Source organism: Phaseolus vulgaris, chromosome 9 (assembly GCF_051622355.1).
Source record: "Phaseolus vulgaris cultivar YP4 chromosome 9, ASM5162235v1, whole genome shotgun sequence".
Taxonomy (NCBI): domain Eukaryota; kingdom Viridiplantae; phylum Streptophyta; class Magnoliopsida; order Fabales; family Fabaceae; genus Phaseolus; species Phaseolus vulgaris.
The window spans coordinates 24205106-24277194 of NC_143506.1; the positions used below are offsets into that span (position 1 = coordinate 24205106).

At 32.6% G+C, this 72089-nt stretch overlaps 5 protein-coding genes across 7 annotated transcripts; 3 read left to right on the forward strand and 2 right to left on the reverse strand.

Annotated features, from left to right (window-relative positions):
• The first annotated feature begins 13872 nt into the window (after nucleotides 1-13872).
• On the forward strand, nucleotides 13873-16863 carry CARA (carbamoyl phosphate synthetase A). The gene is made up of 10 exons (XM_068623894.1): nucleotides 13873-14188; nucleotides 14388-14520; nucleotides 14617-14705; nucleotides 14796-14856; nucleotides 14951-15018; nucleotides 15125-15253; nucleotides 15327-15436; nucleotides 15520-15867; nucleotides 16121-16286; nucleotides 16515-16863. The coding sequence occupies exons 1-10, from the start codon at nucleotides 14068-14070 to the stop codon at nucleotides 16601-16603; spliced, it is 1314 nt and encodes a 437-aa protein (XP_068479995.1). The 5' UTR covers nucleotides 13873-14067; the 3' UTR covers nucleotides 16604-16863.
• A 19301-nt stretch (nucleotides 16864-36164) lies between these two features.
• Nucleotides 36165-37203, reverse strand: LOC137822596 (RING-H2 finger protein ATL78). Its single transcript, XM_068627505.2, has one exon. The coding sequence runs from the start codon at nucleotides 37021-37023 to the stop codon at nucleotides 36343-36345; it is 681 nt and encodes a 226-aa protein (XP_068483606.1). The 5' UTR covers nucleotides 37024-37203; the 3' UTR covers nucleotides 36165-36342.
• A 14587-nt stretch (nucleotides 37204-51790) lies between these two features.
• On the reverse strand, nucleotides 51791-55737 carry LOC137820781 (TLD-domain containing nucleolar protein). Its single transcript, XM_068625022.1, has 7 exons — nucleotides 55325-55737; nucleotides 54630-55232; nucleotides 53355-53539; nucleotides 52882-53120; nucleotides 52572-52771; nucleotides 52127-52252; nucleotides 51791-52033 (listed from the first exon to the last, which is right to left on the reverse strand). The coding sequence occupies exons 1-7, from the start codon at nucleotides 55478-55480 to the stop codon at nucleotides 51935-51937; spliced, it is 1608 nt and encodes a 535-aa protein (XP_068481123.1). The 5' UTR covers nucleotides 55481-55737; the 3' UTR covers nucleotides 51791-51934.
• Nucleotides 55738-56237: 500 nt separating this feature from the next.
• Nucleotides 56238-57341, forward strand: LOC137820725 (uncharacterized). Its single transcript, XM_068624942.1, has 3 exons — nucleotides 56238-56500; nucleotides 56580-56668; nucleotides 56993-57341. Exons 1-3 carry the CDS (start codon nucleotides 56341-56343, stop codon nucleotides 57119-57121), a joined length of 378 nt encoding a protein of 125 aa, XP_068481043.1. The 5' UTR covers nucleotides 56238-56340; the 3' UTR covers nucleotides 57122-57341.
• A 905-nt stretch (nucleotides 57342-58246) lies between these two features.
• LOC137820724 (putative serine/threonine-protein kinase WNK7) lies at nucleotides 58247-61681 on the forward strand. Of its 3 annotated transcripts, XM_068624938.1 has the most exons (8): nucleotides 58247-58502; nucleotides 58668-58774; nucleotides 58870-58907; nucleotides 59214-59441; nucleotides 59538-59758; nucleotides 59951-60108; nucleotides 60188-60632; nucleotides 60717-61681. In XM_068624938.1, the coding sequence occupies exons 2-8, from the start codon at nucleotides 58673-58675 to the stop codon at nucleotides 61505-61507; spliced, it is 1983 nt and encodes a 660-aa protein (XP_068481039.1). In that variant the 5' UTR covers nucleotides 58247-58502; nucleotides 58668-58672; the 3' UTR covers nucleotides 61508-61681. The 3 variants fall into 3 exon arrangements, with proteins under 3 accessions (XP_068481039.1, XP_090151305.1, XP_068481042.1); XM_090295179.1 differs by lacking the exons at nucleotides 58247-58502; nucleotides 59951-60108 and having other exon boundaries at nucleotides 58686-58774; XM_068624941.1 differs by lacking the exons at nucleotides 58247-58502; nucleotides 58668-58774 and having other exon boundaries at nucleotides 59517-59758.
• The last annotated feature ends 10408 nt before the right edge of the window (nucleotides 61682-72089 follow it).

Below are 72089 nucleotides of genomic sequence, written 5' to 3' on the forward strand. Positions count from 1 at the left end.
GGAAAATACAAATTCATGTTAAGAATAAAGAATACTAAAGATAGAAACACTTAGGAAATGTCCTAAGTCTCTAAATGTGAGTACAAAATTTTGTAAACTGAATTTGAAATTGAAATGTGTTGGGTTTAATAGTGTCAAAGTTCAAGAGGGGGGTGAATTGACCTTTTAAAACCTTCTCGCAGAAACAGTGTTTAACATAGTTTACAGAAAATAAATCGGTTTATGTGAAAATGAACAGATTTATTTTGGCACTGTCTGTGTTTGAAAAGCGTTTATACAACAAGGTTAATCACAAGATTATGCAGATAGATTTTCCAGATGCACACGCACTGATATTAGAACGAAAAACAGTGAATCACCAAAACAACAACCTTCAATTTCAAGCAAGTGATTAAGGTTCAATTAATGGCTTGACAGTTTATTGAGTGATCTATTATAATCAACCTGTTCTAATGGCTTTTAACAGATTATAAGTGTTCTTATTGAAATCAACCAGTTTTCCAGAAATTAAGAACAATATGAAACGAGCTCAGAAAAAACAGATTTATTAATGAATGAACAGATTTATTTCTTTGCTGTTTTATCAATTATGCAGAAACTTAATTGCAGAGATTGAAAGAGAATGAACACAGGGCAGTTATACTGGTTCACTCAACTGAGCTACATCCAGTCTTCACCTAAAACCAAGGTGAAATTCACTAAATCACAATACAAACAAACACAATTCCCACTGTTCTTGAAACCTACAAGAACTTAGGTACTCTTGCTGAAAAAACCTATTTCAGCTCACACACACTCTTCAAGAAAACCTATCAAGAAGAGTGTTCAACCAAACTATTACAAGAAATGAAAAGTGAAACGACTACACCTGATTGAGGATACAAAGATCTGCCTTAAACCAATAGGCAAGATTGCTAGAACAGTAGCAGCACCTCACACCAAGCTTTTGGAACCAAACCAAGAACAAGCACTTTGTGATTTTCGAAATCTTTGAAGAACAAATGCTAATCCTTTGTAAACTCTTAATTCTCTGCTATAAAAATTCTTTTTACAAATGTATGAACGATATTTAAACTCAGAAACAAGTTTTCATTTTATAGAAACCAACTTATAACAGAATTTTGAAAAACAGTTAAAGCTGTTATAAAATGAACAGATTGAAAATAAAATGAACAAATTTATTTCAAAAGCAGTTAGAGAATTTGTTAAGTGAGGAGACTTAGTCAACCATTCTAGTGTAGAGATAAAACTGAAAAACGTTTAAGCTAGATATGGCACCAGAGACAAAAAGAATCTATTCATTTACAAATGAACAGATTTATTTTTCAAAACGAAAACAGAAAAGCTTAACTATTTGAAACACATTCATTTTGAAAGATAGAAGACTTAGTCAAAAAAACATGATGCACAAAATCTAATTTTCACAAGACTTAGCCAAGGCATCAGTGTAAAAATTAATCTGTTTATTTAGAAAAGAACAGATTTATTTTTATGCAGTAAACGTGTTTTTTGTAAAACATGTGAAAAATAGTTTAAGAAAACTTATGCTTGTTCTTATCACATGGCCAGTGGTTATGAGGTGAGTTACTTAGCAAAAAGCCCACTCTTAGACAACCTCTAAGCACTACCTAAGACACACTTAAAGCAAAGCAAAATACACATGAAATGTACATAGAAGTCTTCATCAAACACAATCTTGAAGGGGCAGCAACCATCTTCAACAAAATGAATGTAAATTGAAATTGAATTGGATTGAATTAACCACTTGCAACACAGAAATAAAATTTCAAAGAGATGAATGAATGAAAATGGTATTGAGAAAATGAATTTCACTCTAGAAATATTCAAACATCATAGAAGATCTGTGATCAAGTTTCCTTCGATCTTGTTTACAAGAAACTCAAATACTCATTTTGAATTCCTTGATTAACTATGAAAACACAACTCAATCGAATTTTTAGAAGGTTTTGATGAGGTGTTAGTCTGTTCTTGAACCTATTCCTGAGCTTGTTTTTTCGGTCTTTGTTGATTGTACTTTTGTTCTAGTTTTTGTCCTATTTGGAAGTTAATGACAAGTGTCTAGGGGAGGTGTTGTTCATTTTTGTGCGGTTTTGTACAAGGATTGGATCACTCCTTAAATGATTATAATTTATTTATTTTATGTTGTTGATAAAAAAAAACAACTCAATCGAATTATATACACGTAAACAACAATTCTTAATGAAAAACTGAAATTTTAAAGAATCAAATATAGAACTCAAAGTAGGATAAACGAATTAGTTAACACACTTTATTACTTGGTATTTTTCACTTCAAGAATTTAATCATATTTATGAGAATTCTACTCGATTGTTTTTGGTATCAAGAATTGAAAAAAAAAGCGTAGAAAAATAAGGAAAGGAGAAACAAACAATTTGAGAGAAAAGTGCAGAGAATTCCAAAAGCCAAAAATAGACAACTGAAAAGTGTATAAAACTGTAAATTGACAAATTTTCTAACTGTAATTATGACTACCTGTATACTTGTGTACTTGTCTCTTGAACTTAACTATATTTATAATATTCTTAACAAAAAATAATGGGCCTAAATTACAAAGCAATCTTAACTACAAAACTAGTTTTTTGTTCAAACGTTTTTTGATTTATTGAAACTAGTTATGAACTCCAAATGTTATGTTAGAAGTGTCTAAATTGAAGTTTCGAAAGCAAGGAATCCAATACAACAAAAATGAGCTGAAACAACCATGTATAGAAAAAATTATAAATAAAAGAATAAGTACATGTCAGTGTATGAAAATATATAATTTCAGCGGAACAAATATAATATTTATACCAAATGTTACAACTCCTATATACTATGGAAAATAAAAATTCATGTTAAGAATCAAGAATAAGAAAGATAAAAACACTTAGGAAATGTCCTAGGCCTCTAAATATGAGTACAAAATTTGAGTTATCACTCACTAGAGAGAGGTTGTGTTTTCGATATTTATAAGATTAAATTCTTTCTACTAATTTGTTAAATCAAGAATATTCTTACAAAGTTATCAAGGCATAGAAAATATTTTTGGAGCACTTCACTTGCAAAATGTGGTTTTAGATTCTTTTTCTTCTCTTTAAAGGATAAATTTATATAAGCGTTAAAGTAAAAAGTTGTTGCAAATCATTTTCTGTCTATTGAATAACTTCAAACTCACTTGAAATTCGTTCTTGCATCTAAGCAGCTTAGATGTAGAAGATGCATTAAATGTGCTAGATGGGTGTGTTAAATGTTCTTCTCTTCTTTAAGTAACATCTTGATATCTATATGTACTTATCTCTCCTTGGACAAAGTGTATTTACTTGAATATGTGTAAAAACACATAGTCATATGAAGTATATATACTTTTTTCAGGGTCGACAAGGCAAACACTTGGAAGTTGTTGAAGTAAAACAAATTTAACTCATTTACAAATACATTTTTTATATGACATGTTTTTTCGGATGCTTTTGACAGATGAAGGAAACAAACATTCTCTGCAACATAAAGAAAACATACAAATATTCATGAAGTACTATGTTAGTTTAAGACTATGTGAGTATCATCCGACCAAACACATTGCTTAGCAAACGTAAAACAATACTACACAATATTGTATCGTTTGATAGATAAAACACTTATGTATTATATCATTCATTGTTTGAACAAACACTTGGGCCTTAAAGACAAAACATGATCATATTTTATACTTTGTTGTTATCAACACTTAATCAAAATCATAGGTGTTATACTTTTTTCTAACAAGCTCGTAAATTAAAATTTTCCTCTTCTTCATTACCATCGGTCCCTATCATGAAAAGTTATATTTCAATCTCTTAAAGCAAACCCCAAATATATCATATTGAATTGCATTAAGTTTAAGAATTTAAAGATGATTAATGAGCTATTCTTCATCCCCATAAAAATGTTTATGATTGTGTTATCTTAGGCTAATAACTCGTAAGAATTTTTCAACTTCTTAGAACTTCAACCAGTTTATAGTTGATCAAACCACAATAAACATTAAGGTTAAGCATCATTGGGAAAGAGAAATATGTAGCAAATTTAATCAGAATATACAAGAGAGTTTAGTGATTATGTTTAGCCCCAACAAAAGAGAATTTAATCACTTATGGTGTTAAATAAAATGAAATTCAAACAAAAAGATGAAGAAGAAATGGAGGTGATAGTCATGGAGGGAGTCTTCAAAGGATGGGTGTCTTAACCTTTTCTCTTTTTGCTTCATTTTGTAAAATAAAGTATATATGACTCATATCACAACCAAGAGGGGAACTAATTGGATTAAAAACATGACCTTTTTGTGATTTAAAAACTCTTCCTAAAAACTTTGATACAAAGGGCAATAATTTCAATGAATTAATGAAAATTGTAGTGAAGATGAAAATATAGACACATAGATATTTGTATACTAGTTCGATTCCACAAAAATCTACGTCTAGTATAATCCAAGCAACCTTAACTAGATTGTTCCACTAAATTCTTGAATTATTTAGTTACAAGAACTCTTATGCAACTAAAACAATAAAAAATTTAACCATTTACCTTCCAAGAAGAAATACAAGGTATGGAAAACATATAAATGCCTCTAACCACCCAACATACTAGTTTATTAGAATTTAGTGAAGTAGAATGAAAGGAAATATATCACGCGAACTGATAGATATTTCTGAAAGGATTACAACACAAAACTTATAGCGTGTTAAAAAGACCTTCAATTAATCTTGAGCAAATCTTTTTCAGTTCTTTTTAGTGTAAAATACTCCAAGAACACTCTCTAGAAGGTTGCAAAGTTCTTTTTCAAGAAAAATAGGAAAAAGTATGGAGTATTACTATCACGTAGTGGTGAATGAAGAGTGAATGTTTTCTATCTTTGCCAATTTTGCAAGCAGGGATGTTTGTAGCACATGGATATTTTAAATTATATTGTCTAAGACCAACGGGATGAAACTGTTTTTCAATACCTATGTTACCGGGAAGGTGGGGAAGGTGTTTTCTTTTGGTGAAGGAAAAAGGGAGGACAACAGCTAATATCATCAGATATTAGAGGATTATGGGGAGTGGAAGAGAGAAGATTGTTGATGGAAGGTGGGGCATAGGGAGAATTCTAGAGCTATGTCTCGTTCAAGCTGTTATCAACTCTGAATTGATGTATCTTGCGTGTGGTGTCCTGCTAAAGGAGCTAGATAATTAGGATGACATTAGATGTTAGATGTTAGATTTTTGGAAACCAAATCTGGTTTGTGCAGCAGGCAAATAGCCATTTTATGATGCATTGTAATGTCAGGATGTAATAGTGGCTTTTGGGGTGTGCTTTTTATGTTGCTGTATGGTTTTAAGGTTGTGGGGTTGCATAGATTATGTTAGTTTTGCTGTCAAGTTTTTTATAAGTTGCTGTAAGAGGGTAAGCTTTCTTTTGTTTGTTTTTTTTCTTTCTTTTCATAGCTCATTTTTAGTGAGTTTGTATAAGGGTTGGGACACCCCTAAAGTGTCCCTTTAATTTTTTAATTCTTTGCTAAAAAAAAATGTCTTCCTTTCCTCATATGTGAGATTTTTCGACCAATGGAAAAACATTGCACAAGTGCATTGAGCCAGAATTTGGTCTTGTTGGACAACATTTGTAAGCAATGTTTTCATTATCTTTATATCGTGGGAGGATAAGTGAGTGGATAATGTTCCTTTAATGCAAAAATTTCCTAGACTATTTTCGATCTCCTTAGATATTGGTCGTACTTTGTTACAAGTTGGAATTTGGAATAATAATAGATGGTTGTGGAAGTTGAGTTGGAGAATGATTTTTTTTTTTTGTGTGGGAATCTAGTCAGACTGAACTTCTATCGCAGGTGTTGATAACAAAAGGTTATTAAGAAAGAATGAAAGTACGACTGATAAATGGCTTTGGAGGGATGTAGAATCTACAAACTTCTTTGTGAAAGCACCCTATAATATTCTTTTGGGGGAGGAGTCTGCAGGGTATGGAGACTTATTCACGGAGTTCTAGAATATAAAGATCTTACCCTCGACACAAATTACGGCTTGGAGGGTGTTATTTAAAGCAATTGCCACTAAGGACAATCTTTTGAGGCGTGACATTTCTCCAGTGTGTGACCGTTGTCCCTTATGTCGTGTGGAAGAAGAGACGGTAAGTTATATTTTTTTCTTGTGTAGGGTCTCTTGGAGAATTTGGGGATTGTGTCTTGATTGTCTGGAGATTTCTTCGGTATTACATTGTGATACACAAATGCACTTTAAGATGTTTAAACCTATAGGTTTGAAACATGCTATTGTTAGGCACTAGGGGGATTTGGGTAGGTATTATAGGTGAAATTTGGAATCATAGGAATAGGGTGGTTTTTAAGAATGGATGTGTTGATCTAGTTGAGGTTTTTACTGTGGTACAAAGGAAGACTTGGTCTTGGATTACGGTAAATGAAAGATTGGCTAGTTTCTCTTACTCGGATTGGTGTTTGGATCCCCTTTGTTGTATGAAATATTTGAGAGATTGATGTTTGGTGATTTATGTTTAACGTTTTTTCCAGATTTGGCAGTTGTGGTGTGTTTTGTGCAGGTTTTTTTGGCTTTTGTTTCTTCCTTCCATGGTCGACTTGAAGATTTTGGTCTTGGGTTATTATAGTAAAGGAAAGATTGGTTGATTTATCCGACCCATATTAGAGTTTGAAACTTTTATGTTATATGAGAAATTTGAGAGACTGATGTTTGGTGATTCTTATTTAACGATTTGTCCATATTTGGAAGACATGGTGTATTTTGTGCAAGTTTTTTTGACTTCTATATCCTCATCGCAGGGTCGATTTGATGGATTTGTCGCTTGAGTGTTTGGTTTACTTTTATTTGCTGACAAAGACCGAGTTTAGTTGTTTGACTTTTGTGTCTTGTCTTGACCATATGTTCCTTTGGAGGGTTGATGTAGTTGTATATTGATGAAGTTAATGTAACTGATGTGTTGTAATATCTCAAGCTGGTTGGGGAATAAGAAGCTTGTGTTGTGATTATTTGTATAAGGGTTGATATATACGTGTCTCATTTTATTTTATTTATTATTTGTTGATAAAAAAAATTATCTTTTTTATATCATTGGAGCTTAGTGAACAAGATCTAACGATTAAAATATATTATTTTTTGTTTCATATTTTTGTTGAACAAGGCTGATCATTTTGATTAAATAAGGAATCATGTTGGTTTAACTAATTTTAATTCTTCCATGTTTATTCTTTTAACCTCTCTTCCCCCAAATTTTACTACAAGAGTTTTAGAATAGTATATGTATCAATAAAAAAGTATACTTAAACTTTATTTTTCTATAATTATAAAAACTAGAGTGAAAACTATGAAACTTAAAAAAATGAATATTATATTTAAGAACACTTATAATACTTTTATATTTCTTTAAAATAAAATAAAATAAATAAAAATGTTAACGTAGTAGTAGGTACTTTGTGGTATACTATCATGTTGAAATATGCAAGTAAGTTATAATATATTATGATTTTTATATGTACATAATATTTTAACGTTTAGATAATTATCTTTATTTTTTATTTTAAAAATATAATAAAAATACGAAATATGTACAAGAAGAATCTTTATATATTATTGTAGATAATAATAATAATAATAAGATTTTTGTTGAAAAATAAAAGCAACGTGGGTTGCATCACATCTACACACGTGTTAAATTATTTTTAATAATTATATATAAATGATGCTTAATAATAATTTATGAATGATATGGAATATTAAACCCTAATGGAATAAAAAGTAATATTTAGGTTTATGAGCTTTACTCTGTTTATCTTTACATATTAAGAGAATAATATATTCATTATTAAATACTTTGGAAATCTCATGAATAAATATTATTCGTTAATGAAATAAAACATTGACGATTATAAACCTAAAAGAATGATCATTTTTAATTTATTAAAACATAAACAATCAATTAAATCTTAAGATAATATCGATTGTTAATTTGTACTTATCCATTAACAGTTATAGTAAATTATTTTGAAATCATGATAATAAACATAAAATCATTATACGTACAAATGTTTCATAAAATTTATAATAAAATGATAAAATCTATATTTACTTAAGATTGAATTGATTAACACTTATCGCATACACCTTATACCATAGTTAATATAAGTAAATACAATTATGTGTTTTTACGAATAAAAGTGTTTGCATTTAAGTGTAAAAGAAATTGATACAGTAATGTTAAGCCATAATAAATCTTATTTGATACAGTATAATAGAATTTACACATATATTTATAATTACACCTTAAGTCAACTTTATTTGAAGCAAGGGTTGCAAATTTAAAGTTAAAAAATAAATGTTATTTGATCAACTATTCACTTAATGTTGCTTATTAATATTAACACCTTTTTTTTTTTAATCTCATTCCTTGTGTAAAGATATTAAGTATTTAAAGTTAAGATACTCTTTCCATATGAAAATATGACTCTAATTTAAAACAATTGCGAATTCACACAAGTCAATATAATACTACTTATAGTTAACTAATATTTTATTTTATTAAAATCAATTTCAGATAATGACATTTCTTTTGTGAGTTTAGAAATTGGAAAATAATATGATCTTCTTACGAAATCATTAAAACGTGAAGTTCTAATGAAAAATCGTCTCAAACTATCTTTTATTGTTGGATATGATTAGAAATTAAGTTTAAAATGATATTTATGTCAAACTGGATATTGGTGAAGTTTGGTTAATTCATTGTAAAAGAGATTATGCTGAATTATTAAAAATAATTAAAGTGATGGAATCTTTGGTTTTAATAAAATTTTGTGGTTTGAAATTTGCTGGAATTTTAGTCTAGTAGGATCGTGTGTATATTATATTAGTTTCAAATCCAGTGTATATATGTATGTTCGAAATGACTTGTTTAATGTACACTTTTATACTAAAACAATTTAGGATATTGATAATATATTAGGTTATAATAAAATAATTGACATCAAACTTATTCACATATATATATATATATATACTTACGTCATTGTTAATTATCTTAGTCATTTAAGAAAAAAAGGTATTAACAACGATGGAGATTTTGTCTTTCTGTCGTATAGGGCTAAGGGAAATATTCCTCTTGATATGGTTATATTGGTGTAGACTTACGTGTGTGTATTATTGTTAAAGAATAATAAATAGATATATTTCTTAATTTGTTTTTAATTTATAATTTTGGAAGTTATCTGAAAGTGGATACATTTGCACTTTGCACAGTATAGTATTGAATTTGAATGAAAAGTTGATTTGCAGGGATCACATTCTTGCATTGAAAGTAAGGGCCCAGAGATTGTAAAGTGGAAGGAATGGTTGCATTTGAAAGGAGCCCGATAAATTAAGTGGTAGGCAGACACTAGTTGCATGTGGGACTCTCCGAAATAATTGGTGCTAAGATTGCGATGGGCATCATTCCAGAATCTATCCTGGGTGCAATCTTCACGCTATGCTACCTCTTTGTTTTATCCCTCAACACATCACTTATCTTACTTACATAGGTAACCTTTTCTATTATTTTTAGTTTTGGTGTAATGTTTTTACATTGTTTAATCATGGGTGTGATTTTAGAAGTTGTTTTTGTAAGGCAAGACAATATTTAATTTTGGTCAGCTCTGACTTCACGAGCTCGATATTTGATTTTAGGTGGGAGTGTAATGAAAGATTTTTCGATATTTAAATAAGTATTTAGTATACGGATGTAATAAATGATATAATAATAATATACATTTGTTTTGGTTATTGTGCATATCTACAAGATTTTTGTTGGATTCTTTTACTATTGAACCACGATTTAGACATGTACCACGATTGACATTTGTATTACTTAATTTTACTTACAGTTTAACTTACGTTAATTTACTTTTATCTTAATATATTTTTCTTGTGATGGTTAGTCGATGCCAGATACTAGTAGGTTCTAGGATCATTTGGTCTCTAACGGTACAAAAGTAGTTATTATATACAATATGTAACAATATACTAGAGTATAACTTTCACTATATTTTAATTAATTTTTGTTTATGTAAATTTGATACATTTCGGTTACTTAAATAATATATTAGCACGCGTTAAATGATAATATACTTGGTTTTTTTTATTGTGATGTTTGATTCATAAGTTTTAAGAGTCTAAGGAAGATGATAACGAGTTGAGTTTGAATGTTCCCGAGTTGAAGGGAAAGAAAGAAAATGAGCTTGGAAGAAAAGGAGTTTAAGAGGATGAAGATAAAGTGATATTCATCATGATCTGGTAGAAGTTGAATGTTACAATTGCCAAAAGAACGCTACTTCAAGTTGATAGTTATGAGTCTATAGTAGTGTTGGTGACATCTGCTTCTGATACAGAAAGGAGTTGGGTCATGGATTTAGGATGCAACTATCACATGTGTTTAGTAAAGGAGTTCTTTGAGACCTTGAAACTGGATGAAGGTGGAATGGTCCTTCTTGGGAGAAATAAAGCTTGTTAGGTCAAGGCATAAGGTCTATCAGATTAAAAATGTTTGATAATTGAGGGATATGTTGTTGCAAGAAGGTATGTTCTAGAGCTCGAGCAATCTTTTGTCAATTATGTTTGATCAAATTGGTTTAATAATAACCAAGATTGAATAAAAAATGATAAAGATTCTAAAGGGAGCATCTACAATTTCTAAGGGGGAGAAAAATAATGACTTGTACACCCTAGATGGTTCAACAGTGATTGTGCATGTGTTGTAGCTAGTTAGGCAATGCAAGATAAGACAAAGTTGTGGCATGTAAGGATGAAACACATTAGTGAAAGGGGCGTGGTGGAGTTGGAGAAGCAAAACCTACTAAGAGGTTATAAGATGAAGGGCTAAAGTTTTATGATCACTGCGTATTGGAAAAGTCTCATAGATTGAAGTTTGAGACTAGTAAGTATGTGTTCAGTAGACTTGTGGGGTCTAACTGAAGCTCAAACTCATGATGAATGGTCTTATTTCCTCACTATCACGAACGATTACTCAATAAGGGTGTGAATCTATAGCTTGAAAAGTAATACTGAGACTTTTTAAGATGTTTAAGGAGTAACACACCATGGCGAGTAAGTAGTGTTGAACAAGGTGCTTTGATGCTTCTAAATCTGTATGGAAACCTTGAAGACCCTGTTGTTATATGTGTTTGTTGTCTAGTAGTTTTTGACTTGTAAATTCACTCCTTGTTTTGATCCAAGCTCACTTGATTCTTTGTCTTTTTGAAAAGATGTGTTTTTTAAAAAACTGTGAAATTTCAACCCGTTGAATTGTTGAAACAACCTGTTGTTTGATACTTAGTGGTTTTCAAAATATTTGGAAAAGTTTAGCTTTGTTTTTTCTTTGCTGACAAACAGAAACAATCGGTTATTCGTTAAAATAACTGGTTGTTTTTATGAAAACCTTAACAGAAATTTTATTTCAATCTGTTGTTTTGGAAAACAACTTGTTTTTTTATAACAAAATTTTGTTATGTGTTTTTAAATGTTGTCAACGGCTTTTGGTTTCTGATCTAACAACTTTGACCACTTGCTTCAGTCTTTATAAAGGTTGTTTGATATTCTTTTCAAGAAACTAAAAAAGAGAGATTATTAAAAACGTTTCTCAAGAAATCAAAAGCTTTGGATCATCACTTGTGTGTGGAATAGGATTGGATGTTTGTGTACTTTTGTACTATAGCTTTGTAAAATCCATGTGTATTCTATTCTCTTTGAACATTGTAATTTTTGTGTTTGTGTGCAAGGCAGTTTCAAAAAAATGTTTATGAAAACTGTGGTGTTGCTAAAGAGTGGCGTGTGTTTTTAAGGGGTTCAAGATCATCTCTCTTAGTGTGTGTTTTCTAATCTAGGTTTGATTACATAGTGAATTCTCAGTGGTTAGCTGAGAACTGTAGCTTTTGGTTAAGAGTGAACCACTATAAGCCTCTTGTGTGATTTTTTCCATCTCTTCTCTTATACATTGTTTTTAACATTGTTTTATATTCTGCTAGTATAAACAAGTCGTTGTTTCGAGAAAACAACTGGTTGATTTTCTATAAAAAACCTTAAACAAAAAAATTATTCACTTGAATAGAAAATCAATACAATGGATTGGAGTTTGTTTCAAGGGAGTTCAATGAATTTTGCAAGGTAGAAGGTATAAAAAGGCATAAGATACCACAAGAAATGGGTTGATTAAGAGGATGAACATAACCATTTTGGAGAGGATGAGATGTAAGACTCTTATGAAAGTATGGAGTGAAAGCCATGCATATTATTAGAATCTGAGGGTGTTTGACAATTTGGCATTTGCACATGTCAAGAAAGATAAATAAGAAGCACAAATTGAGGAGTGTATCTTCGTTGGATACGTAGAAGGTGTGAAGGGATATAAATTGTTGAAGTTGGAACCTAGAGAGGCTAAAGGCTTTGTTAACAAGAATGTCACATTCGATGAAACTCGAATGCTATGATATGCAAAGATCCAAAGAAGCGAAAGTAGAAAATCCACATTAAGATTAAACCTTTGATGATGGATCACACCATTTGGAGGTGTCAGACAATGGAAACCAATCTTCTACCTTTTACTCAAGAATGCCCAAAAGTGAGAGGTTAACTTCGACTATCAACTTACATGTGAAAGGGGGAGGAGGATGATCATACCAGCTATGATTTTACAACAGTGGGAGAGATAGACGGTTCAAAGCTTAAAAGCTTTTAAAAGGCTATCGAAGGTATAAAAGGTTAGCCGTGGTAGATGGTCATGGAGGATGATATTGAATATCTTTGGAATTGATAGACATAGTTTTCGTTTTCAAACAAAACAATATTTTTATTTTCAAATTGATAAACATAGTTTTTGTTTTAAAAAATAAATATTGCTAAAAACAACTTCTTATCAAATAGAGATCTCAACTAGGAGAGGCGGGTGCAAGTTTGACTATTTTATCTTCACCTTTGAAGTAAAAATTTATTTCCATATCCATTCCTATACCTAATGGGTGTGAACTTTTTGTCTCATGCCTATCACATAGAGAAAAGAGTATATATGTACCCGTCTTTGACTATTCTAAATATTAATTAAATAATTTTTTATAAAAAATAAAAATCATAACAAATAAACACATAATATTATTAAGTATTCAATGTTAAAATAGTAAATATTTTATTTTCTCTAATATCAAATATAAAAAAAACTTATAATTGTATATTAAATAATAATTAGATAAATATAATGTCATATAATTAAAAATAAATAAAATATCAAATATATAAATTAGAAATAAATTACGAAACTAAAAATTAAAGAGAAGTTAACATAAATTTTATAATTATCTAATAAAAACAAAAATAATATGATAACGAGAATAAGTATTAAAACAAAATATAAAGACGAGGATAAATCGAATATGTACACATTTATTTTTATTTTTATACTCAATTTAAAAAATATATTTTTTTTCATCAAAATCATACAAATATGTGGACAAACACTGGAACGAGTTGATTTGATATCCTATTATCAAACATTACTAACAGTAATAAAGTTTATAAATTTGTTAAGTAGTAAAAAAAAAGAAGATAAATCCACATATGAAATAGCCTTAATAATGTACGTTTATTCATATAAAAAATATATTTAATCTTTAACGAAATACTATAATTTCTTTCTAAGAATATTATTATCTCAGAATACTTGATAATGTATTTATATAAATTAAGGGAAATAGTAAAAGTATTTTGAATGTTATTAGCCTAAATAACCTCCTTAATTTATTTAAGAAAACTTTAAAATAAAATTAATTTCAAATGGAGAGTATCAATTTCAGGGAAACAAACGACTAAAGTGGCGTTACCAGTTGCATGGAGGAAAAATAATTATTAAAAAATAAGAAAAGGGAAAAAGAAGTAATGAAATTGTGCAAAATAAAAACCTAGGTGACGGAAGGCTGTGTGCACTACGACAGGAGTGGTTTCACAGACATATCTGTAACGCTGCTGCTGTGACTGTCAATGGCGACAAAAGCTTTGTCTTTCGCTCTGTCCTTCAATGACCTCACCAACTGCTTCTCTTCCAATCCGCCACGCGCCGCCGTCGCCAAAGTTTCCGTCTTTACCGTCAGATGCTCTTCGGGTAACCTCTTAATGGGTTCCCTCAGTACCTTCAAAGCGCTTTATGTTTTAAAGGACCCATTTTTTGTTGCATTTCGTAACATGAAGATTACTATTTCTTATGCCCCTTTGATGTGAATGTCACCTATTTCCCTTTGGTATTATTAATTTGCTATCCGTGGTTCAAATAGATTGATGCTGTTGTATTAAATGTGACATAGGTAGTGGAGAAAGGCCTTGGAAAAACTCAGATGCTAGACTTGTGCTAGAAGATGGTTCAATTTGGAGAGCGAAATCATTTGGTGCTTCAGGGACTCAAGTTGGCGAAGTTGTTTTCAATACATCACTGACAGGGTCAGGAAACTATGAATCTTGGGATGTGTCTTTCTTTGTCATGGCTTTGCTTGCAAGCTAAATTGTGGTTGTCTTTGTTGTGTGTGCGATTCTCAGGTATCAGGAAATTTTGACAGATCCTAGTTATGCTGGCCAGTTTGTGCTGATGACAAATCCTCATATTGGGAATACTGGCGTTAATTTTGGTTGGTTGTTTCTTTTAATAATTTGAGCGAGTCCTGAATTTTTGTGCTTGGAAACTATTTGAAAACTGTCTTTTGGTTCATTGTTGCCAGATGATGAGGAATCGATGCGGTGTTTCCTTGCTGGTCTTGTAATTAGAAGTTTGAGCATCAGGTTCTGTTCTCGTGCTTTGAAATGTTTCATGATTGACTGAGGTTTACATAGTCTACTAACTCTCTCTGTCTCTTTGCAATGCTTGTTTATTCAGTACCTCTAACTGGAGATGTGCGAAATCTCTGGGTGATTACTTAGCTGAAAGGAATATCATGGGAATCTGTGAGTAGTTTATGTAAAAATATGTTCTCCAAAGAATATTGTTCTCTGCAATCTGCATAACTTAAGTTATGGTTTCTGATTTTGATGTTGTTTTGTGATGCAACAGATGATGTTGATACTCGTGCAATCACACGCAGACTGCGGCAAGATGGCAGTCTTATTGGTGTCTTGAGCACGGACGATTCCAAAACAGATGAGCAATTGCTTCAGATGTCTAAGTCATGGGACATTGTTGGTAAGTATGTGAGTTTGAGTTTATGTACATGTTTCTAAAATTGGAATTATATGGATGCTATTTCATTTTCCAGGTGTTGATCTAATAAGTGGAGTATCATGCAAAAGTCCACATGAATGGGTTGATAAAACAAAGCAACAATGGGAGTTTAGTTCCGGTAAAGTGCCCGGAGAGACTTTCCATGTACGTAATGCAGTATGCTATTAGTACTGACTTTTGTGGACTATTGGGTAATTTATATTGAATGCTGATGAATGAAAATGCAGGTAGTTGCTTATGATTTTGGAATCAAGCATAATATTCTTAAACGCCTAGCTTCTTATGGCTGCAAAATCACTGTTGTGCCATCTACATGGCCAGCATCAGAAACTTTGAAGATGAAGCCAGATGGGGTTCTTTTCAGCAATGGCCCTGGAGATCCATCTGCTGTTCCGTACGCTGTTGAAACAGTAAAGAATATAATTGGAAAGGTGCCTGTTTTTGGAATTTGCATGGGCCATCAATTGCTAGGCCAGGCTTTAGGAGGGAAAACATTCAAGATGAAATTTGGTCACCATGGAGGAAATCATCCTGTTCGCAACCTTCAAACTGGCCATGTTGAAATTAGTGCTCAGGTATGTGAACTAAAGGATGGTTATCTGTTTCTTCTTATTTTTACCATAATTATGCTTAAAAATCCATTGGAGTGCATTAGGCCGTGTGCTCAGGTAAGTGAATTTGTTTTAGACCTATGTTTTTGCCTCAAAATCATGATCACTTGAGATTTTTTCTTTTTTCTTTTTATCAAGAAAAGTGTTTTCATGTTAAGTATTTTGTTATTTTATTCATGGCCTTGTGTGATCATAAATTGGTATATAAAATTGGCAGAACCACAACTATGCTGTTGACCCTGCCACACTTCCGGAAGGAGTCAAGGTTACTCATATCAATCTCAATGATGGAAGTTGTGCCGGTCTTGCTTTCCCAGCACAGCAACTTATGTCTCTTCAATACCACCCTGAAGCATCCCCTGGGCCTCATGATTCTGACTACGGTGAGACACTTGGAACTTTCTGTTCATTAAAAATACAGTAAAAAAAGGCTTGATATGATCATTAATCCATATGTGCTAGTCTTTAGAAATGTTAGGTTCATTAACTGAATTGTGAGCTATCTAGGATGTATCTTTTGCAATAAACCCACATTTTTCATTTCATAACACAAATTTTAAATTAATATTTGTTCAACAATTAAATACCTTTATTGGTGGTTGGTAATGCAGCTTTTAAGGAGTTTATAGAGCTAATGAAGCAAAGAGAAAACAGAACAAAGGAAAGTCTACCCCAATTCTCAACCCTGCATAGCGGTTGAAGCAAGCTGCTCTCCTCCGGGCAGAAAGAATAAAAGCATCTGCTACGAAGTTACGAGTGTCTTATGATTTTGTAGATGAGTTTGTTAAGGTTTGTAGGGATAAATTAAGATTTTCTCTTCAGTTTCTGTGCGAGTGTGAGCATGGTCATGATTGTTATAAACCTCAACAAGGCTTATTCTTCTACTTCTCGCGGTCAGCATCAAACTTTGGTTCCTGGCTTTACTAATGTTAAGATTAATAATTGTTTTCTTTTCAAAAACAGGTCTTATGGCTCTTCTCTCCAACTCATGAATGAAAACTCAGAAAAATTTCCCTCAAATCATGGCAAATTGTGCACACTTTGAATATATAGTAGGGTTTGGACTTTGGACTGATTAGTGTTTTTCATTACCTTCTATATATAATTATATAGCAAGAATGACATGGGTTGATTGCTTGTTAGCCTATCAAATAATAAGAGACTAAATATTATTTGTTTAGTCTAAGGACTGAATTACCAATTGACTTGTAATTATTTTTTTATAATCAATGTTAGGTTGACATTTTTTTATAAGCTATGATTTAGTCTTCCAATTAACTTGGAATTCTAAAATGATGAATCATTTGCCATATGAACATTCATTAATATATAATAGATTAATGAGACAATTCAATTTGGCTAGTAGATTAGTGAGATTAGTAAGAAAACTAAACATTACACGTAATCACTGAGTTTGTTCCACCATTTTTTTTGGGTTGGACAGTTGACTTATTAGGCCTAACCCGTTTTATTATTCATATTTCTATAAGCTACTTTAATCAAAATTCAATTTGCTAGTTTTTATGCGTTTAAATTTTTAACTCTTGACTTATGTGGCTGGTTAAAAAACGCTTTTTAGTTTATTAGTTTAAGTTATCTTATTATTATTTTTAATTAAATGCATCCTAAAACATGAAAAATAATTTAAGTTCCAAGAAAAGAGTGTTAACAAGATTAACACTATTTGCATTTATGTGACTACTGTTCATCTGAATGGATTGGTGAGTGCGTTATGCATTTGAATCCGATGATGTGCGTAAGAAAAGAAAGTGTGAGAAGACGAGTAGTATGACAAAATTGTTCCTGAAGTAAGAAGAAAAAACCAGAAAAACAGCGTTCTATGTAAAATTTTACGTGATTACTCTTTATCTAGAATGAGACTCTTTTAATACTAATATGTGAAGATTAGACATTTCTCTTAAACAGTGTCATTGTTGAACATACGTATCAGACACTGACACTCGTAGGACACACATATGACATGTATAAAAAAAGTGTCAAATTCAAAAAATATTTTTTGGGTTTCTGACAATTCTAGTACGGATCTAATATAATTTTAAATAAAAAATACATTAATTTTCTAAAAATTTAAATTTATTGTATAAATTTTTATTATGATTATAAAAATAATAAACAAATCCTTTTGAACCATTTATGAAAAATATCTTTCTGTTTAAAAAAAAAACTGAAACATATTTAATGTATATAAATTTTTATTGTCAACTTATATAATTTATAATTATATAATATATAAATTTATATTTCTGTATCTTATATTTTAAAAATTATGCGTATCTTTGAATCCGTAGTATTCGTGTGAGTCTTTATTCTATATAGCTGATAAGCCTATCAAGTTAACGTCCCATTAGAGAGAAGTGCGTCCCTCGCCATGTTAAACTTGTATGTTCGGAAGAAATAGCATCAGAAAATTGGAAAACTTTACTGAAATTTAGAATTTCTTTTTGTGTGAAATAGATCAAATCACACCGATATAAATTTTAACAACTATTATGTCATTTATCATTATCACATATATTATGGGCTTAAGTATATTTTTTTATACTAAACTTAAAATATTATTTTAGCTATGGTAAAATGAAGAAGTTTGATTTCGGTTTGTTTTTCATTTTTGTAAAATTTCACATCATTGTTTTTAATCTTCAAAAAGTACTTGAATTTTGGTTTTAATCTCTGTTAAATAATTTTTTTTATTAAAATTTAAAATCCTTAACTTTGGTTACCAACACCAATTTAAGAATATATAAATATTATGAGTTTTTTCAATATATACTAAAGTTATACCCCATTACTAGATCATACTAAAGTTATAAAGAACCAAAATTAAAACACATTAAAAAAATTCAAAATTTTCCACAATAGAAATTTGTAGAAAATAACAATTTTTTTTAATTAAATTAACATTATTTGTGGATTACCGACAATAAATATTGGGTGTAGATAATTTTTGGATGAATGATATGTTTGTAAGAAATAAAAATTGTGATATTATATATCGACTACATTTTTTAGGTAATTTTTTACAACCTATATGATGAAATCCCATTTGATAGAGTATCCATTGAGCTAGTCCGACCTTCCAGAAGGATGACCAAACTAGGAGCATGACACATGACTTAGGGCTAGATCAGACTCAATCCATGATCAGTGACTCAGAGCCTTTTATATCTCAGAGAATTATCAAGAGCAGAGCCCACATGATTGGACCTAAGCATCATCTATTTTATTTGCTTTTTATTTTTGTAGATTAGGATTTAATTAGCATAAATTGTTTATGCCAAAGCCCACATTTTGACCTAGTTTCTAGAATAAGTCCCCATGTGCCGCCCCTTCTCAATGTTCTCACTTTTGACCTAATCTCTAGAAACCTCTCCATGTGTGCGACAACCTTGGCTAAACCTAAATAGTGCCTTACCTTTAGTAAATCACATTGAATGAATAGTAAAGAAACTTTGCTTCAGTGATTCCCGAGTGTCTAAATTTTCCTCTAAGTCTTATCCTGGCAGAGATGGCTGCAAGTGGCGACTTCCTTCCTCACTCATCTTGGATCTCCCTCCCCAAGTAGCCTGAATCACCTCCATCTCTCCATCTCTATAAGCTTCTTCATCTCTTTACTCTTTTCCTTTGTTTGCCATTCTTTTCCACCAATGTTCTTCATTCCTTTGTTCAATTTTATTTCATTTTATTCGGTTAATTCCTTCTATTATGTCTTAATTTAGTTTCGTGTTCATCATTCATCATAGAGTGTGTGTTTTATTTTTGTTCTTTTTAAGAGAATCTTCACACTTACTTAACCACTTGGTTAAGTTTGTGTCTAGTGACAATCTTTACTGAATTATCATCATAGCTTGCTAATAAAAAAAATCATAAGCCAAGTGAAAACTCTAAAAACATGTGCAATTCTAAAATCAACTCACATCACTATCATACGTAAATGTATACCCACCGCCCCTCATTTGTAGGTAATACACACAATTTGTGATCAATTAACAACAAGTTGACATTTGTAGGTAAATTTTCCATTACCATTAATCCTTGGATTTTAGAATTTTCATAATTACCCATGGATGCATCCATGAATAATATTACCCATGCATACAAATTTATAGGTACATCTCCAAACCAAATTTCGTGGGTAAAACTTGCGAGCATCCATGTTATTATTTATTTTATTCCTTTTCATTTGCACATACAATACAAATTCAAACATAATCCAAATTAATTTGAAACAAGTTGTTGCACTAATTCTATGAATGGCACTTATAATATTAATTACAACAATCAAACATTAACCAATACAATGACCTAATCATAAAACAAAATCCAAAATTAATTTCAAATTCAAACATAACATAATTCAAGTCAAACATAATCAAATTCAAACATAACATAATTCCGAATCCAAGTCAAGTTGAAATATAATCCACAATCCAAATGAACTTTAAACATTACTAAGATCCAAAACTTAAAGGCAAATTATCTAAACATAATCCAAATAAAGTAAAAATATGGTCCAAAATGAAGTTCCAAATAATCTGCATAATCACTATCTTGATATTGGTATTTTTCATGCTCATTTTGTTGTTGGTTGGGAGGTTGTTCATGCTCATTTTGTTATTTGTTGGGCAGTTATTGTTGTTTTTGCACTTGTTCATATTGTTGTTGTTTTTCAAATGCGCTTCGTGCATGAAGCAAAAGGAAAGGAAGGAAGACACTAACCAATGATGGCTCTAAAGGTCTCCTTTAAAATAAACATTTGAGTCCTTTAATTCTTCAACTCGCCACTGATTCAGGGTGTCACAACAGTGTTATTCATCAATGGAGCTATTCTGACAAGCAATGTTAGGGTATGCAAAGCTCTTGATGGGAATGTGGCTTCATTCAATGTTGGGGTATGCAAAACTCTCGATTGAGGATTTCAGTTTCGAATTTGGAGTGAGAGATTCTGATGTAACCATGAAAGGAGCATCACCATCTAAACTAGCCTAACTTTACGAGAAGATGACAAAGAGTAAAAAAAGACTATTCAAGGGTAGGTCAAACATTTCAGGCTAGGACACAAGGCACCACCATCCCTCAGAAGATCAGCAACAGAAGAACACCAGAACATGGGCTAGGATATCAACTATTCTTTTTTTTAAATCTTTTTAATAGGAAGTGTTAAAAACATAAAATTTGGGTTTGTTCATGACCCATATGTTGAACCAAGTGGTGTTCAATGTTTTGAAGAATCCAAATCCTTTGAAGGATGTTGAAGCCTCTGCTTTGCTTGATGTTGCTGTGCTGGTTTAAGCTTTGTTCTAGGGTAGTTTATATGTTGTAATCCACACTTTGATTAAATCTCAAGCAATTAGAATCTCAATCTTTATGAAAGTAAAATGTTTTTCAAACTAAGTTGAAACAACCGATTGTTTTGTCAAAACAACCGATTGTTTATACTTAGGTGTTTTGAGAAAGATTGAAAACTGTTTTTGAATGGTTGAAACTGTTAAGTACCAAAACAACCGATTGATTCGAGGAAACAACCGATTGTTTGTTTTGGAATCATAACAGAAAAACTGTTTTGTGTTTGACTGAGCTTTAAATGCTTTAACTGTATACGCTCCAGTCATTAAATGCTTTGACCAATCTTTTAATGCAATTTAAGAGTTTGTTAAGATTTGATAACAAACTACATCTTTGAATATATTAAGAAAAACAAATTTGAGAATTAAGTATCTTTTGACAAAGTTTTTCTAAAGAGTTTTTAAAAGAGCTGAGATTGCTAAGAGTTTGTGATTGATCAAGGTGCTGGAATAGGATTCTACTTGTATTGATTTCAGATATTCATCTGTAACAAGTGTAATCTTTGTACTCTGTTGAACAATTTGTTTCTGTGCTTGCTGAGATTGGCTGTGTGTTCTTGAGGTGTTCAAGATCAACAATCTTAGTGTTGGCCAAGGAGAGTGTGTTTCTTGAGGTGTTCAAGGTCATTCTCTTGGTTGTTGTGTAAGTGATCAAGGTGTGGTTGCTTAGTGGATATCCTCAGGGTTTCTAAGAAGACTGGATGTAGCTCTGGTTTGGAGTGAACCAGTACAAAGAACTGTGTATAATCTCTCTATCTCTAACTCTTTAAATTCAGTTTTGTCATTTAAAAACTGGTATAAACAACCGATTGTTTCGTTAAAACAACCGATTGTTTTTCCAGCTTTGTGCTTTTTCTTTTTGTTTTGAAAAACTGAATCCTTAATCAAGGTTTTCTAAAAGAATTTTCATTCTAAGCTTAAAAGTTTACTAAAATCTTTCTTAAACAATTCACCCCCCTCTCGTTTAAGGCCATATATTCTAACAATTGGCATCAAGAGCTTGGTTCTTGAAAGTTATTCAAGTTGATCTAAAATTTTTTTTATGGCTGGAAAACTATCTTTTGAGGAGGGTGCTTCAATCTACAAACCACCTTTTTTCTGTGGATTGAATTATAAGTTTTGGGAAGCAAGAATGAAAATCTTTATTGAATCTATTGATCAAAGAATTTGGGACTCAATTGAGAATGGTCCTTACATTCCAAATTTCAAAAAGGATAATTCCTTCATTGCAAAACCTTTGTCCAAATGGACAGATGATGAATGTAAGATGGCTCAGCTTGATAGGTATGCTCAAAACATTATAGCTTCTGCACTAGATACTAATGAATTTTTCAGGATATCAAAGTGCAAAACTGCTAAGGAAATGTGGGAGACACTCAAGGCTGCTCATGAACCAAAGGAAGCAATGACAAAAAGTCAAGCAAGAAGAAAGAGAAGACAAAATAAGAAAAGCCTCAATCTTTGCTTCATGGCCAGAAAAGAGGATGACTCAAGTAGTGTAAGTTCATCAAACTCTTCAAACTCTGAAAATTATGGCCAATTGCTTCAAGCCTTTCAAGAAACGCATGAAGAAGCCAACCGATTGACTCTCTTGAACAATCGGTTAAAAGAAAAGAACAGCTGGCTAGAAAATAGAGTAAAAATACTTGAAGAGGATTTAGAACATTCAAAAATGGATTTTGAAAATTTGGAAATCATTTACAAAAAACTCCTCTTGCAAGTGTGATACTCTAGTTTGTGAAAATTGTGAAAATCTTGAAAAGAAGGTCCACTATCTTATTAAAACAGTGGATAAGCTTTCTAAAGGCCAATCAAACTTTGAGAGTGTGCTAGCATCTCAAAATTGTGTTTTTGGAAAATCTGGATTGGGTTTTAATCCACAAAACAAACAAGATAGATTTTCAAAATCATTTTCGAAAATGCCAGAAAAACAATCGATTGGACCATCGAAACAACCGATTGTTACATGCTTCTATTGCATGAAAAGAGGTCATTATGTGAGATTCTGTAAAATCGAAAAACATGTTGTTCCTAAAGGGCTTATGAAGTGGATTCCCAAGGTAAATAAAGTTTTTATTGATGAGTATAAACTAGATGGACCCACATTCATAAGGGGACCAAACCTTTGTACTTGAAAATCTCTTTTGTAGGAAATCTTGGAGGAGAGTAAGCAACTTTGGTACTTGGACAGTGGATGCTCCAAGCATATGACAGGGGACAAATCAAAGTTTCTGAGAATATCCTTCAAGCAAGAGGGTCATGTCACCTATGGAGACAACAACAAAGGAAGAATTCTTGGAAGAGGATCCATAGGAGATGAGGACAACTTGGTAATCCATGATGTGCTCTTTGTTGAAGGCCTAAAGCATAATCTACTGAGCATTAGCCAACTCTGTGACAAGGGGTATCAAGTGATGTTCAAGACAAACACATGTAAAATCTGTCTACCCAACACCAAAGAGGTAATGTTAGTACACTTGGACCTTGTTCTTGGAATCAAAGAGTGATGCCTTTGCTGCATTCAAAAAGCTAGCAAGAAGACTACAAAACACAAAGAGCAGTAGCATAGGTTCTATAAGGAGTGACCATGGAAGAGAATTTCAGAATGAGAAGTTTGTCAAGTTCTTTGAAAAGTTGGGGATTCTACATAATTTCTCTGTTCCAAGAACACCACAACAAAATGGAGTTGTAGAGAGGAAGAACATGTCTCTTGAAGAGCTTGCAAGAACAATGCTTAGTGATCATCACTTCCTAAGTATTTTTGGGCAGATGCAGTGAGTACCTCTTGTTATGTGATGAATAAGGTACTTATAAGGCCCATTTTGAAGAAAACTCCATATGAACTTTTCAATGGAAGGAAGCCCAACATCAGTCACCTTAAAGTCTTTGGCTGTAGCTGTTTTGTTCTCAACAATGGAAAGGAAAGCTTGGGAAAGTTTGATGAAAAAGCTGACCTTGGTATTTTCATATAGAGTCTACAACAAATAGTTGATGACTGTAGAAGAATCAGTTCACGTTGTCTTTGATGAGGTAGATCGCAGAATCAGTCAGATCCCAAAGATCAGTGCTGAGGAAGATGAACAGAGCATCAGTTTGGAGAAGCTGGAAATCTGTGCAGAAAAACAACTGGTTGATTCGCAGAAACAACCGATTGAAATTCTGCAACAGAGTGAGCTGCCCAAAGAGTGGAGGATTCCTAGAGATCTGTCAGTGGATAACATCATAGGGCAGATAAAGGAAGGTGTCTCCACACGTAGCTCCATCTCAAACTACTGCAGACACACAACTTTTGTCTCTCAAATTGAACCAAAGTCAATTGAGGAAGCTCTCAAGGATGAGAAGTGGGTTGAAGCTATGCATGAAGAGCTAAATCAGTTTGAAAGGAATGAGGTATGGTTTCTTGTCCCTAAAACTAATGAAATGAATATTATTGGTTCGAAATGGGTTTTTAGGAACAAGCTAGATGAGGATGGAGTGATCACGAGGAACAGAGCAAGGCTAGTTGCCAAAGGCTACAATCAAGAAGAGGGCATAGACTATGGTGAAACCTTTGCTCCTGTGGCTAGATTGGAGGCTGTAAGGTTGCTGCTGGCCTTTGCATGTATGAGTGGTTTTAAACTCTTCTAAATGGATGTAAAGAGTGCCTTCTTGAATGGCTACATCAATGAGGAAGTCTATGTAGATCAACCACCGGGTTTTGAAGATCACAAGTATCCCAACCATGTCTTCAAGTTGAAGAAAGCTTTGTATGGACTGAAACAAGCTCCAAGGCAGTGGTATGAGAGGCTTAGCAACTTTCTGCTATCTCATGGTTATGAAAGAGGAATGGTAGACAAGACTCTCTTCATCAATAAGTGAAATGCAGAAATAATTCTTGTGCAAATCTATGTTGATGACATCATCTTTGGTGCTACACAAGATAGACTGTGTGAAGAATTTGTGGCTGCAATGAAAGGTGAGTTTGAAATGTCTATGATGGGAGAACTATCTTTCTTTCTTGGATTGCAGGTTAAACAAACAAAGGATGGGATCTTCTTAAGTCAATCAAAATATTGCAAGGAGATTCTCAAGAAATTTGAAATGGAGAATTGCAAAGAAGCAAGCACTCCAATGCCATCAAGCTGTTACAAGGATGTGGATGCTGCTGGAAAGAGTATAGATCAAACAAAATACAGAGGTTTGATTGGATCCTTGCTTTATCTAACAGCTAGTAGGCCGGACATCATGTTTGCGGTGTGTCTATGTGCAAGATATCAAGCAAATCCTAAAGAGTCACACTTCAAAGCTGCAAAAAGAATTATGAAATATCTCAAAGGAACATCATCTGTAGGACTATGGTATCCTTCTCACTCTCCAATACATTTAATTGGTTATTCAGATTCTGACTTTGCAGGTTGCAAGCTAGATAGAAAAAGCACAAGTGACACTTGTCACCTTCTTGGCTCAAGCCTAATCTCATGGCATAGCAAGAAGCAAGCATGTGTTGCTCTCACTACTGCTGAGGCTGAATATATAGCTGCTCGTAGCTGCTGTGCACAGATTCTATGGCTCAAGCAACAACTTGCAGATTTTGGTTTACAAATCAGCAAGGTTCCCTTGATGTGTGATAACACAAGTGCAATCAATCTCACCAAAAATCAGATTCAGCACTCAAGGACCAAACATATTGAAATAAGACATCATTTCATCAGAGATCATGTACTAAATGGGAACTGTGAAGTGAAGTTTATGGAGACCAAACTGCAGTTAGCTGACACCTTCACAAAACCATTACCAAAAGAGAAGTTTTTCTTCTTAAGAGATGAGTTAGGTATTCTTGATCTTAATAATCTCTCTTAAATCTGTTTTTGGTACATGTTAAAGTCTGTTTGTGAAGACAAATAGGGGGAGAATTATTGGTTCTTGTATATCTTTGTCTGGTATTGCATAAAATGTTAAAATCTCTGATATAAAAGTGTTTTCTGCTGCTACTGATAGAAACAACCGATTGTTTCGTGTAAACAACCGATTGTTTATCATGTTTTATACCTTGAATGTGTAATAAACTGTCTTACTGCTGTAAGAAGCTTTGGACAATATAAATGCTATTTTTGCAGGAACTGCTTCAGATTTAATCAGATCAAACACAAACACATGCTTAAATGTGAGAAGCATGACTCTCTTAGATCCACTTTTAGTGGCACGAAATTAGGGAGTCCAAACATGTTTAATTTTAATTTTAATTTCTCTGCACTCCCTAAAACTCACGACACCTACACTATAAATAGGTGGCCACCCCTCTTGTAATTCATAGCACATTTCGAGTAAAGAAACTCTCCTTGAGTGAAATTATGAGTATATAGTTTTCTCTGAGTCTTATCTTGACAAAGATGTTTCAAGTGACGACTCCAATCATCACTTATCTTGGGTTCCTTCTCCTCCAAGTGGCGTGACTCCTCCATCCCTCCACCTCCATGGAAGTCTTCAACCATCTAAGTTCTTCCTACTTAGTCTATAAATTTATAATTCGATGTTTGGATCACATGTGAATGCACATGGTGAGTGTGGGAAATCCCCAACAATTATTTATTCTAAATATACTTACATTTTTTTCTTTACAAAGTGTTTTTTTTCATCTAAATATAGTTAAAAAATACTTTTTTCTTCAAAGTGTTTTCAATATAAATACACTTAATAAAAATTCCTCAATAAAAAAATAAGTGTAACGTTTCTAGATGATTTTCAAAATATATTTATTATTGCATTTTTAAATGAATGTTATAAGAAATATAATTGGGAATATTAGTATCAATTTTATTATCTTCTAATTCTATTAATATACAGTTCTAAACGTACAGTGACACAAAAATATTATGAGAAATTATTTGTTGAATCATTGTTTGGTTTTACACTATATATTAAAATGATATTCTTTTATAATATTGATAATGAAATATTACACCATTTCTCAATAGAATTAACGAGGTGTTTAGCAAGAGTGATGACATTTGTAAGAATATAAGCACTTTAATATTTTATTTTTAAAATACAAATAGAGTATGAGGATAATTAATCTTGAACTATTCACTTATTCAAGTTAAGAAAGAACTTTCTTTTCAAAACTTTTGAAAGAACAATAAACTATGACTAATTTATTAGTGACATAAGACCTAATATCGGGTGCCATAATTTTGTTTTATGGCCATCTCTAAGCTATCATCACAATGAATCAGTGACACTTTAACGATATAGTATTGAAATGATTGCACGTTTGATCTTTATCCTCATTATCCAATTTAACCTTAATATTCTCTAAATTTTAAGATTTATTTAATGAGAGAGAACAATTCTATATATATATATATATTCATTAAAATTGAGTGTTTTTTTTTATAGCAAAGCGTATTTCTCTACTTTTCTATTTTTTTTTATTTATATAAAATTTATGATAGACAATACGTGTCATCATATGAAAAATAATATAAAATAAAAATATAAGAAGACTAGAAAATAAAGAAATTTTAAGGGTCCGTTTGTATTTAAGAGTGGAAAAGCGTGGAAAAAAGGCTGACATTTCTTCTTTATAATCTCAATAACCATATGAGTATTGATTTCTTGCTGAAACCTGATATGATTTCTCATCCTTCAAATCATCCAGACTGAAAAAGTAATAGTTGCAAGTCTAATAAGTTTAAGTAGGGGATTTCCAGGAGATTTAATATAATGGATTAAATCCTCAACATATTAAGAAAATAATAATTATCAAATTATATGCAATTATTGTATGCAATATTGTACGATATTGTACCCAATTATATGCAATTAATTTAATAAGATTGTAAATTGGAGAGAGAAACTCCCTATATATTTCTTATACATGAAGGTGATGTAACCATACACATAAGAGAATAAGAAACATCTCTTCTTTCCTTACCATTTTTTATCATTTTCTTATATGGTCTCAGAGCACCGATCTCATTTTTATCCCCTAAATAAAAAATCATGTCTGGAAAAGAAGACATCAGTAACGAGTCCGATAGAAATCTCGTACAAGGCTTCAGTACCGAGCAAATTCAGCAATTGACAAAGGCTATTTACTCGCTCAACAATAACGGTAAAAGTAACACGTTTGTTAGCTCTACAGAGGTCTGCTTGTCCATAACTCCTATTCTAATTCTACTACGAAACCATGGATTTTGGATAGCGGAGCAACCGATCACATTGCATCTGATTCACAATTTTTCACACACACTTCATCATTAATCTGCCCACAGTCTCAACTGTGCCCATCTCATCTACAGGCACAATTAAATTCAATGAAAAAATCACTCTCAAATATGTTCTTTGTGTTCCTTCTTTTAATTTAAATCTCATGTCCATTAGTAAGATAACCAGTTCACTAAATTGTTGTGTCGTTTTTACTCCATGGTTGTGTTTTACAGGACTTGGCTACGGGAAGGATGATTGGCTCAGGTAAACAACACGCAGGCTTATACTACATGTCCCCTCTTCCAAACCAAGCTCACGCATCTCAAATATCGATCGACCCTGATTTATGGCACAAGCGCCTCGAACATCCTTCTCTGGCGTGTTTACAACATGTATCTTCCTTACTACCTATCCCTATCAGTAAAAATCTCATTTCCATTCATAATAATTATAGTATTTGTCCCAAAGCTAAACAGACAAGTCTACCCTTTCTTTTAAGCACAATAAAATCTCATTCTCCATTTAATCTATTGCATTGTGACATTTGGGGTCCTCATAAAACCCCAACTCATTTTGGAAAACATTTTTTCTCACTATAGTCAATGACTATACTAGATGTACTTGGCTATTTCTTATGAATCATAAATCTGAAACCCAACATCTCTTAGAGTCATTCATTACATTTGCACAAAATCAATTTCAGGCATCTATTAAAACCATCCGCGTTGACAACGGATTGGAATTTATTTCAATGTATGATTTTTTTCTCAAAAAAGGTATTGAATGTCAACGCACTTGCGTCTACACTCCTCAACAAAATGGAATAGTAGAACGCAAACATAGACACGTTTTAAACACAGCATGAACCCTCCTATATCAGTCCAATTTACCATTAGAATTTTGGGGAGAATGCGTTCTAACTGCCACATATATCATTAATCGCTTGCCATCCCCTTTACTAAAAAATAAATCACCTTTTGAGCTACTATATAATCAACCACCTTCACTTTCTCAGCTAAAAACTTTTGATTGCCTCTGTTACGCAACTGTTGTTTCACCTAAGCAAAAATTTGATCTGCGCGCCTGACAATGTATCTTCATTGGTTATCCTCACAGGCAAAAAGCAATGGACGAAGAGATTTTCGCCTTGCAGCTAAATCAAACGTGGACCTTAACACCGTAACCCGCTGGGCAGAAACCCATCGGATGCAAATGGGTCTATAAAATAAAGTACAACTCAGATGGTAGCGTTGACAGATATAAGGCGCGCCTTGTCACAAAGGGGTATACTCAGATTGAAGGTGTCGACTATTCTGAAACTTTTTCACCAACAACAAAATTAACAACTTTGAGGTGTCTCCTCACCATTACAACAACCATACATTGGTTTACTCACCAGCTATATGTGCAAAATTCCTTCTTACATGGCACATTGCATGAAATTATTTACATGGACTTGCCACCCGGGCATCATCGACAGGGGAGATCATTGTATGTCGACTCAACAAATCCCTTTATTGTCTCAAACAAGCATCTCGAACATGGTTTTCAACATTTTCTCATGTGATTAAATCTGTAGGATTTCAACAGTCCAAGACAGATTACTCTTTATTCACAAGAGAAAATAACTCATCATTTACTGCCCTTTTGATTTATGTGGATGATATTCTTTTGACAGGAAATGATTTGACAGAAATTCAGCGTGTTAAAGATTGTCTATTACAACAATTTTGCATTAAAGATCTTGGAGACCTAAAATATTTTCTAGGGATTGAATTTTCCCGTTCCAAAGCTGGTATTTACATGTTCCAAAGAAAATATGCTCTTGATATTTTGTAGGATATGGGACTCACAGGTGCTCGTCCAGACAAATTTCCAATGGAACAATACCTAAAACTCACACCAGACGATGGAGAGTTATTAAAGGATCCAGTCAAATATAGGCGACTCGTGGGACGACTAATATACCTCACGGTTACTCGGCCTGACATAGCATTTTCGGTTCGGACCCTAAGTCAATATATATAGGATCCACGGAAACCTCATTGGGATGCCGCAATTCGAGTCCTAACGTACATCAAAGGATCATCAGGACAAGGATTGCTATTGCCATCCGAAAACAATCTGACATTGACAGCTTATTGCGACTCAGACTGGGGAGGTTGTCAGACAACTCGGAGATCAGTATCTGGATATTGCATTTTTTTGTTCTTCTATTATCTCATGGAAGTAAAAAAAAACAGACAAACGTATCAAGATCATCAGCGGAAGTAGAATACCGCGCGATGGCCAATACTTGTTTGGAGATAGTTTGGTTGCGATATCTGTTGTAGGATTTAAAGGTGCCATGTAACTTGTCAGCTCAACATTTTTGTGACAATCAAGCGGCATTACATATAGCAGCAAACCCAGTATTTCATGAACGCACAAAACACATTGAGATAGACTGTCACATTGTGCGAGAAAAATTACAAGCTGGGATAATTAGTCCTTCATATGTACCGACTCAGTATTAGCTCGCAGATATTTTTACAAAGGCACTAGGCAAGGAACGGTTTTTGACGCTACGACACAAGTTGGGGGTTCATGATCTTCACCTACCAACTTGAGGGGAGTATTAAGGAAATAATAATTATCAAATTATATGCAATTATTGTATGCAATATTGTACGATATTGTACCCAATTATATGCAATTAATTTAATAATGATAGAATCTCATGATTATCATGATTAGTATCCCTGCTACTTAGATTGTTAATTGGAGAGAGAAACTCCCTATATATTTCCTATACATGGAGGTGATGTAACCATACACATAAGAGAATAAGAAACATCTCTTCTTTTTACCATTTTTTTATCATTTTCTTATACAACAGAAGAAAAAACAAATGTAGAAAAAATTTGCTAAAGCCAAGACCAAACTTGTTGTGCAACAAGGAAATCTAAAAAAGGATGAGAAGGAGACTCCTCATGATTATTGCATAATGAACACTTATAACAAAGATTCACTCCTCTTTCTTGCACCTCTCCATCAGTGAGCACAAATTTTATGTAAAATTTTCCAAAGAACTAGGGTCTTGGTTGGCGGGATAGAAAAAGACCAAATATAAGTCCCAGTATCAGAGAAAAAAGACCGAGCAACTTTCTGATTGAGAATACCTTAATCTTCAAACATCCAATTGGGAACATCCCTCCCACCAGAGATAACTACATAATTTAAATTCTAAAATTTGTAGATAAAATAGAAAAGGAATAAGAGACTGATCAAGAGGAACCAAGATTGTGCAATATTAGAAGAAAGTTTAATCCAATTGTTATAAGAAACACCTCTAATAAAAGATATAATCTAGAAGAAAACAAAATATCATTCCAAAAATTAATATCAACCACATATTAAATTTTCTAATTAGTATTATTAAGGATAACATCAAATAATTATCTTATCCCAATCGAATCGAAGAAGGAAAAAAAAAAACATTCTATATCCCTAACCAATAATTTTGATGTTATCTATAATGTATGAGAATATTGCCGGTTTTGATTTTTCATGTGTATTTATGCATTGTATTTGGTTGTTAATTTAATTTCATAATCTATTTACCCTATTCTACGTGCTAGTGCATAGATCATAGGTAGGTATGAGTCATCTCATCCACATTACATACGATTCCCTAGTAGTGTTTTAATTCATTATAGTTTTAAACATCTACCTGTGCTCAATGTCGTTATGATGATTTTCACGTGTAAAAAGTGAGGAAAGAAGGCAAAAGGGAATGCTATGAAAGTTTATTCCAATATACTCTTTTTCATTCATACGAGGCTCAATCATAAGTTAGATCTTGCCGCCATTACTTCACCCTATCTCATCTACCCTACTCTCAAAACTGTAAGAATCTAATTTGGTTTTATCTCAAGAATTAGTTAAAGTCTCCCTTTTGCCTAAAACTATAGAATTAAACAATACATAAATGAGAAAAATTGTTTTATCTTATTTTTGAATAACAACTTTTAAAATTTTTAAAAGTTAAAACAATTAAATTTTAATTATTTTCACTCAAGTTATTTTATTTTTTTAAATGTTTTATTTAGATGAATTAATTAAATTCAATTTTAATATTTTGTTTGGATAAAGTGTTTGAATCACCATCAAATACAAACATTTATTTTTAATATTAAATAATATTTATTAATTTAAAAATATTTTTCAAAGTGATGTTTTTGGTTAATCTTTTATTGAAACTACTTTTCGACTAATGTTTATTGAGATATTTTTAATTAACGACAATTTTTTTTCTCTTAGATTAGATGAGATTAATTTTTTAAGCTAATATATCAGCTATAATTATTACGATTAATCGATGGGTCAAGAACTATTCACTTAACGACATTAATAAATATTATTTTTAAAATATATACATTGATAATCTTATTTCACTATACAACCCTACCTAAAATTTCAATTTTTATATGAAATAAAAAAATATCATTTTTATTATATCATAAGTTAAAGATTGTATAATCGGGGTCAATATATATTTTTTTAGTAATTTTTCAACCAAATTTTTATTATATCATAAGTTTTCTTAATCCACATTTTAAATAACATATTTACCAAATTATGACGAAAAATAATTATGGTGATGTCGATTAAAAATAATCGTTATAGACATAAAAAAATAATAAACTTCTATAGATGTGAACTTAGTCAGGTTTACATTAGCCAAACTAAATCTCTCTAATATGGTCATAAAATAACTTAGTTTACATCAACGAAAAAATAATTACAACAAAGTCAACTTAAAAATAATGCTTATTAACATTTATTACTAATTAAATAAATAGTCTCATTGATGCCAATAAAAGTCCTATTTCACATAAGCCAAATAAAAAATAAAAAATAGACATACCAATGTTGATTGAAAATATTACCTAACGTTGGTAGTGAAATAACCTTAATTATGTTTGCAAAAATTAAACTCTTATTAAATGTAGGTTGAAAATTAACTTTTGACTAATAATAACAAAAAATATTTTTAATTGCCAACGAAAAAAATCAAATTTGATATTGACATAAAATTTAAACGACCATTTTAAGCAAGAAAAACATTACATATATTAATTGAGAAATACCATTATTCTAGATAGACCAATAAATATCTTTGATCTACTACTATATGAAAGAATTGTTAAGTAACTTAAACAAAAAAAAATATCAAGTTGATGACATTAAGGTTGAGATTAGGAGTGATAAAACAGGTTAATTTGTTCTATAAATGTTATACAGGCCGAAATTAGTAACCGTGTTGTTAGAGGGTAGGTTGATTCACATTTTTTTTTTTAATTATTTTGTTTTGAATCTATTTACTTTGTTATAATTATGATACCACCTTTTGGACAATCAAAAGCAAGGAAGAACAATAAAATTAAAGTAAACTTTTAATATTATAATCAAAGAAGGTTTAATGTCTAACAAAATAAAGTAAATAATAATAATACTTTAATGAATAAAATGATGTATAAAGAAATTAATGTAAATAAAGTTTTATATAAAATATTAATTACCACCAATTTTAATTCTAAAAACATTTAAAACTATCAAAATATATAGAAAGGTGGACGTCCCACTCCGACCGTAATCCACCGTGTTGGCGGGTTAGACGGGTTAGGTTGACCAGACTAATACGAGTTGCCAGATTCAAAAAATTAACCTGTCACACCTAAATGGTGACAGACCGGCATATCGGTTTCTTGGACTTTGCCTGTTTTACCATCGTAATTGAGACTGAGTTGACGATATCACAATTGAGTTGGAGTTGATGACGTTATGAGAAATGTATCGAAACCTTGATTGAGATGAAATTGATGATTTCTCAATATGCACGAATTTTATTTATTTATATTGATTTGGTGGTTTCCTTTCCCTCTCTAAATTTTTTTGCGGTTGGAAGAATAATATCCTCACAATTTGCTTTAACGATAATGGTGTTCATCAGGTATCGGGGTCCTATAGGCACACACATTTACCATATGATGTTGCAAACATAGTATATCCTTAATGCGTTGAGCTTTATAGCAAATCAAGTTTCAATCGTTGGGGATATATATATATATATATATATAGTGTGGTTAGTCAGTATTAGCAATGAAACCAAACACTCTTTGTCAGCTACTACTATATGCTACAACCTCTCACTTTTAGTACACTTCTTTCATTTCTTACTTCATTAGTGCTTTCACCCTCACCTTCCATTCATTATTATATGCTCCATTGACTGTATAAAGTACACCACTTTCATTCTTCTTTCTTTTTTTCCATTCTTTTTTCTCTCTAACTACCAATCAACACCACAATATGGAATATGGGGACATTTTTTTCATATGGGACACAACCAATACCACCAAATCATATTTTTCTAAACCATCATAAATCTTACAACTCTTATTCATTTAAATTTATTGTAGATTTTCAACTTATTTAACACTTCTTTTTTTAGTATATATAACTTTAACTGATAAGAGAGTGTGTTAGAAACCATATATATTTTTAATGCTTATTATCTTGTGATTTATTTAAATTTTGAAATATTTATCCCACAACTTTGTGGTGATGCATGAACTTGATTACAGGAAATTAATTATCTTAATATCACTTATTTTACTGGATCATGTTTCTGATGTCGGAACACAACTAGGTTCAATTAGCTATAAACTTAAATAAGTAATGACACTAGAGGCTCTGGTCAAACAAAATAAATAAAAAATGGTGTCTCTTGCAGGCACAAGTAAAACACTACTTAATTGTGAGAAATGACTCATTTGGCGAAGTGAATTTTAAATAGATTTATCTGACTCTCTTCTCATTAATTAAAGAAAATGAGATATGGGTCTTGTTCTGAAAAAGACATTAATTTTATTAAACAAAAATGTAACATGATTGGTTGTAAAATTCAGTGGTTAATAAAATTGTGTCTTTTCAAGAGAATGGTAACGTTATGCAATAGAAGATACAAACACATGTGGTTAGAATTAAATATACCGTATAAGGAAGGTATTAGTCTTACTAATAATACATGTGGTTAGAATTACATGTACCGTATAAGGAAGGTATTAGTCTTACTAATAATACATGTGGTTAGAATTACATGTACCGTATAAGGAAGGTATTAGTCTTACTAATAATACATGTGGTTCGAATTACTCAGGGTAGTGTAGTGGCACATCATACAATCAAAAAGTAACTTACACCTCTTTGCATTAACTTGTTATTTAGAGAATTGTTTCTAATAAAAATCTACAAAAAGTACTATTTATTTTATCATATAAACAATCATACACTTAATTTCCTTAAAAGGCACGAAATATGGTGCTTGCCTCCTCAGCTCAGCGTCTTAATTGAGCTGCTTCAAGCAGATCAAATTTTCTAGCCAATTAACTTAAAATCCAATAAACAATCATCAACTAAAAATTAACGAATTTATCTTTTAAATTGATATATTTTACCAAAGATCAGCGACTAATTTAATAAATATTTTTCAAAACTTGGAAAGAATATAATGACTAAGAAATTGGTTAAGTAAGTTTTACTTCTGAGACTGCTTATAAAAGAAAATAGTAGTTTAAGAATGATATTATACCTCCTGGTTTTGGTATTAAGGTAATTAGACTTTGAACTAGTTTTGTACATTTAAGTGGGGATGGGAGGGTAAAATTGAAAGAGATGAAAGGAGATTAATTATATACATTTATGATTAAGCACTACATTAATTATGATTGAGTTGGTGGTGGCTGACTAGTCTTAACCAATTATGGCTGACCAGGGTCCATTTCCACTGCAACTGTTATGACATTAGCCAATAATAAGCACTAAAGAGTAGTAGTATAGTGAATTAGCGAGGTTCCCTATAGTTACGCACCAAACCTTCTGGGTCCAGTGGCGTTATGGTGAGAATGGTTTCTGGCACCTGCAACACTGGTTGTTGAGAGGAGCTAGCTTGCTGCTGACTGCACCCAACAATCTTTTGGCAAGTCTCAATTAGGCACTGTCTGCATTTGGGGCATGAAGAGTGTGAGCTTAGCCACATGTCAATGCAGCGTACGTGGAACCCGTGGTTGCACTTTGGCAAAATGCGCACCTTGTCACCATTTGAGAACTCTGACAAACATATGACACACTCTGAGTCCAAACTTGGGAGGTTCAGCTCAGCTGAGTAACTCACTGTGGGGAAAGTCTTGAGGGCTTTCTTCTTCACTCCTGTGTTGGCAACTCTTGCTGGAGGGCTGCTGGTTGCCACCGAGTCACTCACTACGAAATTGGAACACCTTAGTGCACACCTGATGATGGAGTTCAAACCTAAGGAGCAGATGAGTGCACATAGTAGGACTGAGAGTACCATGACAACATTTGCATCGAAATTTCCATCTCCAAGATATGTTTCTGTGGAATCGTGGCTGCTTGCTGGGGGCTTGGCTGATTGGTTGAGTGGGGAGTGAAGGAGTAACCTTCTTGAGTGGAAGCTGTGAAGGTCATGGTGGAGTGGTGAAGTAAAGGAAGTTGCAGCAGAATACATTTTAGTTGAAAGGTGTGGTGTGGTGTTAACAAAGTTATCAGAGAGCTTCTAGGGGTTGGTTGGCTAAGGGAATTATATATAGGGAAGTTTACATGGTTAGATTTTGGTGGCTACCTTTGATTGGAATGTGAAAGTATTGTTTTTTTGGAGAATGGTTGGGTTGGTAAATTAGAATATTTCCAAGGGTGGTGGTGAGGTTGAAGGGTTTTTATCTTTGTCTTTAATTAGTTGTTGCCTCTTGCAGATAGATAGATGTCTTAGCACAAGGATCCTCCACTCACTGTAAGCCTTTTGTGATTGGCTTTCCCTGTCAAGAAGGTCCCATTCATTTTCAATCCCACCTTACACGCAGCAGGGTCTGCCACGTGGCAGTTTTAGTTTCGTATTTTACATACGAGGAAGGAAGGTTTTCTTAAACTTAGCTCACTAAGGACAGTTTACCTTTATTATTAAACTTAGCATGGATTTGTCTTGGGTTTTTTATTTCAAAAACAATCCCTCAACGAGCCTTTTTTATGTTTTCATATACTCTATAATGCTGTTCCCCAATGGACCCACCAGCACATGAAGGAATTGGGAAGCTTCCTGATGGAGATGAGTTCAAAATTGAAAAAAAAATATATGCTTTTGATTCCAAGGTTCATTTATGTCCCATCTTTTGGGTCCCAACTAAAAGGATGAGCTTCAAATGTTCATTTATGTCCCATCTTTTGGGCCCCAAAATAAAAAGGGATTAGGCAAATACTTTATTTTATCCGTACTTGCCCAAAGGAAAGAGTTCAGATGAAGGATCATCTTTTCTTTCTGCCTCAGTGTAACAACCTAGAGGTACTGTTGCAATGGCACCACAAATTGGAGGTTCTAAACTTGAACAAAACAAAGACAAGATTAAGAAAGGGAAATACAAGTTTGAGTCCAACCTGTGTGTGCATCATTTATTGTATTTGCAATCTGACATTGTGAGTTGTGTATGGTTTGGATGTCTGGTAGTGATCTATCTCCATCTATCAGACTCAGATCATAAGACGTTTATATCCGAAATGGTCCCAGATGTTTCTGCGTTGTCACAAGAAATTTGTTTTACAATCTTTACATGGTGTGCCAGTGGTTAGATATTGCAACAAGTAGTGGTTTGTGATAAAAGCAACATCCATAACGATATGAATTGATGAATTGATTGGGCAATGTATAGGCCAAAATTGATCTGGATCTGATTTAGTTTGTCTGACTAAACTTTTAGGCTTAAAACCCACGTATTAAAGGCGGAAAGTAATTGCATTAAGGGGTGTGGTTTTATAAAAGTGGTGAAGAAAGGTACGCGGAGACAAGTCAAAGGGGTATGCTACTTTCTTCTTCCCTTTTTCTTATTTTTATCTTTTGGTTACCTTTGCCTGCTCTGGATAAAGTATCACTCTACTCATTAATGGTACGGAAGTTAGTCACATAATAAAACTGTGAGATCAATCGAATATGGATAAGTCAATAAATGTAAATTTTATTTTATAAATTTTAAAATTTATATTTTGATAATTATTTATATATAAAAAATATTTTTTACTGATATTTGTGAGTTTCAGGGGAGAAGCAGAAAAGATGAATAATTTGGCTCTTGCAGTGGTCGAAGTACCAGTTACCTGGAGGAGTATCTTAGTGGGTTGGATCTCACTGCGATGATGGTTGTAGTGGACCCGGTTAAGAAAGAATAAGATAAGGGCAAGAGAGATGTCACTTCATCAGTAACAACAGTACCCATTTAACAGTGTGACACGAGCAAGCATTCAGCAGTCATTCAACTCTTCATTTTCTTACATTAAAATAATAAATAAATGTCACACACGTGCTTTGTCGTCATTCATGATTAAGATTAGGATAAGGATGTCAGATAATCGTTTTATTATGAATTATGAAACTTCATATCTCACTTAAATTATTATGAAAAAATATACATCAAAACTCGTACAATTAAAAAAAGTTACATAAATAGTCTATAACTATTAAACACTATCTAGGTTTGTTTATTTTTATTATAAGAATGTAAATCATTAAGATTTGAAAGGGAAAGTTTGTCAGATTTATATAGATATTGGAAAATATTAGACCTTATATATAAATAAGATACTCGTGAGAGAGAGTAAAATAGACTTTTTTTAAGATCCTTATGTTTTAAGTCAAATTTGTTTTTGTCTTTTATATTTTTTTAAGTTTTTTTATTTGATTCTTTGTATTTACAATAATGAAATGCTCATGTTTAAACTAATTTTATAAGAAAATTGTATTTAAAAAGAACTAATTTTATAAGAAAATTGTATTTAAGAAGATGATAAAAAATAAGAAGTTTTTATTGTGTATATTTACATCACTTTATGTATAGTAAATATATAGTAGTGCAGAGAGATTTTCGCTCTCCAAGTTATTACCATCATTACAATTTAATTAAGTAGGATTCATTAATCATGATATTCTATCATTATTAAATTAATTGCATATAATTTGGTACAATATTGCATAGTGTATAATTTGATAATTATTATTTCCTTAATACTTCCCTTAAGTTGTTGGTAGATCATTTAAGTTGTTGGTAGATCATGAACCCAACTTCTTGTGTCGTTACATGTGAAGGACTGATTATCCGACTTGTACAATGTGACAGTCTATCTTAATGTGTGTTTTGTGCGTTCATGAAATACTGGGTTTGTTGCTATATGTAATGTCACTTGATTGTCACAAAAAAGTTGAGCTGACAAGTTACATGGCACCTTTAAATCCTGTAACAAATATCGCAACCAAACTATTGACTTAGGGTCCGAACCGAAAATGCTATGTCAGGCCGAATATGGGTCGTCCCACGAGTCATCTGTATTAGACTGGATCCTTTAATAACTCTCCATCATCTGGTGTGAGTTTTAGGTATTACTCCATTGGAAATTTGTCTAGACGAGCACCTATGAGTCTTGTATCCAGCAAAATATTAAGCGCATATTTTCTTTGTGAGATGTAAATATCAGTTTTGGAATGAGAAAATTCAATCCCTAGAAAATATTATAAGTCTCCAAGATCTTTAATGCGAAATTGTTGTAATAGACAGTTTTTAACATGTTGAATTTCTGTCAAATCATTTCCTGTCAAAAGAATATCATTCGCATAAATTAAAAGGGCAGTAAATGATGAGTTATTCAGTCTTGTGAATAGAGAGTAGTCTGTCTTGGATTGTTAAAATCCTATAGATTTAATTACATGAGAAAATGTTAAAAACCATGTCCGGGATGCATGTTTGAGAGCATAAAAGGATTTATTGAGCCGACATACAATGTTCTCTCCCTGTCGATGATGCCGGGTGACAAGTCCATGTAAATAATTTCATGCAATGTGCCATGTAAGAAGACATTTTGCACATCTAGTTGGTGAGTAAACCAATTTCTAGCTGCTGCAATGGTGAGGATACACTTGTTAATTTTGTTGTTGGTGAAAAAGTTTCAGAATAGTCGACACCTTCAATTACCCGTTTGCAACAAGACACGCCTTGTCATCTGAGTTGTACTTTATTTTATAGACCCATTTGCATCTGATGGGCTTCTGCCCAGTGGGTAACGGTGTCAAGGCCCACGTTTGATTTAGCTTCAAGGTAGAGAGCTCTTCGTCCATTGCTTTTTGTCAATTTGGAACAAGGATAACTTGAACATAAGTGTGAGGTTCTTTGGTGGCTGTTATGATAGCAAAATATGCACTATGTGTAGAAGAAAATCGTGAATTAGAAAGAAAATGATGCATAGGACACCTGGTTCCATTCGGCCGGTCTTGGGTAGTGATCAAATGATTGGCTTGGATCCTGTTACGTAGTCTTGAAGCTAGGAAGGTGGGATTGATGTGCGACTGGATCATCGAACATGAAGGTCGATTGGAGAAGGTTTGGTAATAGGTGCTAGACTTCTTGGCGTGGGAGAAGAAGGTTGGTCTACTGGAGGTTCAGGTGCATTATGACGAGTAGGAGAAGAAGGTTGGTCTGATGGAGGTTCAAGTGCATTGTGACGAGTAGGAAAATAAGGTTGGTTTGATGGAGGTTCAGGTGCATTGTGACGAGTAGGAGAAGAAGGTTGGTTTGATAGAGGTTCATGTGCATTGTGATGAGTAGGAGAAGAAGGTTGATCGAGTGAATATTGGACAGGAGTGGGTAAGTCAATGTCAATAGTGGGCAAAATACCTTATAATGGAGGTGAGGATTGCGTTTGGGACTGTTGGCAGAATGAGAAAACACTTTCATGGAAGATGATATCCCGACTTGTAAAAAAATTGTCTGCATCTATATCAAATAATTTGTATGTTTTTTTTTTTATTGTGAGGATAACCAATGAAGATGCTCTGTCGAGAGCGCAAATCAAATTTTTGCTTAGGTGAAACAACAGTTGCATAACAGAGGCAATCAAAAGTTTTTAAGTGAGAAAGTGAAGATGAGCGATTATATAGCATCTCAAAGGTGATTTATTTTTTAGTAAAGATGTTGGCAAGCGATTAATGATATATGTGGCAGTTAAAACGCATTTCCCCCAAAATTCTAATGGTAAATGGGACTAAAATAGGAGGGCTCGCGTTGTGTTTAAAATGTGTCTATGTTTACATTCTACTACTCCATTTTGTTGAAGAGTGTAGACACAAGTGCATTGACATTGAATACATTTTTTGAGAAAAAAATTACGCATAAAAATAAATTCAAATCCGTTGTCAACGCGAATGGTTTTAATAAATGTTTGGAATTGATTTTGTGCAAAATTAATGAATGATTCTTAAGAGATGTTGGGTTTCAAACTTGTGATTCATAAGAAATAACCAAGTACATCTAGTATAGTCATCGACTATAGTGAGAAAAAAACGTTTTCCAGAATGAGTTGGGGTTTTATGAGGATCCCAAATGTCACAATGTAATAGATTAAATGGAAAGTGAGATTTTATTGTGCTTAAAGGAAAGGGTAGCCTTGTCTGTTTATCTTTGGGACAAATACTACAATTATGAATGGGAATGAGATTTTTACTAATAGGTAGTAAGGAAGATGCAAGTTGTAGACACGCGTTGGAGAGGATGTCCGAGACGCTTGTGCCATAAATAAGGGTCGGTCGAAATTTGAGATGCGTGAGCTTGATTTGAAAGAGAGGACATGTAGTATAAGCCTACATCTTGTTTACCCGAGCCAATCATCCTCGCCGTAGCCAAGTCCTGCAAAATGCAACCATGTGGAGTAAAAGCGAGACAACAAGTGAACTGGTTATCTTACTAACAGACATGAGATTTAAATTAAAAGAAGAAAATCTTTGAAAGTGATATTGTCATTGAATTTAATTATGCCCGTAGATGAGATGGGCGCAGTTGAACCTGTGGGTAGATTAACATTTGGAATAAATGATAATGAAGTGGGTGTGAAAAATTGTGAATCAGATGCAAAGTGATTGGTTGCTCCGCTATCTAAAATCCATGATTTCATAAAAACATAATTAATAGACGAGTTATGGGCAAGCAGACCTGCAGCGTTAAATCATTTTTACCGTTATTGTTGAGCGAGTAAATAGTCTTTTCCAATTGCTGAATTTGCTCGGCGGTGAAGATTGTACGAAATTTCTATTGGACTCGTTACTGATACATTCTTTACCAGACATAATCTCTTATTTAGCGGATAAAAATAAAGAGGCGGTCAGAACACCAAGTTCTATTAAACATTATCTAAGTTTATTTATTTTTATTATAAGAATGTAAATCATTAAGATTTGAAAGGTAAAGTTTTTCAGATTTATATAGATATTAGAAAATATTAGACGTTATATATAAATAAGATACTCATGAGAGAGAGTAAAGTAGACTTTTTATTTTATTTTTAGATCCTATGTTTTAAGTCAAATTTGTTCTTGTCTTTTATATTTTTTGTGTTTTTTATTTGATTCTTTGTATTTACAATAGTGGAAATCAAGTTTACATGTTGAGCTATTAAAGTTTTTCACTGTGATGTTTGTCAATTTTTTGTCACACCATAATGTAACTTTTTTTTTCTCTTTGCAATAATAAAAAGTCTTACCATTTTTTATTTTATTTGTTTGTTCTTATTGGTGGAGACCAATTATTGACTGTATATGAGAGTAAGTAGTTTGTGATGTTTATTTATGAGTATACTTGTATGATATTGATACTTCTTATGAATTATAAATTTTAGATGTATCAAATATTTATCCAGTTTTTTTATTAAAAATCAATTTGGTAGTCTGCTTAGGAAATTTCAACCCTATTAGTTTCCCAAAATTCTTAAAAGAAAATGGTATTATCTATTAACCAAAAAATATTATTATCTCCTACAAAATGGGTTGCATATATAAAGAGAGAAACATCATTGAAATTGCTAGAATTTTTCTTTTTTCTAAATGGTTGTACCTACTTTTGCTAATGTTGGAGATCCCACATCGACTAGAGATTAGGACATTTCATAGTATATAAGTGGGTGCAACCCTCACCCCATTAAGCCGGTTTTATGGGGTTGAATTAGGCTTAAAGTCCACCTTGTAATATGGTATCAGAGCCATTTCAATCTTATCCTAATGAGTATTTGTTGAGTGGTTTATCAAGCCACCACCCATAATATGTTATCTCACGCACGAGCTCTTATCTATTACTCTCGACATAGGGTTAAGTTAGGCTTAAAGTCCAGCTTATAATAGTTAAAGAGACACTTTTTTATTATCACATCTCACTAATGATGAAGAAAATCGTAAGTGTATATTTATCGTCAAATAAACATACCGAATTCATATTCTTTTCCCAAAAAACAAATTATGCCAGCTTCTCATTTTTCTTGCGATAACATTCGACATTTTATAGAAGAATATATGTAGCGTACAAAAAATACTAAGTTAATCAAGTACAACACATTCACAATTAGATCCTCTGTTTTATGATGGAGGATGAGTGGGTAAGTCACGTTTGAATCCTATCATTTGAATTATTACACTCTTAAATAAATAAAAAATTATATCTTAATTATCAATTATAATTTTTGATTTAATAGGAAGTATTTGATCTAAGAATAAGTTGTTATCATAAATTATATTAGTAGACACAAAGCGACATTGATTTGTGGAGAAAATTGGAAATGATTTTGAGGAGATAACATTTTATATATATATATATATATATATATATATATATATAAATTTAAAACTAAAATAAAAGATGAAAAGAAGAACAAAATAGACAATAAATAATAATGTAATTTTACTAAAATATTTTTTTTTTAAAATATTTCTCTTTCTAAATTCAATGAGGAAATAATAACACTCTCTTATTTGAAAAATAAGAAAAACAACTACGAGAAGAACCTGGAGAAACCTTAATGAGTTTTAGGTTTTGTTTAGATCATTGAAAATAACTATATATAGAAAGAAAATTATTATAGAATGGATGAATGGCAATTACAATGTAGCATATACCAAATCCCATCCAATAAACCTCACTAAGATACGTGTAATTTTACCACTCCAAGTGGTTGATTACACAATTGAAAGTTTGATTTGCAATGACAATGTTGCATATTCTCCTACATGCTTAATAACTTCATCAATAATGCAACTTTCACTCATTAATCATCATTATATTTCTATGGTTTTCATTAAATACGGTACAACATTGCTCAAGAACACCTTGGTTAATGGTTGGGTTGGGATATGAGCAGCCACTAAATGTGCAATCTCCTATAGTTTGTGAAAACAAGATTAAAGTCATTGAACCACCTTTTTGGTGCCTGATTTACCTTTTAAATTGCTTTTTCCAAGTTTTTGCTAGTTTCTAATTTCGTGCATTCCTTTTTAAAAAAAGTTTGGGATATAATTTAAATTAAAAAAATTAGCTGTCAAAACATGATAAATAATTGAATTTGATTAGTTAATATCAACAATGATAGTTTACACTTATTTTTTAAAATTTAAACTCTACAATTTAGAAAAATCAAATCCCTCACCACCAAAATTAACTATCAATTTATTTAAACATGATTTAGCAACTCTATAAATGGTTACCATCCTTAACTGTTGACTACAATATTATATTGAACCTGCATTGGGAAAAACTGTAACTAATGTTTTGGGTTGATCTTCATTGTGGTGGGCTATTTCATGCTCCACTCATTATTTTTTATGCATGTTAAATTAATTATTAGATTAGATTGCACTATATAAAAATTTAATTTAAATTGAATATATTTACCAAATTTTAAATTATTTTTTGAATTATATACTTTAAAATAATTTTTAAATTTACAATCTACTATCCATCATCAAATACATAATTAGAAATATTCCCAATCTCATAATTAATTTGTCCTGTACTTATAAAAGTGTCACACTCTTAAAGTAAATTGAAATTGTTTTTGAAATTCATTTCATTCAATAAAGACCCCATTAATAAAAGCAAGTTTTAAATTATGCTGTACTTGATAACACAAGTAGTTCAAAAAATTTGCAGATTGAACTCGTTTAGAATACAAATTATATGAACCGAATATAAAAATACACATACTAAAAATTTTATTCAAAAATCCATCTCTACATAAAGTTAAAATTTTTAAAAAAATCTAAAAGGCTAAAAAAAATTAATCTAAAACAGTATCTATTATTTTAATTATGCTGTTAGGAATGGTATGCCAGATATTTATTATCTCTTGTTTTAGTACTTAAACATAGCTAAATTAGCAGCTAAACTAAAAAGCCAAATAAAATCACACTAAATTTTATTACTTTGATGCAATGTGGAAAAAAAATAAAATTGAAAGAGGCTTCAACACTCCGTTTGGATTGATCGACACGATGAAATGCATTAAAGATCATAATAAAATTAAACAAGCTTAAACAGTGATCAAACATTAGGTAATGTGTTCTTAATTATGATCAAAACACTAATCTGGTCAAATAATAATGAATCTATGATAATCATATAAATAGTCACAAGCTTTGAAAAAATGATACGTCATTATTGCACATTTATTGTACTGAATATCAAATACTTACTTAATCGTCATAGTACCTTTTGCAGGTGTCATCCCGACCGAGAACATACGAGGAAGAAGGGAGTGGACAAAGAAGAAGGAGCGAGAGTCGTCTTAGTTGAAGAGAAGTTGTTGAACTAAGTGGTTAAGAAAGGTATGTGATTGACCGAAGGAATGAGATAATAGTTCTCTCAGTCCCTTTCTATACGAGAACAATTGGCGCCCACGGTGGGCCAAGAAAATTTGAAGCAGGAGAAAAACAAATGGTGTCAACAAGAAACATGACCAATGAGAAGATTTCAGATGCCGAGCAAATGGTATTGTTAATGTCTCTGCTGAGGGAGATGGCAAAGATGAAAAGGAAGAATTAGGAGGAGATTCAAGCTCTCTGAAAGGAGAATGAGAAGATGAAGAAGCAATTGACCAGCTTAAGGCCTAATAATCAAGCTGGAACCTCACGTGCTAGTCCATCGCACATTAAGTCTTTGGTAGACCCTTGGACCACTCGTCCTCAAGAGACAATGGAGGAGTCCAAGTTGAACAAATCACTTTTTATGGGCGAAACTTTGAACGTCACTCGAGAACACCCTTTAAGTAATTATGTGATGGAAGCTTAGTTGCCACTCATGTGGAAGGAACTCAACATAGATCGTTACGACGGAACGACCGACCCTGATAAACACATGGATATTTATACAATTTATATGAATTTGTATACCTCGGACAATGTTGGTGTCTAAGTTTGGAATGCAGCTCGCCACCAACTAACCGCATCACCTAACCTCGATTGCTCTGGTGAATATTTGCTAGTAGAAAGGATAATCCTTTAAGGCATTCAAGAAGAGGTTCAGTAAGATAACATTGAACATTTGAAACCTGAGTCCGGATGTTGCTATGTATATGCAGCTTGAGGAGTATAGAAACCAGGCAAGGGCCGAGGCAATAGGTGATAAGGGGAAGGAGAAGGAGAGGGGAAAATTCGATCGATCTAATTTCAGTCGGAATGACCAAGTATAAAGAGAGTTGTGGCCCCAGATTCACAAGATACATCCTTTGAATGCTGACAGAGGGAAGATTCAGGATGAAGCCTTGAGTGTTGATCTCATACAAACCCCAAGGAAGGTTCTAAGTCCTGGGAATGTCAATCCTACACGTAAATGTAGGTATCATCGGAACAAAGGTCATACGATCAATGAATGTCAAATACTAAAGGATAAAATAGAAAAACTCATCTAGATCGGACACTTCCACATAAGTATGTGCAGGGCGAGGTTCAAAACACGAAGTGTTCTCTTCCGCGCAGGGAGGAAGCAATAAAGAGAGAGGAGGGACCTAGGTACCCTTATTGTTCCATTAATGAAGAACGCAAACTTGAACGTCGGATATGTGACTTTTTTCCCTAAAGAGGGAAAAATTTCCCTAGTGTACTGCTTTTGGTTTTATTTCCCGCTAGAACTGTTCCCTGTAGCTGAAGGGAATTTGGCTACCCAGGAACAACCGAATTCCCAACTGCATTTTGCTTCCCAGAAGGAAAAACAGATCTTGTCCCATGTTGGTGCAAATATTTTAACCAACTACAGTCAATAAGGCATTTTCCCTTACAAGATTATATGAAGTTGCTAATACTTCTGATGTGATGACCAGGGATGTTGGAGGCATATGGGGGCAGTGGGTGCAACGTTCAAGGAGAAATCACTGAACTTGACAGTAGCATTCGAAAACCAAATCATTAGGATTTTTTTAGTTTTTTATTTTCTTTACTATAATATTTTTGTTTTACTATGTAAGACTAAACTTGAAATTAATTCTCTTTCCTGATTTCGCTAAATTTTGATGTTCTGTTCAATATTTTTTTTTTTAAATTCTTTGTAGTAGATTCTGTTTTATTATTGATCCTTTTGAAATTTTTGAAAATTCAGTTTTTTTCTTTAATTGAAATTCTTAGTTAATTCAATTCAATCTAATCAATTTTTTTGTTTGTTTAGAAGATAAATATCTCATAAGTAGATGATGAAATTAGTGAGATACTAAATACATAAATGATATTGTTTTGCTGATAAGATTCTATTGAATTTTATTGACAATTGTTTGATTAAATTTGACACTGTTTGAAGATTAAAAAGTGTTAGAATCTTAAAAAAATCAATAATAAATTCATTATCAAAACAACTTGAAAGTCTTTTTCTTCCTTTTACTAGTTTATAATTCTTACTTTATTTTATGTGCACCAAATCTTAACCTCTTTTATTTTCATTGTTATTTTCAACTTCTTTTTTTAATTTTAATTTTCTATTGAATTGACTTGAGATCATCTAATCTTATCTTTACTATCATTTCACTAAGATCATTTTAATTTCAAGGTTAAATGTTAGGTTTCAGTAGTAAGATAATTTGATGGACATTCAAGTAGCCAAGAAATATGGTTGCAAGATTAAGAAGCACGATCCGGTTAATGGGGGTGGTGACAGATGGATTTAAATTGACTATTTCTTCTATGGTGAAGGATTTTACATGGGCCATCCAATAGACATCATTCACCTCTGATAAATTGTTGAAAATTGAATGGTTGGTAACACTAGTAGGGTATATTACTTGGATTTTCACCAAGTTGACAATTGATTTTAATGTACAAGGAAGACGACATGCGTTGTGTGGTTCATCTTCCACTAAGGTAAAAACGACTAAAATGCAGCAATTGGTTAAAGCGTTGGAAGAAGGAGTGCATGTATCCATAATTAAGCTTTGTATGGAGGAAGGGGAATTGCTACAGTCAATAACCACACATGTAGCTCCATCGTTGGCATCAGGAGCGATCACCCAGTTGTTTTTGCAAGAACCCATTCAATTACCTCCCTTCATGCCTGGATTTGATCACAAGATTCCATTGTTGCAAGGGATCGATCCAGTGAATAAGCGGTCGTATAGATATTACAAGAGACCAGAAGGATGCGATAGATAAATTGGTGCAGGAATACTTGAAGTCGGGGGTCATTCAAAATAGTAGCAACCTTTAGGCGAGTCCTATTGTGTTCGTAGGTAAAAAAGGATGGTTTGTGGAGGCTGTGTAGACTACCGAGATCTTAATAAGAACACGGTGAAGAATAAATTTATAATTCCTTTGTTGGATGAACTATATGAATCCACACTTTTTTCAAAACTTGATTTACGATCTGGGTCATCCAAGTTAGGAAGGAACTGGTTGATGTGTATAATAAAACTGCCTTCAAACCCCATGGAGGGAATTACGAGTACGTAGTTATGCCATTAGGCCTCACCAACGCACCATCTACCTTCCAAGGTCTCGCGAACAAGGTGTTCCAGCAGTTCCAGAGGAAATTTTTACTGGTTTTCTTCGACAACATTTTGATTTACAGTAGGAATTTAGAAGATCATGTCATCTACCTTCGTATGGCTCTTCAAGTTCTGGGAGAGAACCTCCTATTTGCTCAAAATCTAAATGTTATTCTGTTGTTGAACATGTGGAGTATTTGGGGCATGTCATTCAGAAAGAAGGGGTGGTCGTAGACGCTAGCAAAATCGAAGTTATGGTTCAGTGGCCTTTGCCACCGACGGTGAGACAATTGAGAGGATTCTTAGGGCTAGTTGGGTACTACCGAAGATTTGTGAAGGGGTATGGAGTAGTAGCACAACCCTTAAACGAAATGTTGAAGAAGGATAATTTTGCATGGACACTGGAAGCTAAGTTGGCATTTCAGAAACTCAAGGAATTACTGAGTAACACTCCGGTGTTAGCGCTACAAATTTCTCCAAAACCTTTGTGGTTGAGGTGGATGCATCGAGGGGTGGCATTGGAGTTGTTCTTATGCAAGACCATCATCCTATTGCATATATCAGTAGGGGCTTGAGAAAGGGAGCTGTTGGCACTGCCAACTTGACAGTAGTTTTTGTTGTGGAAAGATGGAGAAATTACCTATTGAATAGATATTTCATTGTAAAGACAAACCACTACAACCTCATGTATCTTCTGGACCAGAGGCTAACCACAAAATTTCATCAAAAGTGGTTAGTTAAGCTAATGGAATTCGATTTTCTTTTGAGTACCGCAAGGGGCAAGAAAATATGGTGGTTGATGCTTTATCAAGAACTGAGTAGGTGGAATGCAGCAGTTTGATTACTCAGCAGCTGCACTCGGAGTTACTGGGAATTATTGGGAAAATGATATAAGCTTTCATCAATTAATTAAAGATGTACAAAATAATTCAGCTACTCATAAACATTGTAGGTGGCATATTGAGAACTCTGACGTAAAGGAAAGCTGGTGGTAGGCAAGGACATGGAGCTTAGAAAAAACTTGTTAAAATGGTTCTGGAATAAAAGCTACAATGAAGGAAATAAAAACTTATATATTGGAAGGTTTTAATAAGCGATGTAAGATGCTTTATTCAGCAATGTGTGGTGTGTCAACAATGTAATATGACACAACTGCTACTCCTCGATTGATACAACCATTACCTGTAACTAGTCAAATATGCCAGCACATCACGATGGACTTTATAGAAGGGTTACCTAGTTCGAATGGCAAGTAGGCGATCCTAGTGGTGATGGACAAGTTGAGCAAAGTTGCTCATTTCATTGCTATGTCACATCCCTACACAGCTATGGAGGTGGCGCAAGCATTCATGGATAACGTGTTCAAGCTTCATAGGTTTCCTTACTCCATTACCAGTGACAAAAGATGTTGTGTTCCTGAGTCAATTTTGGCAAGATTTTATGAAGTTGCGGGGAGTGCAGTTACAGCTTTAAACAACCTAATAGGAGGTAATGAATAGGTGTTTGGGAACCTACTGTATGTGTGCAGATTCTTCCATGAATAATCTAAATGGCTTCCCATGGCTGATTGGTGGTATTACACGACATACCACACGGCCACTAAAGCCATTCCATATAAAATCATATATGGACAACTACCTTCTCTATCTTCGAAGAGATTCTAAGATTGAATTAGTTGACCGAAACTTGAGGAAAAGAGAGAAAATGCTAAAGCTAATCAAATTTCATCTTGGAAGAGCACAAGAAAGAATGAAATAGTTAGTTGATAAGCATAGAACTAACAGGAAATACCAAGTGGGTGATTAGGTTTACGTGAAATTGCATCCCTATCGGCAGGTCTCTGTCGTTCATTGGAGATATGCCATGTTGATTACAAAATACTTTGGGCCTTACAAGATCAATGATCGCATTGGAGAAGTAACCTACAAGTTCGATCTTCTTGTCTACTCTAAGATCCACAACATTTTCCACATTTGGCAGCTTAAGAAACATGTGGGAGCTACCACCGTTTCTACACAGTTACCATATCCAACTGAAGCAGCAGCAATAGCTACCCGAGAACCAGAACAGATTCTGTACAGAATGACTGTTAACTGAAAAGGAAAGGCTGCGACAAAAATTTTGGTCAAATGAAAACATTAGCTCTCAAAAGATGCTACTTGGAAATTTTGTTACGATTTGAAGGACGAGTATCCAGAGTTCAATCCCTAAGGACAAGGATAGGGTTAAGAGAAGGGCATTGTTGTAAATATTTTGTTAGTAGTTATGTGTTGTCAGCTATTTCTGTTCAGGAATGCTTTATAAGATGGTTTTTTTCTGGTTGTACGTAGCTTTTGGATATTCTGTAAAACTCTCTTTCTCATGTTCAATTCAACCTCTCGAAACCTTTCTGTATTAATATCGTTTATCATAACAGTCACTCTCCTAATGCAATACCTCTATCCCATTCGAGGACGAAACAGTAAACATACATAAACCCCATATAATTTTTAATATACACCTTTTTTGTGTTATGTACAGTCACTTAAGGATCACATGCCTGAAGAATAATGATCATTCACAACACAAAGCATGAAATTCATTCCAATGCAATGCCACATTAATGATATAACTCAGCGGTCTTCCCTTCGAACAGCATTTGGATCCGACATCATGTCCATCATCATTTTCTCAGGTGAATCCTCCCAATTTGCAAAGGTCTTCAAGTCAACCTACACAATATAATGATAAAATATTATTGCTGTTTGATTTATAAAAGTTAATATTTGTAACAACTAATCGGACAACGATATAGGGTAACATACTTTTCTTCTTTGCTCGGTGAAAAGTTCTTCTCTCTTTTTGAAAGAATCCTGCACTTGCTTCGCTGCTTTCCCTCCAAGTCCCCAAACTTCAACTACTGAAATGATGCCCTCAACGGGTAGGAAACCCTGGAACATAAGCCAACAACAGCTCATACATGGAATCGTCAAGTTCAGTTTGTTATTGGTCAATGGCCATGATTCTGTTAACCAAAACTCTCAAAATGTGTCTGAATTTTAACATCACCCAAATATAGAATGCACTGTCATTATATATATAATGATAGGAAATATCACAGCATGCCAGCATGGAAGTGTTCATAAGATGACTAGTTGTTTTAGGATGACTTCAAAAATGTTTACATCAGAGAACAAACAGATTCAGCAATTTTTTATGCATGCATAAAACAATACAGGGCTACATGTTTTATAATCACACAGTTTATACCTGATCCGGAAGGAGGGATCCACTGCGGTAAGTTTTGTCAACAGAATGATGGCGAACAGTCACTTTTGAAAAATCTTCATCTATAAATATTCTCTCATTTCCTAGAGTTCCTCCAAATGCAAGACCAACTGGCTTTGGGTGCGGTTGGTAAACTTTACCAGTAGGATGCAAGTGGCTATAAACAAAATTCTTTTCCTTACCTGTCAGTAGTAACATACATAATTGGTTTCATGGTTTCACAAAATCTGATGACAATCCCCACCAAAAGAGAGGAAACAGGAAAGGGAACATTGTCACGCCTAATACCTACCAATAGGTGGAAACACATGAAACACTGGGTCAATAGAATATAAACATCCAGAGTTTCCATAGAAGATATCTTTACTTTCAAAAGCTTGATCTGTAAGAACCCCTATAACCCATTTCCTATCAACAGAATTTCCTTCATGAGGTTCACCTGAACTTGCAGATATCAAAATTAACAAAGGACCTTTGTAACCTTCAACACGGGACCAAAATCTGCCAAGGCCTCTTCCATGAGTGGATGACCTATAACAGAATAGATGTTTGATGTCAACAGATATTTCCGTTTCCAACTGGTAAGTCTGAACGAAATTCCGAAAGTTGCAGTGCAAAGTGTATGTCAATAGACAAAAATCTAGGAAAGCATCATAATAGATGACCAAGAAACCTTTCCCCTCATTTTAACTAAAAAGGAAAAAAAAATTGAGTAGTGTCCAAGACTATTAAAGCACAATAGGATTGAGGGTCAGTGATGCAAACCTATAAACAAGTTTATCACCCATTCCACCTCCATTGCTTATAAATGCGCCAGAAATCTCTTCATTTACTCTACTTTTGTTGGTGATAGAAATTGCCCATGCCCTTCCTTGGGTCAAAAGATAATCATGTGCAGCTATTGATGAAATAACTCCAACAGAGGAGGAATCAGAGGGTGCCAATTCAACCTGCCATTCAGTCAAAGAATTGTTGATATTACAACACCTAGGAACCATATGCAGTGTTAACCAGAGGGATATATCCCTCTGGTTAACATGCAGCATATTTTTCTCGGACTACATAAAAAAGAGTGCTTTCCCCACTTGTTTCAGTTTATAATATGATAAGAAATATAGAATATTATTTAACTAAAAACAAATTGGCAATGACAAAAGGAATCTGTATAATAATAACAATGAAAATGCGAAATAATTTGACAATTACATTGTTCTTCTCTCGGCACATGATAAATGAATAATAAGTGTACCAGAGATTACGAACCTAAGAATTCTCAGCACTCAGACAGTAGAACAATGTCGTATAATTCTTTAGAACATTGTATTAATTATTAATCAGCTAAAAACAGAACTGAACTTACAAGGAAAAATCAATTAGAAATGTACTTCAATATGTGGAACTTTTGCCATACCAGAAGAGATACCAGCAGTGAAGTTATAAGAAAAAATGCTTAATTTTGTTAAATCATTCAATGGCAACACAGTTGAGTTTCATTTATTTTCAAGAAGAAAACAGAATAAAAAATTACTTAATATTCTTCAACTAGTATGTGGAACTTTTGCCATGCCAGAAGAGATACCAGCAGTGAAGTTATAAGGAAAAATGCTTAATTTTGTTAAATTATTCAATGGCAACACAGTTGAGTTTCATTTATTCTCAAGAAGAAAACAGAATAAAAAATTACTTAAATTCCAATACATTGAAACAAAAAAGTAGGAAGGTGGAACAAGCCTCTGTTTGGTTCAAAATGATAAATTTCACCCGCGCTGTCAATTACACTAAAAAACAAAATACTTGAATTTTTGAAAAATCCAAACACAGGCACGATAAGGCAAAAAATGAGTTTAACTTGTAGACAAAGCAGACTTACAGCACAAATAAACAAGAAGCCATTCCTAAGAATGTAATCAACCCAGAGTGGCAGATACTAGTCATGTCTCATGGAGTAAAGAAATCAACAAAACTTAACCGAAAGTGGTAATTATAAAACAAAAAATCACAATGATCACTGAAGCCAGTGAATATAGACACAAAACTTACCCCATCAGTTGCTGCTATTTGAAGTCTAGCATTAAAATACAGTCTCAGGCAATCGGGGAGGCAGGGCACGGTATTCATAACCCACGTTACGAACTTCCCAGCAGGAAGCTGGGCCTCCAAGCTCGAGATATCACGGTCCCACACATCCAAACCACCCTCAACTTGACCACACGATGTGATCACCGACAACACCAAATGATTCAGATCCGGCAGGCTTAGATTCCCTTCCCCCTTCAAGTTCCTAGAACCCCACGACATAACCCAGCACAGGGCAAGAAGCAAAAACACGTCACTAGGAAGAAGGTGGCCGTTAATCTTACAATCAGTATCCCCTGATTCAAACTCCAAATGAATAGGTACATTAGCACTTTCTGAGACAGCCACGAACACTCTCAAGAGCATGTTTAGCGAAACCGACGATGACACCCTCGCACAGCACTTGTTGTAACTCTTAACAAATTCAACCCAGTTTATTCCCCCTTTATCGGGAACAAAAAATTGATCCACTAGGATTGAGCCTAGGTGATCCAACATCACCGTTAACGAATCTGGCACGTTGCTTCCGGAACAACTTCGACCTTCTCCAGCGAAACTAAAGCGTTGCTGAACACAACGAGCTTACAAGTCATCAATTAAAAAAGAACAAAAATAACTACGATCCAGAACGAGAAGGTTGTATGCGTTTCGAGTAGTACCTGTAAATTTTCCAAAGGAACAGCGTTTGTTTGTGGATTGGCGAGCTTGGAGAAAGCATTCTGAAGCATTGGAAGAGCTCCAGTAGAGGCTGCGACGGACTCCGCCTCATTCTGTTCCGCCGAAACCCTCGGCTCCGATGAAGTGGACGCTCCCATCCCTGGCGTCGCGTCGCGTCGCAAAGATCGGATTGGGTTTCTGTTATGTTCTGGCAGTTTCTTGTCCAAATAATTGGAAAGATTAATCAAGATTTAAATAGCATGGGGTGACGATTAGTGTTAATAATTTTGAATTAGTTCAATTATTAATTTAATCCTTACACTTGTCTTTCCTTTACAGTTTTCACTTTTTGCCTTAATTTTAATATAAGAAGAACTCTTGTATACTGTATGACTTTGTTCACACTATTTTGTTTAGAGTGCTGATCTGTCCCAAACCAAATAACATAACGTGCATAGTCATTTCGTTTGTAATATTTTATTTCATTCTTTAATATTTATCTATTTATCTCTTTCTTTTTAAGGCATAAAAGTTGAATATTTTTTTAATATAATTTATTGTGTCTTAGTCCTCTTAAAAAATATATTAGATGAAGCTAGATTAAGCAATGGTAGGTAATAATATAACTATCAATATTAGAATATAAATAGTTCATCAAAATTACTAAAAGATCCAGTGATGAAAAAAAATCCAGTGATGAAAAAAAGATCCAATGGTAATCGAGAATGTAATAATTCTGATCAGATAATGACTTTTTTTTTTCTCTTGTTAAAGAAATTTCCATAAATTTAATAACCCACTGGAAAAAATATGTATGATAATATTATTGGAAAAAATTAATTATTTTTTATGTATAAGATTAAAACAATAAAGTGCGTGTTATAATTTATATATAAATTATTAACTTTTTAATCCATGCAGCGAACTGTTTCTTAAAATCGGTACTCTCACGGATCATAAAATTAAGAAGAGAACGACGGCGTCCCTTGTACGCAACGAAAAGGCGTCGTTATAAATTATGCCGCCGGCGAAGAGGGGAAAAGCAAAGGCGGAGCCTAGGGTAACGCCGCCGACGGAGAAACCTAACGATTTTCCGTCTTGTATTCGCTGCGTGCCTCCTTCCTCCGTCGCGGTAACCATCCACGCCAAACCTGGCTCCAAATCTGCATCCGTAACCGGTCTGTCTCAATCTCAATCTCTCTGGCGTTTCTTTGATTTTAGTTAATATATACGATTTTGATTTTTTTCAATAATTAGATATTAGCGATGAAGCGGTGGGAGTGCAAATTGACGCTCCTGCCAGGGATGGCGAAGCAAATGCGGCTCTTCTCGATTTCTTCAGTTCTGTAAGTTCCGATTTCTGAGTGTAACATTTTTGTTTGCATTATATTCAATCCATGTTTTGGCGATCAGAAGAAGGTGTAATTGCATATATTTAGTGTCTATAGATACCAAACAAAATTTAGTCTACATTTCAAACATTTTTTATTAATATTTATGTATATTATTATTTTTTTAAATTTTTTTAATCTCTTCATATTCCATTTTAATTTTTCAGATTAAAATATGTATAGAAAAAAAAACAAGTTTTTAAGTATTAAGAGTAAAATAATTATTTTATTTAATTATAAAGATGTATGAATAATTGAAGTTTAATATAATTTATACAGGTTTTAGGTGTGAAACGAAGACAAGTCTCTCTAGGCACAGGTTCTAAGTCGAGAGATAAAACGGTCATCGTGGAAGATGTAACTCAGCAGTATGTTTTTGATGCTTTGGATAAAGTCTCGAAGCAGTAGTCATGAAGTAAGATAAAACATGTTTTTCAGTGATGAGGAGCATCTTGATGTTAGTATTTATCTATTTTCTGTTAGAAGACTAATATATTGGTAGTGTTGCAGTGAAGAACGTTGTATTTGTTTTATTTTGGCTTCATAGTGCGTACTGCAATGTATACTATGACAACTTGATGGATTGAATGTTTGGATTCAATTCTTCTATTGATTCCAATTTCCTGAATGTTTGTTAGCTTCATGAGTGTGTGTGAGGTTCCCCAATTCCACTTCTTAATCCAACAAAGCATAAATGTAGTTGAGGATGCAGGTTTAAAACTTAATTAATGTGTACAGCATAAACAATTTTTAATTAATGTTAAAATGTTTTCATAGTTTATTTATTATCTATTACCCTCTTTTTCATTAATTTGAAACAATTGTAAAGAAAAGTTTTTACTCTTTTCTTTTTCTTTTTTTTATTCATCTTTTATTATATATATTCATCCGATTTCTATCCTTATTTATTTTTGTGTTTTTTCCTCTCTATATTACTACCAATCCAATCAAAAGTCAAATGTAATTAAGTCAAGTAATACCTATGCCAAAGTATAAAAATAATATTTCTTTCTATTTATTTTATTGTTAGTTTTTCCTCACCATTCACTTTCATCCCGACAGACTTGTTTTATTTTTTCAATAAGAATTATTTAACGAGTGATACTCTTCGTTTGGTTTATTATAATTAATTTGAATTAAATGAATTTTGAATGTTTAAATTTGATTGAAGTTGAATTAGTTTATATTGTATGTTTAAATTTTCATTAAAAAAAATCTGAAAATTAATTTGTCAACGATAAAATAAAGAAGACTTTATTTTCTACAAAATTTGTCGTCTTCTCGATTTACGGAAGTAGCAATAACACTTTTTACTGAAAAACAGATACATGATGGGCACAAGTATAGATCGGGAATTTGTCTAGAGTTTGAAAAATATAGGCAACAAATATTTGTGGTGAAATAATTAGTAATGAGGATTAGAATTACTATAGGTGAATAACAATTAGGAGAAGGGAATGATGATTGAGGAAAGCAGAGGAATATTTGTTGGTGAGAGAAGGATAAAGCATAAATAGGGGTGGCATTTGAAACGGGTGTCTTGCAAATTAATTTTGGCTGTTTTTAGTGAGAGAGAGAAAGAGAAGAGATAGGTGTTTGTGTTGGAAGACAAAGTTGTGGCATGCGATTCATTGACACAATTTCATCCTATGCATTTTGGTTTCATTCTCGCTTCCCCCTCTATTTCTTTGCATTTGGGTTCCATTCTCTCTCTGATGTCCTTTTCTCTCTCTAAATTCTATGGAATTCCTCCGGAGAGGCTAAGCTTAGAAGCTCCTGTTGTTCCAAGGTACATTGTATTCATTCCTTAATTCACCAAAAAAACATGCATTAATTTCTTTATCTGATTAGCCTCAACTAACGCATACCTATATTATTTGGGTTTTTCAACTTTTTAGCACGATGCTTAAAAACTGCTCATTGATAATTTTGATTCCAACTATTTTTGAAACAGTATAGATGACTTTGGTAGGAACAGAAAGCTCGGAGGAGGGTGCAGGCCTTCTAGAGCCTCCTGATCCCAATATTGTTGAAACTGATCCTACTAATCGCTACATTAGGGTATGAAATGTAATTGTGAGATTTTTTTTTCTTACTTCCTCCCTAGAAAATTTAACAATGGATTAAACTGGTGTTGTTTTCTATATTCATAACAGTATAAAGACGTTATCGGTCAAGGAGCTTTCAAGACTGTGTATCCTTTGTTTTTATGATTTTAATAATGTTTTTTTATTAGTTCGGTTCTTATAGAAGAACTTCACTGGTAATCTAATTCTTTCGCTTTAAGGCTTACTATTTTTTGTCTGTAAAATTGAAAGACATATTGAATGCCCTGCTCAATTTATAGAACATAGTGTATGACATTTTCCATTAGGGTCGGTCTAATGGTGCATGATTGGGTAGTTTACATAAGGTTCTAAATTCTTTGGGTCTCGATTTTTTTGTTAGAGTTAAATTTGTTTCAAGATATGCATATTTTCCTTTATTTATAATTAATTAGTTACAAGGCATTTGATGAAATTAATGGACTTGAAGTTGCATGGAGCCAAATTCATATTGATGAGGTATTACAGTCACCTGGTGGCCCAGATAGGTTGTACTCAGAAGTGCATCTCTTGAAGTCACTAAAGCACGATAACATTTTGACTTTCCATAATTCTTGGATTGATGACAAGCACAGGACTATGAACTTGATTACTGAGTTATTCACCTCAGGGAACCTCAGACAGTGTGTTCACTATCCTATATAAATGTTTTTCTTTTTATTTATTTCCTTCTTTTATGACATCAACCTTTTGGTTAGTGGATTTGATGTATGATTTAGGTACAGCAAGAAACACAGGAAGGTTGACATGAAGGCAGTTAAAGGATGGGCCAGGCAAATTTTAAATGGTTTAAACTATCTTCACAGTCACAACCCACCTATTATGCACAGGGACCTGAAGTGCGATAATATATTTATAAATGGTCACCGAGGAGAAGTTAAAATTGGAGATCTAGGGTTGGCAACTCTATTAAAACAAACTAATGCCAAGAGTGTAATTGGTATGTTCTTCTGTTTTGTTGCATTTTCTTTTTTTGGTTCATTTTCCATCCTTTGTATTGTTAAAACATGATCAAGAATTTAATTATTTTATACGTAAAAAAAATACTACTGAAAGATTTCTTCTGACTTCTTTGCCTCATTTTCATTTGATTTCTACTCCAATTATATTTACACATATGTAATCCTAGTAGGAACCCCGGAGTTCATGGCACCTGAACTGTATGATGAACATTATAATGAATTAGTCGACATATATTCTTTTGGGATGTGCATGCTTGAGTTGGTTACGTCTGCATATCCTTACAGTGAATGTAGAAACTCAGCTCAGATATACAAGAAAGTTTCATCTGTGCGTACTCTTATTGACAATGTACTTTTTCTTTAAGCAATTATTTGGATCCATGGTCATATAATATTTAATATTGCAGGGCATAAAGCCTGTTGCTCTTTCCAAACTCAAAAATGCAGAAGTAAAATCATTTATTGAGAAATGTCTTGTCCCAGCGTCTCAAAGATTGTCAGCGAAAGAGCTTTTGATGGACCATTTTCTGCAAGTGAGTGGGTCAATGAAGAATCGTCGTCTACCATTACCAGATATCGTTCTTCCTAAATATGGAGCCTTTGAAAATCGTTGTCTTATGTCAGAAGGCCCTGCTAGTACGCGTATTAGATCCATTTCAATGGATCTTGGTGATGCCACTGAGCTACCACTAACCACTTTACTGTATAATTCTGTTGATTCTGTTGATGATGTTTTGCCTTTACCATGTGTTGAGATAAGAAGGTTAAAGGAAGGTGACATATTTTTTCTAAAAGGTGAACAAAATGATCAAAAGTCTGTGTCACTAGTCCTCCGCATAGCTGATCAAAGTGGTTAGTTTAACTTACAGTTCTCTTAATAAGCATGTTTGGAATTTATTGGTTGCAAGTTAAGTTATCTGGAAAAAAAAAATGCAGGGCGCGCAAGAAATATCCATTTCGTATTCTACATCAACAGTGATACTGCCATTTCAGTTTCCAGAGAAATGGTTGAGCAACTTGAACTGGCTGAACAGAATGTTAAATTCATAGCAGAGTTGATCGATCTATTACTGACCACTTTGCTTCCTGATTGGAAACCTTGTGTAGCAATTGATCATTTAGTTTCTTCTAATGGTAAATTATCTCATTCAAGTCAACAAAAAGACTTTGAGTTAACAAAACACACCCAAAGCTCAAGAGATTCTATCCAAATTGTGACTGGACCTGCTGGTCTCGCAACCTCACGTAGAACATCATCAGATAAGGAGAACAAAGATAATGTCGTTTCTGACAAGGTTTTAACTAATACAAGCATTATCATTCAAGGAGAGGCAAAGATAGACGACTCTTGTTCTGAGACGTCACAAACTTGTGCAACATCTGACTTCAATGATAAGCATTTTTCTACAGTTTCTTTCATGTCTGCTAAATCAGGATTTACAGACTTTGACTTGCACAAAGTTAATAGTCAAAGCTCACTTGCATCTGAATTCGAGGCTTCGTCTGAATTTAGGAGTTTTCCACGTGTGGAAAGCTATGGTAGGATGAAATTATTATATTGCCGTAGTGCTCCCTCCTTGTATGAACCTGAGGATGAGTTGAGAACAGAGTTAGAAATGATTGAACAACAATATCAAGAAGCAATTAAAGATTTATCAAAAAGAAGATATCAGGCCATCTCTGAGGCTAGGAGGAAGTTGTCACAAAAATTGGCAAACTTCAAATAATCACTTTCACTTTTCTAACATGTAGTAATTACTATTAGTGTGTCTTCCTTTATCCATATCCTTGTAAGTAGCAATTGTAAGTAGTGGGATATGGATGAAAAAGGGTTCTCTTATTAGTCATTGTAGCAAGGAATTTTCATTGAAAAAATCTATTAAAAACGAATTTTAATATCATGTTAACACTTGCTAGAAATGCTTGCTATCAAAGTAAATCTCGAGTATTTCAAACTAACCCAACCCAATTGAAGGAGTGGTTGATTAATTTCATGTTATCATTACTGTAAAAGCAGTGAAAAAAATATTTGTTTATATAATGCTACAGATGACATTCATCAAATACAATAATGGAATATATTCTGCTCACATCTTTTTCTATATTTATCTATATTATAAAATGTATTTAATAGAAAATATTATTTTAACCATTTCAGTGTATAAAATGAATTTCACATTTTATTGCAACCTTACTAAAGTTGGAATAATAATGTTGATTGAACAGATACAAACACAACTAAAAATATTAACGGGTTAAAAGTAATTCATTGTGGGAAGATTGTTTAACTTTTTTTAATATTTTTATATCATTACTATTATTATATTACAAGTATAATACTATTTTCACACTAAAAACACCATAACTACCAAATGATATTTCCAACTAACTAATAACTGGTTCCTACTTCTAAGAAATGCCTAAATAATTTGCATTGGAATTATTCTAATATTAATAATCACCAATTAAATAAGTCATTTTCCAACACCCCAAATCGAATTAAATATTTTAGTAAAGTGAGAGTTTGAACAAGGTTCATAGCAAAATAATACATAACTAAAGGATACACATCATTATTCATTTCCTTTAAACGACAAAACGTGGGAAAAGCATGCCTCATAGGTTTTAGAATCAATGAGTACCAATTGCCATCAATTTTTGAAATACAGCTGCAGTTATGGGCCAAATCCAATTCATAAAAATTTCGATTCCATAAATTTTATCTTAGTATATATAAAAAAAAAAGTCTGATTAATATATATAAAAAAAAAAACTGGTTGACAACACACTGAATTATTTTATACTACAACTGTTGAAAGTAGAAGGAAAAATATTTGTTTACTGAAATATGAATCAATGAAAAGATAATGAAACTTTCAAAGGTTTATTAAAAAAATTATTAAATAGAAACTAATTTTAAAAATCACAATAATACTATTTGATTAAATTAGAAACTATTTTATAAACTAAAAAAATATTAGTATCTAAAGTAATTTCTATTATTAATAAAAAATTATAAAATAATTTCTAAATTGGCATCTAACTATTAGTTATGAAAGTTTTAGCTACTTATTATTTTATATTTTAAATTAGTCTCTATTAGTCTTTTAAAAGTTAATTTAAAATCTAAAATATTAGTAGATAGCTAATTTAGAAACTATTTTATAAATTTTTATTAATAATAGAAACCATTTTAAATATAAATAATATTTTAGTCTCTAAATTGGTATTTAAGTTAGTTAATATAGTGAATAATTATTTTTTGTTTCTAAATTTATTTATTGTAGTGATTGTATACTGGTATTTTTTTATTATACATGAAAAAGGAAAAAGTTTTTTATATAATTTGGATGGGAAGAGTAATGAGAGAAGAGGGGTGAGCTTAGTTGAAAGGTAGCTGTAGTTGGATATCATTGTTTTGATTACTATTTGTGTGTTTTGGTACAGAGAATTGACCCTAAATAAGAAAGCTATCTAGTGTCTACAATGGTGATGGACAATGCACGATGCTTTTGGAAATGAAAATTGAATAGTGAGTAATACAACCGTGCAGATGTGACTTCAACCAAAAGATAACAAAAAATAAAAGAAAAGCTTTTCTATTTGAAATCTGATTTAATTTGAAGATTTATAATTGCGTCATTGTGAAAACAATGTTATGAAAATAATCTTTCATGGATTCAATAATCATGTTCATTTGGGTTTACAATTAGTTGATTTATGATTATTGCCCAAAACCACACAAATTAAAATGGAACTCTAATGATGAAAATAACACCGCAACATATATAATGGTGGACAAAAAATTATTATATTTATCATTTATGTCCCTCCCAATATCTTTTTCAAAGGAATCCAATGAAACCCCAATCAATTCTCATCATCTTAGCAATGTGTGTGAATTTTTTAGTTATTAAAAACAAAAGCATGTTTAAAGAATTCGCATCAATTCATTTGAATTATTCAATAATTTATTCTGAAAATGAATTATTCAAAAAGTTAATATTATCAAAAATAACATTTAAAAGGAAGCACAGAGACAGTAAAGTTTTGTTTGGTTAACTATACATGGAGAAAATGTTGTATTTATTAGTTTATAATACACAATTATGAGTCCATTACATTTGTATCTCAATTGATTTTGGATTGATTATATTTTTATTTGAGCATAATTAATTAAAAAATAAATTAAAAATAGAAGGCTATAGTAAATAATTTAAATAAAATTATCACAAATATATTATTTTTATAAACAAGTAATATAGGAAAATTAGACTGCGCTTTTATAGGATAAAATAATTTTATATTATCATTCAGTTACAAGATACTATACATTATAAGGATATTAATTTACATCATTACTGTTGTTCTTGAAATACTGTTTTTTTTATATTTTTTAATTAAGTTCTTTGTGCTTGGTTATATTCAAAATATAATATTTAATTTTTTGTTTTCCTACTATAATTATTTCGACAAATAAATTTATTATTTTTATTTTGTATATCTTACATTCCTTGCTGAAAGTATTAGATGAATTATTGAACTGCATAATTCAGAAATAACTGATGCATACAATTATCTGTGAAAAATCTAAAAGAATGTAATACACGCAACCAAGATCACATAACACTGAGATCACCATGCCCGAATTCAGTGGCATCAGATTCTTGCTTGCATAGGTAAATTCAACGCAGTAGGTATTCAGTGTCAGTGAAGTTCTACCCACTAGCGTAAAAAAGTTGATCACTTACATGAATAAGCTTCAAATCAATCATCCTTTCTTCTGAGCAAAAAATTGAAAACTAGTGTTGCAGTTCGTTTGAAGAACAACAGGTTTACACAGAATACTGATTTAGAAGAACAGTTGTGGAAGAAGTACACCAAATGCATGCATGTGCAGTAATATGTATATGCATATATACTGAGGTATAAGTACTGGAAATGTTCTTATCATCGTATATAATACAACAGAAAAACAACGTTGATGTGGAAATTCTGCAGCTTTTTCATCATTCATCATTGTCTGTAATGACTGATATACACTCCAAAAGTAACCCCCAAAAATAAAGAGATTAAGCATCGACTATCTCCTTTAAATAATTCACCTAACAGATCATACATACCCTTTATACCATTACATCCCCAGAATCAAAATAACATGTCATCAAACTGCACCATGCCCCCAATGTACATTAGTTTTTGCTTCAACAGAAAATTGAAATAATGATCCAAAAGTCACCTTTGAGAAAAACTAGTCTTTAGGGTGATCTCCAACTTTGTAGGCCAATGTCATTGTGTTTCTTTGAAGGAGAGGAGTATGGTATGGGCATCCGTTTAGGCAAGAACCCAAGAAAGTGACCTCTTTGCTGAGACTTTGGCTTAAATTTGAAGACGCTGGTGGTTCTTGAGCCATGACAGTGTCCCAATGTGCAGAGAAACAAGATGAGCAAGAGCAATAGAAATTGATGTCTCCTGCTACGTATAACCATTGTGTAAAGTGACAAGATGGTGAAGATTGAAGAGTGAAGATGTGAAGTTGGGGTGTCTATATTGTGAGGAAAATGAGGTGGAAAAGGAAGGAAACATGGGCAATTAAATGCAAGAGTGTGAGTGTCAGAGCTGAGGGGTTGGTTTGGTTTGAGAGTTCATGTGGGGTGTAATTTGGCAGAGAGGAAAAGCAGTGAGGGAAGAATAAAGAGATTGAGTCAAAAGAATTCGGATGGTTCTTCAAATGTTGGAAGCAGAAAGTTGGAAAGGCTGAGGGAAGCTTTTTGGGACGGGCCCTTGTGAGATAAAGTGATTATTATAATGAAAAAGAAAGAAAACAGATTATGGGGAAAAAATCATATTTTGAAGGAAAAGAAGTATCGAATACCAATGAAAAGAAAGCAAAGCAAAGTGGTGTATATGATATTACTATCACATTATGTCATCTATTTTGTGGTTAGGTGAATCTTTTGGTCCCACTTCGTATTAATGGCCCGGCTAAGTAACTAGGAACAGTTTTAGACCCTTTCTATACAGGAAAAACTTGTCCATACGCCAATGATAGTGCCTTTTGTATTTCAACTTCTCTCTCTCTCAATCTCTCTATCTCTCAACCCATTCCCCTAATTAAAGGAGCTACTGGCTACTGCATTGCCTTGTCAATGTGCCTCTACAGTAACTAAACTACTACCAACTTCACGTACATTCTCACCTCAACCTTTCTCTATCTCTCCTGTTCATCCTTGCCAATACCTACACTTCCTATTTATTCAACTAGACCTTATTACTAACCAAGTTCATTCTTTCATACTTTCAAGGTCCTTACGTCAACAAAATTACTTTACCACAGTATTTTAATTTTATTAATGCCATTCTGCCATGATATCTTCTGTACAAAAAAAGACTATTTTGAAAGACTATGAAGTCTGCTTATACCCTTTTTGTGTATGTTTTGAAAACTACATTCTGTGTTTGATCCAATTAAACCATGTTGAATCATACTGCAAAGAATCGGCTTAGAAACTGGTAAACCAGTGAAAACTGATGAGAAAAGCCAAGCATACTTATACAAAGTCTTGCAGTGATTTAATTAGTTTATGTTATTTGAGTGCATTTATCTAGTTTTTGTTGATGTTAGTTTGGTTAGAGTTTAATTATTGAATCTTAGATAAGTGTCTTAATTGAGTTAATGTGATTTTGAAAACGTTGAATTTGAGGAACATACATTATCTGAAGTCTGAAGTTGAGGTTGGAGTGATTAAAGAGATACTAAAAAGGACAAGAAAAGTGGATTGTCTAACTTTAACATCAAGCGGATAATAATTAAATGCAATGTCTAACTTTGAGGTGGACCATATCTAAGCTCAGCGCTTCATTAAAAAAAACTAGTGTGTAGTGTCTGTGCAACTAGTGCTAGTGCCTGTCAATGCCTTCCCTCTCAGACCCTTCTACGATGATGGCCATGCTTTGGGGCACACTGCCTCAATATTCTCTGTCTGTCCCCAGCAACACATGCAAAATGCAAAGCCTTTTCTTTCTCCTCTTTTTTATACATTTGGGGTTCTTTCCTTTATTCTAACTTCAGCTACCAATAACAAAGCTACCTTTCAATCTGTCTAATTAACACTGTGTTTCAATCTATGACATGTCTCTCCCTTCAACTGACTGATAAAACAAACACACTAAGCTCTTCTTACAAATCAAATAGTTAAGAGCAAAGTAACATTTCATTAGTTGACACACAAGTTATCTATTTATCTAAGCATAAGAATGTAACTAAAAACCTTGAAAATGATCATGTATCTGACAGATTATTACACACACAATTAAGCACTGTTTAAGTGTCTCTATTTCTTAGTTGAGCAGTCACCGTTTATGACACTGGACTCTGCCACATTTGACATTATCATTTCCTCAACACACCATTTTTCTTCTCATAACATGGAAGGAGTTGGAAATTTAATAAGGTGTGGCCTACAAGGAAACAGTTGGGGCTGCATATGAGACCACATATACTGCAATGTTACTGTATTGAAGCTGAGAGCCAATCCAGCAATCATGATACCAAATAACAAACAGAAGTTAATTTGAGGGTCCTACAAGAAAGTTGAAAAGGAAGATTCAAACAGAACAAGGACAATCGAGGGGGTATGCACGGTTGCGTCCCTGCACTTGTATTTAACTCTATACATCAACAAATAAAGGTCTCTTCCAAGTCCCACTTATTTCAGGCCATTCCAAGACTAGACCCCATCAATTGCATTGCAATCGCAACGCCATGAAAACTACAATATGTTGCATCACACTTTAGCTTTCACGATTCCTCAAACAGTACATTTCCAAGAAAAAAAAGTTTCCATTTCCAATATGTTGCATCACACTTTAACCATTGGAACCTGTTCAAATGATATAGTTAGACTCAATAATACTCCAGTTTATTTATTAAAGTTAGAAAATTACAAGCTCGATTTGTGGTGAGTGATGAATGGTATAATTGTGACTTGATTTAATTTCTCTCCCAACTCAGCATCTATTTGTGATCATAACAGAAATTTGAGGGAATACATCCTCAAATACCAGCTGTGAAAGAGGAAGAACCAAACATTTAAATATAACAATGAGCATCTAAATGAGACTTTGGAACCTCATAATATCTAAGTTTCTATTAGATATTTTTTAAATATGTCTTCAAGTATTCCAAAAGCATCGTGCAAGTATCTGAGGACAAAAAATTAAAAAAGTAAGTAAAAAGTATATGAGAGAAAAAATTAAGGTTGAAGAATTTTTTTGGTATTGTAATGTGTGTTGCAATTACAAGTTAATCCTTAAATGCATGAAAGTTAAAAATCATTCCATAAAAATAAGAATTGTTATTTATGTTAGTTTACGGTTAACTAACGTCGTTAGTTTTGCAAACATGACACCCTATGTCTCGTCATGTCATCCACGTTGTCACGTATGTATTACGACCAAATTAAAATATAATTAAATTTAATATGTAATATTTAAATAAGCTTTCTTTTTTTCTTCAAACAAGTTTTTCTAAACTTTTTTCAAAGTCCAAAGAAGAGGAAGTCAAAGAGATTATGTGAAGTGTGAGAGATTTAATAGTTTGGGTCCATATGACTTTCGTTAAAGAGTTTTGGTAGGATATAAAACAAAATTCGTCAATTTCTTACAAGATTTTTATGTGAATGGAAAAAATTTTAATGGTGTAACTCGTTGTTGATTATATTCATACATTTAGGAGAATTTGAACAAATTTTCTTTATAGGGTGTATATTTAAAATTGTTGTCAAAATCTTGGTCAAAAGATTGAAGAAAATTTTAGAAGGATTACTAATCAAAGACAATGCGCTTTCTTGGAAGAAAAAAACTTATGCCCTCATAGCAAATGAGATGGTGGAAGATGGAGAGAGAAGAAATGTTGTATCATATTTAAGAAAGATTATAAAAAATTATATGATACAATAAGTTTCTTGGAAAGAAAGAAGTTAATGGAGACATAGAGTGTATTATTAGCAAAACAAGAACAATCTCTTGAGTTACAAGTGTTAAAGTGTAGGTATGATAGTTAGGAATATCTTAGAGAAACAAATTTCTAAGAAAAACGTTAATTTGGTGGAGAAACCTCTTTAAGGTGTGTGAGAAAGAAAGTAAATCAAAATGACTTGAATAAAACATAAGTAGAAAACTTGGTGATGGATCAAAACATGTTTATAGAGAGATAAGTGGCAAGTGTGAATATGTAAAATAAGAAAATTATGAAAACACGTGGAAAGACAAAATTCTTTAATAAAGTTAAGTTTTCATTTAGAACATATTTGATGATGGGCTACTTAGAAGGGTTAACCTTTAAAAAGTAACATATAATTACAACAAAAAAATAGTTTCATTTTCTGCTAATTGTGGACAAAATTATCCAACATGTTCATTTCACATGAGGATATTGTTAACTATTCAAAAAGGTTGTGTTGACTATGCTAGCATCAGGACAGTAAATGGGCAAATATTCAATACATATGAAGAAGCTTGCTATGCACTAGGGCTATTGAAAGATGACAAAGAATTCATTGATGCAATAAAAGAAGCAAGTGAATTAGCTTCTGGTCATGAACTCAGGCATCTATTTGTTTCATTATTGTTCATGAATACAATGTCCAAACCGGATGTGGTTTGGAATGCTTCTTGGAAATTACTGTCAGACGAAATTTTATACCACAAAAGAAAGGAGTTACAGTTGCCAAGTACTGATTCTTTAAAATGCAAATTTTAATTACATAGTTTCAACTATAAATTATGAACGTGTTTTGTATATTTGAAAAATGTTAGGTCTTCAGATTGAGGATAAAGAACTATATGATCTTTGCTTATTAGAAATACAAGAGTTATTAATGGCAAATGGCAGGTCATTACAAGAGTTTGTTTGTTTGCCACAACTTGATCCTTCTCATTCATCTTTCTTTCAAAATAGCTTTATTATGGATGAACTTAACTACAACAAAGATGAAATGGTAAAAGAGCATACATCATTGTTGAAATGTCTCACTACTGAGCAACTAAATGTTTATGAAAACATCATTTCATCAATTGTCTCTGAAAAGGGTGGTTTCTTCTTTCTATATGGTTATGGTGGAACAGGCAAAACTTTCATTTGGAGAACATTATTTGCTGCAATTAGATCTACAGGAAAGATTGTGTTGAATGTAGCATCGAGCGGAATTGCTTCTTTATTGCTTCCTAGAGGGAAGACAGCACATTCTAGATTTTGTATTCCTATTTTAATAAATGAAGACTCGACTTGCAACATAGCTCAAGGAAGTCATAGGGCCAAACTTTTAATTGAAACAAAATTGATTATATGGGATGAAGCACCAATGATGAATCGAATGTGCTTTGAAGCCTTTGACAGAACTTTGAGAGATCTTATGAGAACGGTGCATGAAGAAAATAGTAAGAAACCATTTGGTGGGAAGGTTGTGGTCTTAGGAGGTGATTTCAGGCAAATATTGCCAGTTGTAAAAAAAACATCAAGATATGATGTTGTGAAGTCAACAATCAACTCTTCTCATTTTTGGCTAAGTTGTCAAGTCTTAAAACTTTCTCAGAACATGAGACTAAACCATGCAAAATCTAATGAAAGTGCAGAGAATATCAAAGAATTTGCTTATTGGATCCTGAAAATTAGAGATGGTAAAATTGGTTTTAATGAGAATGGTGAGTGTTCAATGGAAATCCCACATGATCTATTGATTGAGGCCACTGAAACCCCTTTGGTGTCTCCTGGGTACTTTGAGGATGGAGCAATACTTTGTCCCACAACTGAATCAGTAGAGCAAGTGAATGATTTTATTTTATCTCTATTAAGTGCTCAAGAAATAACTTATCTTAGCTCGGATACACCTTGCCAATCAAATGAAGACCAGGAGATTCAAGGGGAATGGTTCACGTCTGAATTCTTAAATGAGATAAAATGTCCAGGGATACCAAATCATCGCCTTAAGTTGAAAATTGGCGTGCCTATTATGCTTTTGAGAAATATTGATCAAGCCAATGGTCTTTGTAATGGAACAAGGTTGCAAGTTATTGCTTTGAGTAAAAATGTAATTCGTGCAACAGTTCTAACCGGAACAAACATTGGTGAGAAAATATTGATTTCAAGAATGAATTTGATCCCTTCAGATGCAGGTATGCCCTTTAAATTCCAAAGAAGACAATTTCCAATAGCTTTATGTTTTGCAATAACAATTAATAAGAGCCAAGGTCAATCATTGGCAAAAGTTGGTATATATCTTCCACGTCCAGTTTTCACACATGGACAGTTGTATGTAGCTGTCTCTAGAGTCAGAACGAAGAAAGGATTGAGAATTCTTATTCTCAATGAAGATGGAAATGTAACAAACAAGACAAAAAATGTTGTTTATACTGAAGTTTTTTTTTTACAATATTTGAAAAGCAATGTTGTTATATGTTACACCTTGAATTGTAATTTGAAGTTAAATCATATTGTCACATTCAATTTATATTACAAAATGACAACATGGATATGTCCCACAATTTCATACTGTTATATATGACATGTCATGTCTTGCATTGTATAGTTGTGTATTGCTATTGTTATTTTGTACATTTGCATATTTTGATATTCGATGGTTGAAGATTGTGAGAGGATGCATAAACTTTTGTCATAAGAAAGTTGTAGATTGTGAGAAATGTAACAAGGACATTGGTAATAACAGTTCATTTGTAAGTTATGCTTTCCTCTACCATGTCTGTAATATGAAATATTTCTTCACTACTAATTTGTTTAAATGTTCATTTTTTGGATAAGGAATTGTATGATCAAGATGGAAAAAAATTATATAGAGGTTCTACCACAGGAAAGTTGTAAAGGTGAACTAGAATGTTGGAAGACTAAGGTTTTGGACTGAAGAGAATATCGCGTATATTTCCGATACGTTGGTGATAACTGCTTTCATATTAATGTTTACATGAATGTTTTTTATTTTTTATTTTTATTTTAAATTTATTATGTTTATATTTATTACACTCTTTATTTATGGTTTTCTTTGTGGTATTTGTTCTGACCATAAAATGTCATATACATAAAATAACTGTTTTATGATTTTACTTTTATTTATTTTTCAGATTTCACTTACAACATTAATTTTTTATTTTACTTTTATAATATAATTTAAATCTTAAGTTATTTTTTATATCAATAGAAACATCAAAAGCAATCAATTTTTTATAAGAAAATAAAAAAAGAAATCATTTTTATGTTGCAACAAACACAGAAACAACAATATAAAAAACAATAGA

Bases quoted from the DNA above. Each gene is read 5' to 3' on its own strand.
- CARA (XM_068623894.1), top strand. From the start codon at position 14,068: ATGGCGACAAAAGCTTTGTCTTTCGCTCTGTCCTTCAATGACCTCACC. The intron at 14,706-14,795 runs GTTGGTTGTTTC...CATTGTTGCCAG, and splicing joins GAATACTGGCGTTAATTTTG to ATGATGAGGAATCGATGCGG. The intron at 15,019-15,124 runs GTGAGTAGTTTA...GTGATGCAACAG, and splicing joins AAGGAATATCATGGGAATCT to ATGATGTTGATACTCGTGCA.
- LOC137822596 (XM_068627505.2), bottom strand. From the start codon at position 37,023: ATGTATTCTGCTGCAACTTCCTTTACTTCACCACTCCACCATGACCTT.
- LOC137820781 (XM_068625022.1), bottom strand. From the start codon at position 55,480: ATGGGAGCGTCCACTTCATCGGAGCCGAGGGTTTCGGCGGAACAGAAT. The intron at 53,540-54,629 runs GTAAGTTTTGTG...ACTGAATGGCAG, and splicing joins AAATAGCAGCAACTGATGGG to GTTGAATTGGCACCCTCTGA. The intron at 52,253-52,571 runs GTATAAACTGTG...CTTATGTTCCAG, and splicing joins GATCCCTCCTTCCGGATCAG to GGTTTCCTACCCGTTGAGGG.
- LOC137820725 (XM_068624942.1), top strand. From the start codon at position 56,341: ATGCCGCCGGCGAAGAGGGGAAAAGCAAAGGCGGAGCCTAGGGTAACG. The intron at 56,501-56,579 runs GTCTGTCTCAAT...TTCAATAATTAG, and splicing joins CAAATCTGCATCCGTAACCG to ATATTAGCGATGAAGCGGTG. The intron at 56,669-56,992 runs GTAAGTTCCGAT...TAATTTATACAG, and splicing joins TTCTCGATTTCTTCAGTTCT to GTTTTAGGTGTGAAACGAAG.
- LOC137820724 (XM_068624938.1), top strand. From the start codon at position 58,673: ATGACTTTGGTAGGAACAGAAAGCTCGGAGGAGGGTGCAGGCCTTCTA. The intron at 60,109-60,187 runs GTGCGTACTCTT...TTAATATTGCAG, and splicing joins TATACAAGAAAGTTTCATCT to GGCATAAAGCCTGTTGCTCT. The intron at 60,633-60,716 runs GTTAGTTTAACT...AAAAAAATGCAG, and splicing joins CCGCATAGCTGATCAAAGTG to GGCGCGCAAGAAATATCCAT.